This window comes from Lotus japonicus, chromosome 1, assembly GCF_012489685.1.
Source record: "Lotus japonicus ecotype B-129 chromosome 1, LjGifu_v1.2".
NCBI classification, from domain to species: Eukaryota; Viridiplantae; Streptophyta; class Magnoliopsida; order Fabales; family Fabaceae; genus Lotus; species Lotus japonicus.
The window spans coordinates 107,493,435-107,565,113 of record NC_080041.1 but is presented as its reverse complement, the minus strand read 5'-3'; the positions used below and the strand labels follow the sequence as shown (position 1 = coordinate 107,565,113).

General features: G+C 35.1%; 7 protein-coding genes and 1 long non-coding RNA gene across 10 annotated transcripts; 2 read left to right on the top strand and 6 right to left on the bottom strand.

Moving 5' to 3' along the window:
- Window positions 1-3,123: 3,123 nt before the first annotated feature.
- Window positions 3,124-3,769, bottom strand: LOC130728933 (uncharacterized). The gene has a single exon (XM_057580516.1). It carries the CDS (start codon window positions 3,713-3,715, stop codon window positions 3,296-3,298), a length of 420 nt encoding a protein of 139 aa, XP_057436499.1. The 5' UTR covers window positions 3,716-3,769; the 3' UTR covers window positions 3,124-3,295.
- Window positions 3,770-9,506: 5,737 nt separating this feature from the next.
- LOC130732394 (uncharacterized) lies at window positions 9,507-10,136 on the bottom strand. The gene has a single exon (XM_057584450.1). It carries the CDS (start codon window positions 10,040-10,042, stop codon window positions 9,632-9,634), a length of 411 nt encoding a protein of 136 aa, XP_057440433.1. The 5' UTR covers window positions 10,043-10,136; the 3' UTR covers window positions 9,507-9,631.
- An 8,912-nt stretch (window positions 10,137-19,048) lies between these two features.
- LOC130732393 (uncharacterized) lies at window positions 19,049-19,770 on the top strand. Its single transcript, XM_057584449.1, has one exon. It carries the CDS (start codon window positions 19,155-19,157, stop codon window positions 19,581-19,583), a length of 429 nt encoding a protein of 142 aa, XP_057440432.1. The 5' UTR covers window positions 19,049-19,154; the 3' UTR covers window positions 19,584-19,770.
- A 3,821-nt stretch (window positions 19,771-23,591) lies between these two features.
- Window positions 23,592-25,492, top strand: LOC130728932 (uncharacterized). Of its 2 annotated transcripts, none has more exons than XR_009015827.1 (2): window positions 23,592-24,198; window positions 24,591-25,492. It is a non-coding gene; the product is annotated as an uncharacterized LOC130728932 (long non-coding RNA). The 2 variants fall into 2 exon arrangements; XR_009015826.1 differs by having other exon boundaries at window positions 23,592-24,345.
- Window positions 25,493-37,753: 12,261 nt separating this feature from the next.
- On the bottom strand, window positions 37,754-45,838 carry LOC130728931 (protein DETOXIFICATION 3-like). Its single transcript, XM_057580515.1, has 7 exons — window positions 45,485-45,838; window positions 41,818-42,362; window positions 41,468-41,554; window positions 40,999-41,055; window positions 40,681-40,919; window positions 38,502-38,707; window positions 37,754-38,048 (listed from the first exon to the last, which is right to left on the bottom strand). The coding sequence occupies exons 1-7, from the start codon at window positions 45,734-45,736 to the stop codon at window positions 37,998-38,000; spliced, it is 1,437 nt and encodes a 478-aa protein (XP_057436498.1). The 5' UTR covers window positions 45,737-45,838; the 3' UTR covers window positions 37,754-37,997.
- A 1,544-nt stretch (window positions 45,839-47,382) lies between these two features.
- LOC130732392 (protein DETOXIFICATION 9-like) lies at window positions 47,383-51,242 on the bottom strand. Its single transcript, XM_057584448.1, has 7 exons — window positions 50,880-51,242; window positions 49,588-50,135; window positions 49,379-49,465; window positions 49,245-49,301; window positions 48,785-49,023; window positions 48,473-48,678; window positions 47,383-47,752 (listed from the first exon to the last, which is right to left on the bottom strand). The coding sequence occupies exons 1-7, from the start codon at window positions 51,138-51,140 to the stop codon at window positions 47,684-47,686; spliced, it is 1,467 nt and encodes a 488-aa protein (XP_057440431.1). The 5' UTR covers window positions 51,141-51,242; the 3' UTR covers window positions 47,383-47,683.
- Window positions 51,243-56,491: 5,249 nt separating this feature from the next.
- LOC130728930 (protein DETOXIFICATION 9-like) lies at window positions 56,492-60,599 on the bottom strand. 2 transcript variants are annotated; one of them, XM_057580514.1, is made up of 8 exons: window positions 60,238-60,599; window positions 58,808-59,352; window positions 58,501-58,587; window positions 58,366-58,422; window positions 58,140-58,189; window positions 57,951-58,010; window positions 57,644-57,849; window positions 56,492-56,894 (listed from the first exon to the last, which is right to left on the bottom strand). In XM_057580514.1, the coding sequence occupies exons 1-8, from the start codon at window positions 60,523-60,525 to the stop codon at window positions 56,832-56,834; spliced, it is 1,356 nt and encodes a 451-aa protein (XP_057436497.1). In that variant the 5' UTR covers window positions 60,526-60,599; the 3' UTR covers window positions 56,492-56,831. The 2 variants fall into 2 exon arrangements, with proteins under 2 accessions (XP_057436497.1, XP_057436496.1); XM_057580513.1 differs by having other exon boundaries at window positions 57,951-58,189; window positions 60,238-60,596.
- Window positions 60,600-62,880: 2,281 nt separating this feature from the next.
- LOC130732391 (protein DETOXIFICATION 14-like) lies at window positions 62,881-66,909 on the bottom strand. The gene is made up of 7 exons (XM_057584447.1): window positions 66,627-66,909; window positions 65,886-66,430; window positions 65,048-65,134; window positions 64,889-64,945; window positions 64,422-64,660; window positions 63,534-63,739; window positions 62,881-63,417 (listed from the first exon to the last, which is right to left on the bottom strand). The coding sequence occupies exons 1-7, from the start codon at window positions 66,846-66,848 to the stop codon at window positions 63,322-63,324; spliced, it is 1,452 nt and encodes a 483-aa protein (XP_057440430.1). The 5' UTR covers window positions 66,849-66,909; the 3' UTR covers window positions 62,881-63,321.
- Window positions 66,910-71,679: the final 4,770 nt, after the last annotated feature.

The following is a 71,679-nucleotide window of genomic DNA, read 5'->3' as shown; positions in this document are numbered from 1 at the left end:
TCCTATCTTTGAGGCATGCTACTTGTTATTATGGTTCTTTATATTCATTGTGATACATGCAACCCTAGGAAGCTATCCCAAAACTTATAAGCCTGAGAGGCAAGTATTTATTATCCTATAATTATATCTGGTTTTATTAATTATATAATTCTTTGGAGTTGACCCTCGCGTCTGCTGTGTGTGTTTGGGCGGACTACGCCATTTGTCAGATGAGTATGGGGGATTGGTTTACCATGGTCAGCCCCTCGGGGGGGACCAGGTACGAGATGCTTGATCAAGACGACCCAGGTGCATGGGTGGTCGATCCCGAGGGCCACCGTGCGACCTACACCGGTCGGGTCATGGAGGACCGTGTCGACCGATTCGGACGCTTGACGGAAGGGGTGATGAGGAGGCACATAGTGTGCTTCAACCTGCCTCCAGGTGTACACTGTGGACCCGGCTTGGGAGTACCTCCACCGCCACCATCCCCTTCGGATGATGAGGACCCCTCTGAGGAGGTGCCAGTAGGTGGGGCTTCGACGGAGTCTAGTCCGTCTACTGCTGCTGCTGTCGTCGCGGATCTCGTTCCGGGCCCCGAGCCCGAGAGGCCAGTGCAGGAGCGCATTAGGGTGGACAGAGAGGGCAGTGTTGAGTATGTCGACTTAGTCGTCCTGGATGCAGATTCGGATGACGACCGCGCTAGCATGTAGGATCGAGTGCTAGTGTGGGCTCCTCGGGTAGGGATTAGTGTAGGAGTAGCGTCGATGCTCTGACCGTCATGCTTCAGTTTTGGGGACAGGGTAGTTTCCTACCGGTAGCTTTTTGTGTGGTTTCCTATGGGGATCACAGAGAGCTGGTTGGATTTTTAGGGGGTCTTTTCTTAGGCCGCTGGGCCAACTTGTTCTCAGATTTTGAGGTTTAGTGTTGCGGACACAGTATTTTTACCTTGGACTGTACATACTGCCCTCGGGCGTTACTCTTTTTCTGTCACCCGTCACTGGAGGTTACTCGTGACGTGGTTGTATTTAGCGAGGCATGTATATATAGTTGTATAGTAGTTTCTTTTATCTTTTGTTGGGGAGTTTATTGCTTTCTGTCTTTAGTTATATTGTCGAAAAAAAAATAATTCACGTTTTTCCGCTTAAGTATTTCTTTTGGTTACTAAAGTGACGCCACCGAAATCGGGGTGTTACATTTTCCCTTTGAGTGCATGACCTTCATCCCTTTCGCACTCATATGGCCAAGTCTCCGGTGCCATAGATTTGGATTTTCATTTGATGCAACTGCAATCAAATGACATGCTCCTCCTGTCTTGTAAAGAGTACCAATCCTTTTTCCGCGAGCTATCGTCATTGCACCCTTTGAAATTTTCCACTCTCTGTGGAAAGTTGTTTTGTAGCCTTCATCGGCCAACTGGCCTACTGAGATTAAGTTCTTCGTCAGGTCAGGGACATGTCTGACATTCTTCAGTTCCCAAACGGACCCGTTCAACTTGATCTTCACTACACCTTTTCCCACAACCTTACAAGGTTGTTCATTACCAAGGTAAACTTTACCGAGGTTTCCAGGGACATAATTCTCGAAGAATTCTCTCTGCGGAGTTGCGTGAAAGGATGCTCCAGAGTCTAACACCCAAGACTCTTCCTTGTTCTCCAAAGAACATATCAGAACATCTCCTCCTGAGGTTGAAGCAACGTTTGCCTCTTCTTTCGCCTCCTGATTCTTCGGTGCACTCCTGCACTGGTTTTTGTAGTGTCATGTCTTCCCGCAATTCCAACACTCGATAGTCTTCGAGCTGTTAGAACTATGATGATTTCTAGACTTTGATCGTCTCGCCTTTGATTTACCGCGTTCGCTTCCTCTGGTTGAACTTCTGCCTCTTGACTCTGTATGCAATACTGAAGAGGTTGATGATTCACCCGACTCTTTCCGCCGGATCTCTTCACTGAGAACCAAGTCACGAACATCATCAAATTTCAACTTGTTGCTTCCCGATGAGCTACTCACAGCTGTGACAGTAGCATTCCAACTATCTGGTAGGGAAGACAAAAGTATCAAAGCCCGTACTTCATCATCAAAGTCGATTCCAACTGAACTCAACTGAGTTGTAACTGTGTTGAGTTCGTTTAGATGTTGCGCCGTTGACGCACCTTCTGTCATCTGTAAGTTGAACAGTCGCCTCATCAAATGAACTTTGTTTGAGGCCGATGGCTTTTCATACAGGTTGGCAAGGGTCTTCATAAGACCAGCCGTAGTCTTTTCTTTTGCAATGTTGAAAGCAACGTTACGGGATAACGTCAATCGAATGACTCCAAGAGCTTTTCTATCAAGAAGATTCCAGTCATCTTCCTTCATATCTGTTGGTTTGGTGCCCGTGAGAGGTTGATGCATGCTTTTCTGATACAAATAATCTTCTATTTGCATCTTCCAAAAGCCGAAGTCCGCACCATCGAACTTCTCAATTTTCACCTTTCCTTCGTCAGCTGTCATCGCTCCCACTCGAATCTGACTCCTCTGGATCGCTTCTGACAATTTATGAAAACCTCCGGAAAGATTGGTAACGCTGACCAATTTTCACTATTCACGAAAATTACTATTCACGTGAACAGTACTCTCACCGGAAAAATTAGCATAAAGAACCAACCAGCTCTGATACCAGTTGTTAGGAAACTACGCAAAATTTCCCCATAATCAGATTCGTGGAATAGCGATTAAATGCGGAATAATAGCACACACACAAATTGATAACGGAGTTCGGCCAATTATGCCTACGTCTCCGGGCTGCTGCAGACCTTTTATAGAAAGGAGAAATATACACTGTGTTTACAAACACTCATACTCTCTCACAAACCCACAACCCAATTACACCCAAGAATTTCTTACACTAAGATATTCTCACTCTGGGATTTTTCTCTAGCTACTGAAATGCTCTCAATGTTGGAATGAATATTTCCTTCAGCTTGCGTTGCTATTTATAGAAGCTGAAATGAAACCAATTTCTATGCATTTGTGTGTGTATGCATATTAGCATTTTCAACATTGCTGCACCGTCCATCTATCCCTATGACAATGCATTAATTTCCTTCCATGAATTTCCAAGGCTAGTTTATAGAATGGGTGGCAAGGCTATAGTGTAGAGTCTTTGACCAACAATAACAAGATTTTTTTCTTCTGAGAACAAGTAACAATATTGTTCGAATTGCTTAAGTGAATCAATGATGAAGAGTTCTTACAAAATACAATGACAAAGAAGAAGAAAGAAAAACACATAAAAAATTAAAGGAGAAAGAAGACAATTACAAAATTACAATTACTACATGGTTTTTAGTTCATTAGAAGCAACCAAGGTCTTAGATATCTCAAATATGAGTCTAGCCTCAAATGCATCCCCAGAATAAACCTTAGACACTTGACGAGCTTTTGGAATCCGTTTCACACTACCCAAGAAGCTATCAGTTTTCAAGGCACCTACTTTACCCGCCAACCTCAACATGAAGTTCATATAACCATTCTTGACCTTTGCCACCGTCTTCAATAGCGACCTCATCACCCATCTCAGTTTTGGAATTGCTCTAATCCTCCAAAACTTACGTGGATTTCCTTTCAACCTTATGATATTCATCTTCTTCCTGCCGGTGGGAGCATCGCGGTTGAGATGCTGGTAGTGCCGCCTTCTCCAGTATTTCTTCATGCCACCGTAGATTGAGTTAGGCAATAGTGACCCAATTTCCATGTTTTGAATCAAATTAGCTTGAATTTGGTTTAAGGTGTATGAATTGAATAAATTGTGACTGAACTATGCTTTGCACACTGTGTGATATATAAGAGAAGAGAAATCCGTGTCCTGAAACTAGCACGTTTAATTTACACAATACACAAGGTATAATGTACATTATCATGTACACGTTTGTTGTATTAAAGTTAGATAAAACCATTAACTAATGATAATTCTAATCATGCATGCGACTTTTTTATAGTGTTTGAAGAGCTGATTTTTTGACAAAGAAGGTCAACAAACGACGGTTTGACCCTGAGTGAACAAAATAACATGACCGACAGTTTTTGCATTCCTTCAAATAGTATACAGATGGATTCTTTTAAAACACTCAACGATGAGAAAAAGAAAAAGAATTGAATTATCTTCTTCTAGTGTACTGAAGTTTCTTTTTCTTGCTTAATAACTTCTATTTATGTCATTTTAATTGAGTTATCTATCAACTATATATTTAAGTAACTTCTTTTATTATACTAGAAGTGTAAATTAAAGGCTTAAATAAGTTTTTGGTCCCTAATCTTTACCATATGTATGGTATTGGTCCTTCGCCGGAGTAAATGTGGGTTTTAGTTCCTAACCTTTGTCAAAAGGTTTAGTTTTGGTCCCTCCTGAGATTTGGGTCAACGCCGGAGCTCTGGTGGCTCATGTGACATAGTCACGTCAGTTTAATGAGCTGGCGTGGAATTCATTTTTCTTTAAAATTAAAAAAAAAACCTAATTAATTTTAAAAAATAAATTGTTTTAAAACCTAATTTATTTAACTTTAATCCCTAATCAAATCTTAAATTTTAGTCTTAAATTTTTTAACTCTAATCCTTCTTCATCATTTTCACCATCTGCTTATAGAAAATATCACTTTCATCATCTTCATCCATCATCTTCAACAAAACCCAACCCAGAAAATAAACTCTAATCCTCATAAAATAAAACTCAAATCCTTATTTTAGTGCATTAAAATTATAAAGAGAATTTGTGGAGATTGGGTGACAAATTATACGGAGAATATATATACGGTAGTTCCTTCACAGATCTGGATCAGAACTTCACAAACCAAAGCTAATTCCAATTCAAATGTCAATCAAACTAGCAACATATGATTTCTCAACCCAAATGTCAAATTCCTCCATCTTATCTCTGTTAAATTTCTCATCTTATCATTCTCTTTCTCTGTTTTCTGATTCCGTCAGTGCGTACTCTCTCAGTGCCTGAGATTTGTACCGAAAAATCACCAATTTTTCCAGATGTATAAATAACAACTCCGATCAGCGATTCCAATCGGCGACAATGTCTTGTTTAGCGCTCTCTCTGCAACCCGCTAATGGATCCGACATCCTTCTCCAGACCCGCAAGTGGTTCCCACCCTCAAAACAAGAAGAGGAAAACAGGAAGCAAAGAGGATAAGCCTCCCCTGAAAAATAAACGCCTCCTGCGCCAGAAAGTCACCACCTTTCTCACTAAAGCCACCTTGTTCCACCACCATGCCCAACGCAGCACCCAGGTACATCCTTGAAGTTGTGAGAGACACAGATCTGGATCAGAATGAAAAGATGGAGGAGGAAGCCAGTGAAGATTTGAATTGGAATTAGGTTTGTGATGATGAAACCAGTGAAGATGTAGATGTGAGGAGGGGGAAGATGTTGATGTGAGGAGGGTGAAGGCCGTGGGAAGATGTTGGATTACTAGTTTAGGTTTTTTTTTATTTACTTAATTTATTATGTTTTCTAATAATTTAATGAAAATGAAGAAAAACAAATTCCACGTCAGCTCATTAAACTGACGTGGCTATGCCACATGGGCCACCGGAGCTCTGGCGTTGACCCAGATCTCCGAAGGGACTAAAACCAAACTTTTTGACAAAGGTTAGGGACTAAAGCCCATATTTACTCCGGTGAGGGACCAATGCCAAACATATGGTAAAGGTTAGGGACCAAAAACTTATTTAAGCCTAAATTAAAGGTTAAATGATTCAAAGCTTTGATTAAAAATTTAACATTATTGCAGTAGTAGATGCATGATGGCACCTAAAACTATCCCAAGATATGCTCCACCATCGCTCAAATTCCTCCCTATCCTTTGATGTGGAGATAGGGATGGAAGTAGGGCAGACTGTCGACAGAGGCCTATGGCCTAGCCTACGTCAGGCTCAGGCCATGTCAATCCGGCCAAGTTACTAAATAGATAAGGTCAAAGCTTTTTTAAAAGCCTATTTAGTTGAAAAGGTCAGGTTTAGGTCACACAAAAAGCCTTACAAATCTAACAGGCCGACCTATTTAAATAAATATATATATTTATTTTATTATTTTTATTATAATATCTTAAAATTATATACTTGTTGAACTATTTATATGTTTGAATATGTGAGACTATAAAGTATAAACCTTTTTATAAAATGACTACTGACTTGGACCATATAATCATATTATTGTATTTTAACTCATTAGTTTATAAGTTTGTTGACATGCTTACAAGTAAAATTTTCGGTCTACTTGAGTGTATTACAATGAAACGAGCTTTTAAATAGACTACCAGGCCAAACCAGACTTCCAAATAGATCAGACTCAAGCCTAAAAAAAGCCTTTGACAGGCTACTTGCCTTGAATATTTTAAGCAGATTAGGCCTATTTAAATAAAGTCTTGTGAAGCACAGCCTACTTCCACCCCTATGTGAAGGGTAGTGGACATCGAGATGTGTTGGAGAGTGTTAGGTGACTTTATATAAGATTGTGCGGAGTGATGAACAACAACAATGATGGAGGGTCACATAATGGAGGGTATTGAGTGCACTACAAGAAAATTGTTAAGACGTTGATAAGGGAATAAAACCATCAGTAACTGAATGTTTTTTACGGTCTATGCGGATCCTTTAATTTTCGGTAAGTAATAAGCATAGAGCTAGTCGACAATTTTTTTCCGATGGTTTTTCAAAAAGTTCTCATCAACTACTCGCGGTTTAAGTTGTCAGAAAGCTACTGACGGTTGTGGTGGTCAATACATTGCCTACTACCACAACTGTTGATAACTTTATGACAGTTTTCACTACCATAATACTGGCGACTTAGACTGTCAGTAGAGTTTTTTTGGACTAATGATTGCATACTCATCTGACTCATGTGACTCCTCCCCCTCTTCGTAAGTAGGAAAAGGAGGAGCAACAATGGGATCAGTAGCAACAACATGAACATCACCATTTCGTTGAGCTCTCAACTGCAGCTAAGGATGCATACTGTGTAGTCATCTTTTCCTAATTTGGGTCTCTTGCTGCTCCAGCTTCCTTCGGAGCACAAATTCTCCTCTAGCATCGTCGGTATTCAATGCATCATCTCCTACAACTTAATCTATGAATCCTAGGACCCCATATGAGTAGGTCATGATGGCTCCTGTGTCAAGGAGTGATGTCAGGTACTGTAACTTGCAAACATTTCACCTACGCCATATGTGTTCCCGTTGCGCTTTCCACCGTCTCAAACCATAATTTCATAGCAATGGAGGACTCAACCTCTGTTGATGCCCCGCTATGGGAAACCAATGAGGATTGAGTCATTTGCTCCTTAAACTTAGCCGGAACAAATAAAACTTAATGTTAGAATTATTTGTAACATATTAAATACTCAATGAATGCTTAAATATATTTATCCAAGTATTCTCAGACCTCTTGTCGATGCAAGTTTGAGGTGCTTGTTGTTGTACCTTAACTTAAATGAGGGTACGGTACCTTAAATGATGTAAAATCTCTTTATCTCCAATTTTGTTAACTTCTAAAAGCCTCTAGCACCATCATTCATGAGCATTTTAGTAGATTATCTCATTATCTTGTCGTTCGCCAGACACTAATTTCCATATCTCACCCTTATTGAGTTATTGTGGTCAATAACTCTCTTATTCTTACATCGCATACATTTCCACTTCCACCACTAGATTCTGACGTAGAAAGAGCTGCAACAACCGGCATGGCGTCTAAGATTCCAACAAAAGTTGAAAGGTCTAATCTTCTCTCTTTCTCTGCCCTTCAATTTCACAATTTCATCTAATCGGGGTACCTTACCCAAAAGAATTTCAGGGTACTACAGAGTTTGCCCAAGTTTGAACCTTCTATTTCATGTGAGTATGCTTGAGAACTTCATTGGTTGCACATCTCTAAATATATAGAGCATAATTATTAAACGTACATTTATTACAAAAGTAGAGTGTGAATTTATTTACTATAGTGGGATAACTTAATTACTATTTTTCATCGTGCCCAATTGTTGAATATAGTCACATGTGTGCAATGACCTCCCTTTCTTTGAGAGTCAATTTTTCTTGACTTTTGATGACATCTTTAAAAAATCTTTGAAATCCAATACGATTGAGGGGTGGACAAAGCTTTGTCGTTAATATAATAAGGTCTTCGATTCCAAGAGTGTGCTCTGTAATGCATGTCGGGTAATCTTTATGAGCACAAGTGATCAAATTCCTCTTCATCGGCCGATCATGCTCAGCGGCCCATTCTACTTTTTCTTGCATGTGATTGGATAATATATTATGCAAAAGTAACATGTTATGACTTATTTCTTCCATTAATGAGAGTTAATACATAATAACAACCAACACAGATTGAAAGTATTAATCCAATCCTAATGATCTTGCTTCTTGACAACACTATAAGAAATTATCCCATCTTGATATTTGTCTATGACACAATAATTGTAATGGCCCTTGATGTCTCTAGATTAGGATGGAAACTACAACCATAGTTATAAGTTAATTAAAGTCACTATCACTTAATTAATTAATATATAAGTGAGTACAATAAATATCTTACTCGTTTCCCACTAGGCAAATCATTAGTTTTCCCTGGTGATCGAGTTTAACATTAGGGCCATGTAGATGAGAAGAAGATCCATCTCCATGATGTCGAATGTATTGATACTCAGAACAGTACTATATATCATGATTAAAATCATCATCGATGTGAGGTGGTAATGATGCTCGTGGTGTTTCATCAATAAAAACACCGGTATTGTGGTTCTTACTGCGATTCTTCTTCCTCGTGAAGTAGAAGACACATGTACATAACCCGACCCACAAGTACTCATATTCCAAGGCCAATAACTTCTGCACCAAACAAAAGCCTATTCCTGCACCTCATTCCAGCATCGAAGCCAGGACAAGATGCCGAGGTTTGAGGTTTCTGAGGTTTGTCTCCGAGAAACTTGGTTATTGAGAACAATTGTTTAATGTTGGTGCTGTTGGTTCCATTTCCAAGTCTAGAAGACATGTATGCTTTGGTGTCCATTGCGTTTTTTTTTATAAGACAAATAATTGTATTTAAAAATTGCTCAAGGGGTGCTCAGCCTAAATACAAAGAGAGGAAAAGAAAAACAATCGTGGTTAATTATGATATAGACAAACTTGCTATGTTTGGGGATTCTTGAATTCAAACCCAAACTATGAAATTAATAAATCTTTTTTTTCCTTTTTTTTTCCAGCAAAAGTGAAATTATAACACATGGGGAGGAGTACTAGTGTACTACAACAGACCAAACATGAAAACAAACCTGTACAAAGACTATCTCCAAACTTAAAACAGAGCAACACAGAGTCAAGAACAAAACTAGCAGCTGTGGCAACAAAAATCTTTTTTTCCTGACCAACATATCTCTACATCTCGTACTAAAACTGTGTAAGAATTAAAAGTGTGACAAAGTCATTTTTCTAAAAATTATATAGCAAGATTTTTTTATATCTGATCACAAGAGTGCTCAACAAATAAAGAATATTTTTCGAGTTGCTTGAGGGAATAATGATGAAAACTTCTTACAAAATTTAATTAAGCAAAAAACAATGACAAAGAAGAAGAAGAAAGAAAAACACATCATTACAAATTTACAATGACTACATGGCATATAGTTCATTAGACGCAACCAAGGCCTTGGAAATCTCAAATATGAGTCTGGCCTCAAATGCATCCCTAGAATAAACCTTAGACCCTTGACGAGCTTTTGGAATCCGTTTCACACTCAACATGCTATCAGTTTTCAAGGCACCTACTTTACCAGCCAACCTCAACATGAAGTTCATGTAACCATTCTTAACCTTTGCCATCATCTTCAATGGCAATCTCATCACCCATTTCAGCCTTGGAATTGCTCTGATCCTCCAAAACTTACGTGGGTTTCCTTTCAACCTTATGATATTCATCTTCTTCCTGCCGGTGGGTGCATCACGGTTGAGATGCTGGTAGCGCCGCCTTCTCCAGTATTTCTTCATGCCACCGTAGATTGAGTTAGGCAATCCAATTTCCATGTTATTGAATCAAATAGCTTGAATTTGGTTATGCGATGGACGTATTGAATAAAATTGTGATTAAACTATATAGGCTTAGGACATATATAAGAGAAGAGAAATGAACGTGTCCTGAAACTAGCACGTTTAATTTACACAATAATGCATATCTAAGCATAATATTATTATTATATATACTCGTTTGTTGAATTAAAGTTAAATATTACTCCCTCCGTCCCTAATTATAAGCTAACATTGAGATTTTTTTTGTGTCACTAAATATAAGCTAACCTTGCAAAAGTTAATATTTCTTTTCATATTCACCCTTGCATTTATTGGTAGTGGAGCACCACCATTAGTAGTACAATGATGAAAAAGTGTTATCATAAATAGGGGTAAACATAGAAAGTTGTACATTTTTTTTGAAAACTAATGCATCAATTAAGGCTTTCTTAATAAATGTAATTTTTACAACTTTAGCTTATAATTAGGGACGGAGGGAGTAAAATCCTAAATCATTGATAATTCTTCTAACCGTGCATGGGAATTTTTTAGAGTATATAAAAGTGGCTGCTTTTTGACCAAGAAAGTCAACAAACGACACTTTGACCCCGAGAAGGTGCGCGCGCGCGCGAGTGGACAAACGTAGCCAACATTTTTTGCTTATTGAAGAGAAAAAGCAAAAGAATTTGAATTCTCTTCTTCTAGTGTACTTAAGTTTCTGTTTTTCTATTTTTAACTATTTTTTCTATCTAGTCAGAAGGAGGGTTGGTAGGGGATTGGAGGCATGACATCGAACCCTATTTATTTCGATTGATGTTATTTTAACTGAGTTATCTATCGAGTAACTTGTTTTAATTTTTTTTTGATAATGGAGTGTAGTGTCATTTTACTAGAAGTGTGTAAATAGCTAGAAGATTAAAGTAATCAAATCATATTATAACTTTAGCAGTTTCATAAATTAGTTTTATTTTTTCTTTCTTTGAGGAATGTCACTATCCGTTCAGAAAACAGTTGTACGTTCCTTCCAACAAATGTCTTTTCTATTTCCAAACAAATGTTCATTAAGTTCTAATTTAGGGTATATAGTTCTAAAACTAAAAAAATTAATAAAACTAGCTTTCACTTTTTATAATTTCAACTTTTTATAATTTTCATATAATAGTTTTTTTTTAATTAATCTTATGAGTTCTCTTTCCTTTCCTTAAAAAAAACTTATGAGTTCATAGCATGCACTATCATTTCTGCCACACTTCTACATTGCGACCCTTTCACAATATCCTCTAACGATATGCTCTTCACACTTCATGACCGTCTTCTTCTACAATTGGCAATCTTTATTGTTGCGGTAATCGCACAACTCCGACCCAAAGTTACTGCTAGATAAGCTTCGATCCTCCACCCCTCAAATCTCACCATCATTTGTTGACGATATCGTGAAACGTTGATCATGTGTGGAGGGTGTTAAGTATGGCAATAAGGTGGTGGAGAAAGATGTACGAGTAACTAGTGCATAAGTACCTATTTTATGTTCCGGTGCTAGGTTTCGAGTGATGGCGACCTTAGGGTGACAGGCGATGGTAGGGGAGAGTGTTAGATGGCAATAGTAAGGCAGTGCTAGTGTATAATGTCAAGCAACGGTAAAAGTGAAGGGTCAGCAGGTCATCAGATTAATCAAATCTAACATACTTTTCAGTCGAGCAACTAAAGAAGGTCTCCATATGAGCTACACAAACAACAAGCAGAGGTTGAAGTTTGGGTGAAAACCGTTCCTAACTATCGTAGATGGATCACTTTTCCGGCAGTTGAAGGCACTATATGGTGGTTTGTGAGATTTTTCAACCCCGTCCATTTCCCCTTTTTATTTTTTTATTTTTTCCTTTTGCAGCAGTTTCTGTACTACCGCCAAGTTCTCCTTTTGTTATTTTACTTTTTCCTTCTGCGGCAGTTTGAACTGCCGCCGAATTTCGTTTCCAAATATCATGCTTTCAAGTGAAAATCCTTTCCTACTTTTCACTAAAAATTTCATTCCCCTTTAACCCTTCCACTCCTTACCCTCCTTTTCAATTTTTTTTTAAATTATTTCCCCTAATCACCAAAACCTTCTCGGCTCTCCCACTCCTTAAACACTTGTTTTCTCCAAACATTTTCCTTAAATTTGAGAGAAACTCTACCTCTCATCCATACCAAGATCTGATTTGGTGCCACCCTCTACATATCCTTCCCCAACAAGCCTTCTCCCTCGCTTTCCTTCTCTATCTCGCTCAGAATCTAAACTCATCGAAGTCCCTTCACCACCTATAAAAAAATGTAAGAAGATGAAGAAAATAAGATAAGAGAGGATGTGTGAGTGAAAGGGACAGGAAACACGTACATATATATACCGACGGTTTTAGCCGTTGGTAATCTCTATAAAGACTCGGTTACTGAGGACTCAAATCATCGGTAACATCCAAAAATATGGGCAGAAACATTTAATGCTTAAAATGAAAACTGCAAAATATTCGCCAAAATGAACGGTGGATTTAGTGATGGTTATGGTAATCAGAAAATCCGTCGGAACTTGTGGGCGGAATTACCGACGATCATAGCTGTCGTAAGAACCGTTGAAAACAGTTCTGCGAACGGTTTCGCGCGGAAAAACTCTTTTCACCACGCTCCCACCCAATTAAGTCGTCAGTAATTTCATATTTTATTATGCTATAATTGAAATCATAGTAATTGGTTTAGTGCGCTTAGTTTCTGGAGGATGGTGATAATTTTCTAGATCCAAGACGCATTTTGGCGGTGTGAAATCCATTTCACTTGTTGCGGCTAAAACGGCAGTTACTCCGGTAAAACCGCAGTTACTCTAGTGGTTCATATAGACTTGCAGAACATATTCCGATGGTAGTAATTGTGGCAGTTCTCAAACCGCAGCGAAAAGAACATGAAGATCCAAAATTCTGTGTCCGCTAATCATTTCATTTATTATTTATTATAGAACACCAAAAGAGAAACATGAGGATCCAAATCCTAATTTAAAAGTCTTTAATTAATTACTAAATGTGCTTAACACTTTTTCACGTGCCCGAATATGAGGAACTGGGTCTGTTGCTAACCAACAACATCTCAAACCGGACCCGCGTTCTTAATCTTCAACTTTTAGAAAGTTTAATTGTTTTCAAATATGTTTCACTAAAGAAAAATCATCAAACGTGCTACAACTCATCACGATACACAGATGTACCCAGATAATATGACAAGTTATCTTAAAGTGTTCCCGAAGGATAGCTCAAGTGATAAGAGTTAGGGACATAAGGGTTGGGTGGAATGAAGGGTGAAGGGTCCCGGGTTCGAACCCAGAGGAGGGACTAACATTTCTAACAACTAACATTTGCCTATAAAAAAAAATTATCTTAAAGTATCTAAGAGATGAATTTTGGTTTAAGTGATTCTATTTGATTACTGATTTTGATCTGGTTCTCCCTGTCATCAATGCATAACATTAAGGATGGACCAAAAGCCAATGTTAATCATGTTTGTTCCATTCAAACGTCCCACCTTCAAAGCGTTATTTACTTCTGTACTTTTCTTTCTCAAATATATATTTAATCAAAACACAAAGTATATATAGCAAGGAATGGTTTAAGTGATGTATGTTTGATTCTTTTAAGTGGTGTTCACATTCAAGTCTTGTGTATATAAAAAACATTTGTTTAGAGAGCTAGCTCTATTGAAATTTAGATGTATTCGACTCGAACATGATTGATTCCGGTGGAGAAGGATACCTGAGAGAAAAATCTGTCAAGTAAGTGTGATCGTTGGAGTCTCATATTGATTAAGAATGAGTTAGGTGAAGACTTTATAAGATATGTAAGTCGTTAAGTCAATTCCTTAGGGTTTTTGGTAAAGATGTTGTGTATGAATCTCTTAATATCTTGTTTCCTTGGTCCATGGGCTTTCCCAATCTCTCCAGCAAGTGGTATCAAAGTCGATGGTGGTGTGACAATAGTGAAGACTCTTTGAAGTCTTCCTGGCGGCGTACATCGGTGCAAGTATAAATAGCTTCCGGGGATAAGGAGCATGATAATGTGGTTGATGTCGGATATATTGTCTTGATTTCTTATTTCATAAGCTTGTGGGTTCCCCTGTCTCGCAAAAGACACACCCAAAGTATATTCTATTCAATCCATTTCCTTACATAAGGGCCTTCACCCTGTGACGCAAAATATAGAACCTTCCACCTTGTACCCAAATTGAGGTCTTGAACACATGGAAATGGAGTCACTATTGCCTAAGCCAATTACTAAAGGGGGCATAAAGGGGTACTTGAGAAGGAGACGCTACCAGCATCATCTCAATGGAGACAACACCTCGACCAGTGGAAAGAAAATGAAGATCACAAGGTTGAGAAGAAGCCCACATAAGTATTGGAGGATCAGAAGAATTCCAAGGATGGGGTGGGTGATTAGATCACCATTGAAAATGTGGACAAATCTCAAAAATGCATATATGAATTATTCTATGTTTGAGGGTTACTCTCGTGATGCATTTGATGCCAGGCTCATATATGAGATTTCCAAGACCTTGGTTGCTTCTCATGAGTTATGTCCCATGTAAATGTGGTTTTAATTTTTTATTAATATTTTTCATCTATTTTCTCTTCACCTTGTGCAATTTTCATTTTTGGGTCCTCTGTTTTTTTCATGTCTTTCAATATATAAAATTCATTTGTAACAATTTCCGTGTGATTCCACAGAAAATGTTGAGTAATCACACTTGTTGGGCTTTTCTCTGTCTTTCTCTTGTGGCATTGTATTTAATTGGAAATTATGTATTCATCTATTATTGTCTAATAATTTGTGACTTTCTTTAATGGAGAATATTTTACTAACACCTTTTTTTACATCTCCATTAAAAGAGAGAACAACATGAGAAATAAATGAAAAATATGAAGTTAATATGATAAAAAAGAAGAAAAAGATAGAAATAGATAATGGTAAAAGTGTAAAACCCTTCCTTAATATATATTAAGATAGGAGTATATTCTTTTTCAGCGCACCACCCAACACCACCACCACCAATAGTTCATATATAAATGGCTTCACCTCGGCAACACATAAATCTACGACATAGAGGAAGCAATCATCTTCGTCCAAACCGTCCAACAAAAGAACCCTTCAATGAAGACACGAATCAATTGTCTGGAGAGGTGGATTGAGGGAAATGGAGAGTATGAAGAGTGTTTTAGTCATTTCATTCATTCAATCTCAATCGTCTAAATATTTTAATATTATATCAATTGTGAAAATTCTATCTTGTACTCCTACACCATTTAAATGCTTATGCATTGTAGCATTTGCAAGAGATTATTATATATATACTAGTATTTGTTGGCTTGATTGTAATTACATATAACTTATTGAAGGGAATCGTTATAATTTTAACTTGATCTTCTAGTAACTGATCAATTTCAACCTCTAGTCAAGCTTTAAAGTGCACGATAGAGAGCAAGGTAGTGTAATGAATGTCTACGAGGGGAGGTACCAACAAAAGACACTCCAACACTTAGTCATCATCTCATGATCAGAGAGAATCTTAGGGTCTAGAAGAAGAATAAGAGAGCAAATGATCAACTGTGAGAGCTGTTAACAGTTTTTCAGCCTGTCATGTAGGTGGCATTGAGGCTTTAAAGCTGATTGAGTTAGCTAGCTTGGTCATAGTTCTTACAACTTATCTTTTTAATTAGCAAATTTTTTAAAATAATGGAAGTCGTGCATGCTCTAATCTTGATTGTAACTTTGTACTTAATTGTCTTGGTCGATCAACTTGATTGATTGGAGTTGGTTGCCTAAACGTATGGGTCAACAAGAATAGTAGTGAGTCATATGGTTGTTTGAGTCAACCAGGACAGGAGCCCCTAAGGGTGAAATCTAATGTTGATGAAATGTCGAAATGAATATACAATGCTAACTTAAGCAATAAATCATGCACAAATAAACAAGTAAAATGTACCCCAAATGTATAAAAATCCAATTCTAAAATCTTACTTTAGATTGAAATAAAGTAAACGACATAATTTTCCATTACTAGTCTTTTAGAAATATCGAGGAAGCACAACCTCTGATCAAGCTTGGGGATGCAAGGAGCATGGACGTGTGGTGTATATTCACGTTGGGGAAGTTACCTACAAAATGCACTATGACTCTCAAGGTAACTCAAAATCAGAAAGAATCTTAAAGTCTATAAGAGAAATAAGAGAGAAAATGAATCTTCGAAATAGTTTACAGTGCAATCTAAAACCCTAAACACAACGTGTCATCTATGTGGCTGATTAAGTTAACTTAGCCATGTCCTAACAACTTTACTTTATAATTAGTCAGTTAATTAGACGAATGAAAGTCATGCTCTGATCTTAATTACACACATATATAGTAGTCGAGATTAATTGTTTGTCAACGTGTCATCTATGTGGCTGATTAAGTTAACTAATTAGCCTTGTCGTAACAACTTTACTTTGTAATTAGTCGGTTGATTAGAAGAACGAAAGTGATGCTCTGATCTTAATTCTAACTTTGCACTTGGGCGTGATGGCTGAGCAACTTCATTGCTGTTGGTTGTCTTATCATTTGGGTTGGGTCATCTATAATGTATAGTACTAGATCGTATAGTTGTTTCGACTGACGAGAAGAAAACTAATAATTTATGTTATAATTAACTTCATATTCGCAAAGGGTTTTAATCATTAAACAATTCATTTTCTCTACTCCTCAATTCATTACCTCTCTCATTTTAAGTGCGTTAACATCACACTTTTAAGTGCGTATGAAAATGAGAGATAAAACTAGATGAGAGGATGTGAATAACAATTACTATATAAATTATACATAGGCAACACATGAAATATCTATATGATAAATATTACAAAGAAATACGTGTTAGTTTACGATAGACATCACAAGATTCATGCGATGCTTCTGATCACAGAAGTCATGTATGAAAACGAATCTCTGAAATGGTTACAGAAAGAAAGATGCCAAGCAAGTACAACCTCTCAATGAGACAGAGAGGAAATAATAAATTATAAATTATTAGTCCTAAAATCATATTTATACTCTAATTTCCCCTACGTTTTTTTGTTTATATAATTTGTCACATCCACATGCAATGAGATTTATTTATAGATCTCGTAAGCATTGGAATATTTTCATTTTTAAATACTGAAAAATTAGATGCATTGAAAGATCACGGCTTTTCTGAAGATCAACAGCAAAATATATTTTAAATAAAGAAATTGAAATAAGTATTAAGTGATCAGTAATCAAAGTACCACACACATTTGCAGTCAAAACTTCTAGATGGGTGTTGATGTTGTTGTATTTTTCCTAAAATAATATTTATATGATTTTGAAGGGTGATTGATCCAATTTCCACGTGCTTGCATTTCCCGCGACCTTGTGGTGCACGCTTAATTGTCGCACGGAACTTATTTTATTGTCATGCACACCGCCAACCGAAATTCATGTATTAGAAAAAGCCACCATTTGCTTTCATTATACTCTATCATAACTATTCGAAAATCCTTGACAAGAAAAAAAAAAACACCTATTCTAATATCAAGGCAGAGAAATCACTTGAAGTTATATTCGTAGCTGAAAAAGTTAACTATATTGATTTGTTCACGTTCGTAAAAGAAGAGGTAATAATGGGAATTAGTTTACAGTTTTAGAATAATTAGTTTGTTGATATGAATTAGAGTTTTTGTGTTAAGTGATTGAGAGTTCGATTCTTACCGCTCCTAATTTTTTTACACACTCTTGATTTGCATTATTCGGGCTTCAAACTCAAACCAGCTCTTGCGTGAAGAAACTTTTTACAAATAAAAACATAAAATCATTCATTTGGCATTTACCAAATAAATTAAGATGAGGTAATTGTTTTGAAAAAACTTAGTCACCTTTTTGTTATCAAGTGAACATATACCTAGTTACAACTTACAAATAATCTTTTCCTTTTGTAGTACGAAAGTTATAACCCTAATTGGGCATTTTAAAATGGCCTAAGAAAACATAGATCATTGCAACGTTATAAATGGCTCGCCAATAGATAGATTGTTTAGAGGGAGAGAATGCCACTAGCTGCAAGAGTGGGCTGCTCGCCGAATGAGAAAGTCATTCAATGAATTGAAGGTCGTTCAAAATCTTATTGCCTTTTAAAAAACACCTTGAAATTCACTGGTGAGTCCCTCACATGTTATGTTTTATAAAAAATTCAAAAGAAAGAACCGCTTCATGAGACAGTTCTTCCCGATCTACAAATAACTTAGATAATATTTTGATCGGTCATATATCATATTCATTATTTATTTTTATTCCTTTTTACTTTGTTTGTTTCCTTTATATTTCTTTTTGGTGTTACATAAATTATATTATATATTACTAAATTTAAATTTGATAATTGGGGGAGTAGGAATCTATGAGAAAATAAACAATAAAATATCAGAGGGAATAAAGAAAGTACAATGTCGATTATGCTGACTCACACGTTCACATCCACATAATCATATTCAATGTTACATGCATTATTACATATTTTAAAGATTTATTTTCTGAAAATAAAAGATAATAAATATAGTTGTCCATTTGTGAGAAGTAGTACTATTAGAGCACTAAAAACTAATTATAAATAGTTTGACTTTGTTTTATAGCAAATTAGTCATTAATTGTTAGTAAATTAATTACTTCGTCGGGCTTTAAACTTAATTCTTCACCGTGTAAATTTCTTCATTCTCTTAACTCATCAAGTGAGTTATCATTTCCCCTAAATAGTATGACTCCTTAAACATTTAGTTGATCAAGGACTTAAGACCTGAGTGATGTGCATAAATAATGATTTATTGAAAAAAACCAATTCAACTCATGATTTCAGAGTCTTAATTAGTAACATAACGAACGATTGACGGTAAAATATATATTGGCTGTAAAAGAAAATTTAAGATTACTAAAAATATTTCCACAACCCCCAAACACACATTGTGGTCCAATCTGAAGTTTCTTGACTTTGCTTCTCAAAAGCAAACTCCTTTAAATCATCCAACTTGCAATCTCCAATTCAAACACCAACACTTCACTTCCACTTCAAACCTCTTCAAATGGAAACAGAGTCACTCTTGCCTAGACCAACTTATGGTGGCATCAAGAGGTACCTGAGAAGGCGGCGCTACCAGCGCCTCGATGATGGCACCACCACCGCCATCACCACTGGAGGAAGCAAGAAAGCAAAGGTCCCAAGATCAAGAAGAAGCAGCAATCGTAGGTTTTGGAGGATCAGAGCAGCTCCAAGGTTAACATGGGTGGCTATAAGGTCACCATTGAAGATGTTGACAAAGCTTAAGAATGCTTATGTTAACTTCATGTTGAGGCACATGAACTCCGACAACATGTTTGGTGGGAAACGGATTCCTAAGGCTTATGAAGTTTCCAAAGGTAGTTGTTTTAATTCACGTGATGCGTTTGAGGCCAGGCTCATCTTTGAGATTTCTAAGGCCATAGCTGCTTCTCATGAGCTTCACCCCGTGTAATTATTATTGATCCTTCTCTTCTTCTTTTTCTTTTGCCTTTTGTCAAAATTTTCTTGATGAAATCCCATGGTTTGAGATAGATGGTTCACTTAAATGTGTTGTGAACAAGATCAGAATCATCTCAACTGTAAACTCTCTTATGTGTAGCAGCTATATATAGAAATAACATGTTTCAACCGTTTACCAATTGAGTTGGTTATTAGTAAAAGCTGTAATTTCGCATATATAAACTTTTGAGAAGCTACCAACATGCTTGTGCACCTTTATGTGGAGGTTTTGTCCACTGTAAAGGAAGAAAAATATGGTTTATTAGTTAAAAGAGTTTTTTTTTTCAGATTAGTTTTGAATAACATTTAATGAATGTTTTTAATAAAAACATGGTTCATAGGTAGATCAGTATTTAACATTATAAATCGTAGAGTGCATTGTTTATCGGCCGGTGGCAATCCTACAAACCAAATTTCGCGGTTATCCAACTCCAGTCCCAAAGTTAATGTAAGTGTTTGTTTGGAAATCATTGAATTTTTATATTAGAATTTGAAGTGGGGGGTTAAACTGAGATTAAGGGTGTCAACTTGGAATCCTAATGTCTTGAAGATGCAGAAAATATTATACTCATGAAAACAGAGAAATCTTTCACTCTCGGGGTGAATCTGCCTCATAAATATTAGTGTGTTATCATCTTTACCTTTAGTACTATTTCTGTCTTTTTTTTAAATGCCTGGAAAAATGGCAGAATTTGTAAAAGTACACATAAATTTTCTGAGTTTGAGGAAAAAGGGGCAATAAAATAGAATAATGCGCATTGATGGGAAATTGGAGGTGGAAGTTGTTGAGTGAGAAGAGGAGTTTGTGGATCAAAGTGATTAATACTAAAACATGGGGGGGCTTAATAGAACAAAGGAGTTGGTTTGAAGGAAATGTAGGTAGGAGGATTGGAGATGGATGTAAAACCATGTTCCGGAAGAATATGTGGGGAAGAGGAAACAGATTTGAAAGAAGATACAAAAGGCTTTATGTGAATTCTGAACAAAAAACATTGTATGGTAGTTGGGTGAAACGAAATGAGTAGTTGGGTGGAAGGAAGTTGAGAGTGGAAATTTAATTGGAGGAGAGAATTGTTTGAATTGGAACAACAAACGTTGAGGGATTCTTATAGGAATTAAACAGTGCCCAGATAAAGCATGAATCAAAGTGGAGGGTAAATGGACTTGGAAAGCAAATGTGGAAGGTAACCACGTACAATCGATCTTTTGCTAAATTTGCATTGCCAAATCATTGATTGCAACACAGATAAAGAAATTTGTGGAAGACTGCTGTTCTTTCAAAAGAATCTGCATTTTGTTGGAAAATCATCTTAGATAGAGTTCCATTTAGATTAATTTTTTTAGAGAACAAATCATCTTAGATAGAGTTGAGTTCCATTTAGATTAATAAGAAAAGAAGAATTATTGTTCAATAGGATGAAGCATGTCCAATTGTCCATGTCCTTTTCATCATTCTGATAAAGAGTCTACAAATCATCTCTTGTTCTCTTCTCTTTCTCTTTGTGCATTTGAAAAATATGTTATAGTTGGATTAGTGTGGATATCATATTGCCCAAAGACCGTAAACAGCACTTAGGCAACATTGCCAAGGAATTATGGGAGGTAGGTGAAACAAATTTGGTAGGTGGTTTGGCTTGCAAATGTTTGTCTTTTTGGCTTCATAGAAACCTCCAAAATGAGGAGGTTAATGAGGATACAGTGTAGATTTGTTTAGATTTAGATATGGAATTGATTAAAAGCTACCGAGAAGAAGTTCAAGTTTTCTCTCTTTGAATTGGTCTATGGAACCTAAGCTATGCTTGAATGCATGTTGTATAAATTCTGAATTTTGTATATGGGCATGAGGTACCTCTTGGCCTTAGTTGATGGATCTTGGGTTCCCACTAGGGTGGACCTTTTAAAAATTGGTCCATCGGTGCACCGAGGGCTATATCAGTAATTCATAATATATTAAAATATATCGAAAAAATTAAAGATGTTGATTCTAGTGGTAGAGTAGCTTTGTCTTCATCGCACCACCGCGACAACCTTCACGCGCGGCCGCCGCCGAGGTACGACTGTGTCGCCATGCCTTCATCTCTCTCCCTCTTTCTCTCGTATGTTTCCCCCTTTCTGAGTTCGGGGTCCTTTTATTATTTTTTTATTTCTGGAACTTCAAGCTGTCACCAGTCACCACCGTTCTTAGCTTCAAGATGCAGATCCATCAACAAAATCAAATCTCTCATTTTACACAAATTTGAAATCCAGAAGTAGGCATGCGTGGACCACATCTTCCATATTTCAAATATATAAACTTGGATGTCAACTCCAGATTTATCATGCTGGGGAAACCAAAGCTTCGATCTCATCCTTTTCCTTTTTATGGTGGACTCAAAGGACAATCAAATGAATTTGCAGATCCATTAAATTTAAGAACATCACGTGCAAAGCTTTCAACATGCAAGTAGTGACGCGGTGAGGCAGAGCGGTGGGAGTAGATCTCGATTGAGTGATTCAAACCCAGTTCTGAAGGGAGGAGTCAATCAAACACAGATCTGAAACCACCGATGCAATTCCTTTTCCTGGAACATGTTCAGTTTTTTAAGGTGTAGGACGATTCTCTTGTTGCAATAGAACTTGTCGACGTGGTTGATGCCGAAGAGGAAGATGAACGAGAGCTGCAGCAAGAATGGGTGTGGAAGAGGATGGTCAATTTACATTTGTACCCTTTTCTTGTTCACTCAATCTTAACCATCAATTTGAAGAATATTCTAAGAATCTTAGATCTAACGGTATTGAATCAATGGTGCACCGGTGGACCATTTTGATACTTGCCCACCCTAGTGGGCACCGGATCTTTGCATTTGCTTCTTAAAAAAACTCTCCACGTGTTCATGCTTTATTCATTTTTAAAGATATTTAATTGACAGTCACAATTAATTTTGTCCATTACCATTCATAACATGAAGGGATACGCTTAGATGATTTCCAACCTAAAATACTAAACCTGACTAAAATTCTCAAATCAAAACAAGATGAGGGCACATATATTGTGGTTTGAACAATTTGGCAGATAAATCAAGTGGATTTACACATGTTGGGCCTGATTTGATTTTTTAAAAAATAATATGGACAACCCATTAAAAAATGTCAACTACCAAGAATTAGAGGTTATTGACAAAAAAAAAAGTCGAAGGTTGGTGGCTTCATTGTTTTTTACAAAAAAGATAGAAGGATGATAAAATATCCTTAGACTATCGGAAAGAGAGTCAACTACTGAGAGTGAGAGGTTTAATGAGCGTTTCGGTTCTGTAAACATTGATTATTTCAATTAACGCTATGTTAAAAAGTCTTACATTAACTAAAAATATGACATACGAAGTGTTTATAATATAGTAAAATGATTTTCATTTCTAACCACCTTTTGAAGTAGATTTTTTTTTAACGTCCTTTTGAAGTAGAGTTGTATAGAGAAAAGTGGTAACAAAACTCTTTTTGATACTATTTTTCTAACACTTACTCTTTGATTAGTTAAAACTCATGCAAAACTCATTAAATCAAAAATAAATCCATATAATTTAGTGTATGATCATAAATTTTGATCAATTAAAGAAATATTAAAAGAATATAAAGTATGTGTAGTATTTCTTGTCATCTTATTCCAATGCAGAAAGTAAAAGTATTTCTTGTTATCGCTAGACCAAACATACCATCATGCATGTGTTTCATTAAAGTCATCTACATTAAAGTTACTGTAGGAAATTTGTACAGCTCGATTTATTTGTGGAAAAGTGTGCTTTCTCACGTGTACACGTTGCTTCACATGCTTGTATTTCTATTGAACTCAATTTATGTTAAGTTCAAAAAATAAAAACTTCAACTGAGATCTGAGATGAAATCACGTTTGCTCTAATCCCTCACCTAACCAAACATGCAGTAAATTAACCCGTGAATTAGGGTTAGGTTTTGAGGTAAGGGCTATATATAAGGCTCATTTCTCCTTCTGATAGCATAGTGTGTTGCGGCAGGAAAACACTGAGCTGGGAATGGGAGATTGAACCTGTTAGAAGTTGTGGGAATGGGTTGGTTGGAGAGACAACACTCAGAGACTCAACCTCTCTGTGTTGCTTTCTTTCCAATTCCGCCCATTCCTATAATTTCTAATGGCTACTCCCTTTCCCTTTGCTCTCTGAATCTCACTTCTTCATTTTCCACCCAAACACTGCTTAATTGTTTTCTCTCTACATCTTTTACTCATGCAGGATCTTGTTTAATTGTCCTTAGATTTGAGATCTGTAATTGGTAATTTTCCTTTGATATGATAAAATATGATATGTTACTGCTTAAGCATGTGACTTCAAATCCTTATCTACCTCTATACACTATACAGCTACCCTGATGTCTGATCTATAGTTGACATGTTGAATCATCTCAGTGTTTAGTGTTTCTTTTGAATTTGATGATTGTATTGACTTTTTTAGTTTGTTTACTTGTTCATACATCAAACTTTGAACAGGGCAATGGGGGCAAAGTTGGAGTCCTTTGAGATGGTACAAGGCAAAGGGAAAAGGGAGTTCTTGATACAGCAGGTAAAGGAAGAACCACCCTGAAGGTTCAATGTTGAGATGATGTGACGTGTGTATTATGCAACAAGAGATAAACCCAATTGATTATAATGATGATATAGTGCAAAGTGTACTATTATGCAACAAGATCTGATAAGAAACCAACTTCCTGTAAGTCTGTGTAACTCTGAAATTGATAACACTCATGGATCTACTAACAGCAATATTCCTAATACTACCATGAGATTGTGATGCTAATGACCATAACTCCTTGAGAGCAAACCCAAGAACAATAACTAATAAAAACTAGGGAGTAATTGGAAACTAAGATGAGTTGCAAATAGCTATTTTCAAATTTGGATGTCCGTAATTGGTTTAACTTCATACTAAGATCCAACCACATGATCTATCTTTAGGTGGAATAACTTCATTTACTAGCTGAGTTGAAAATGAATTGATGAATCTGGAACATGGACTACAAGGACTATGATTTCCATCCATATTCAGGTACCTTTGCTTGATGATGCATAGCTAGCTGGATTTAACTCGCTATCCCTTTTTTCCATCACGTTAAAAACATCATACCACATGAAAAGGTTTTTACACTTTACTTACTATTTGAAGGATGTTGCTACCTATTTCAAGAAATAGTTGAATGTCTCTTTCAACACATGTATTTCTCAGAATTCGAACTTGTGATCTCATAAAGGAGCCAAACTTGCTTGCCACTAGACCGACTCTAGATTGACACCTTGTTGCTGAGATGGGGTGGACGTGAGTAGAAATGGCAACTAGTACAAGCTAACTGGGTTTGTGGTTGCTTTTCAAATGGTTGATGTCTTTCTTGGTAAAGAAAAAAACAGAACACTCTTCGGAATGGACTGATTATTGTGGACATTCATCAGTAATATGTTTCCAAATAAGTCAGCAGAGTGATTTCTGCTATCAAAATGAGATATGGAATTTTATCTAACCTGAGATATGGAACTGCCACACAAATTCTGCTGCTTAATGATGTGAATCAAATCTTAACAATGTAGTATGTACAATGACACAACCCAATATCTAATATATAGTTTCAGTGTTGAACATTGTAGCATTTGGTGTTTCTTTTGTGTATTTTTTAACTATACTGATACTGATTTTGTTTGCTTGAACAAAAAGCTGTAAACAATGTGACTTAAAAAGATTGGAAAATCTGATTATGTTGGTGGTTGGATGTAATCTAGAAAAGGGTGGATAGAGCCAATATTTAATTTTTAGTTAATGATATTGTCTTCCCTTTGATATGTTATGAATCTTTCAAAGTGTTTTGATATCCTTATCTTAGAAATCGTAGTTGTCGAGACTTGTGAATGTAATAAAATAGCTATGGCCAAAAGTGAGGCATAAACTATATATATAAGCTCTCCATAACTGCTTATGCTATAAAATAAATTTCAATGAACTCTTCAAACGGGGCCTTAATCTGTTAGCATAATTGTTCCCATGTATAAAAGGGATATGCTAAATTGCTAATACCAATCAAAAGGAGTATCTACCTTTGAAGAAACTGTTTGGAATTGGAGTCTGAGCTTCTTGCTTCAATTGTTGTCTCAATAGAGATGTGTTAATGGGATAAAATTTTAGCAAGCATAATCACAGGTTTCCTTTGACATTCTCTCTCTCTCTCTCTCTCTCTCTTCTTTTATATAGGCAAATATTAGTGAACAATGTTAGTAAATTAGTTCACTAGGGTTTGAACTTTGTCTCATTCACCCTTCATTTCCCGCCCTTATGTCCCCCTCTTGAAACGCTTCCGAATGTGGTGTTATGAAGTTAGGTTGAAGCTGCTGCTGGGAGAAATTTGCAAAGCTGGATTAACAGAGGAATTGCTACCACTGTTTTCCTCTTCAATGCTTCATCAAGCATATCCTTTCTAAATTAAATGTGGCTGGGACAATTTCTGAAGTTTGCAATGAACAAAATCCACTGAATTTCAGTCATTTAAACATAAACCAAAAGTCTTACCTTCATTCTCTCATATCCGATCTTCCTGCCACATTGCTGCCAATTCAACCTTTCATGAACGCATAAAGCACACCGAAATTGACTACACAGCGATTCAGTTAGTTAGTTTAGCTATGATTGTAAGCAGTTGGTTTAATTAACCGAAACTAGTATTAAGTAGTTACTTAGTTAGTACTTTGTAGTATAATTCACATTGAACTATATAACCTTTGTACTGTTATGATTCACAATGAATTAAACAGTTCATTTCATTCTAATACTCCTAATTACTTCAATAATTTTGGGGAAAGCAGCATTATCATTTTCATTTTTTTGGTTGCAGTTGGGTAGAGAACTTATATTTTTGTCAAATATTGTTACTTCGTTCATAGAAAATGGGCTAAGGCCCAGCCAATACAAGATAGAGTAAGGGTTGGGAAAGTTTATGTATTGATTGGGAATCAATTAACAGAATTTTGGTGAAAGGCCCAATTTCAAAAATAAGCTGTGTCATCATAAACACTACTACTACTACTAATACGGAACATTTGCATACAGGAGGGAGAAATACTTGTCCCAAAAATTGGTTCAAATCCACAAGGTATGCAAGTTTTTAAATCTATCGAGGAATGAGCATGGTCTGAGGATAGCACAAGATGCACCTATTATTTCTCATATTTTATTTGCAGTTAATAGTATTATCTTCATTAGAGCTTCGTTTGAAGAGATGAATCATATTGATGAGCTTCCGGCTAGAAGATTAATTTTGATAAGTTACAACTTTCGTTTTCGTAAATGATGAGTTTAGAAGGCTTTCAGGAGTAAAGACGGCTGATATAGAGGTCTGGAAGAAACTAAAAAAAAAAAGAGAAAATATTATATAGAGCAGATAAAGAGGTTCTTACCAAATTGATAGTCCAAGCTATCTCATCTTATGTGATGAGACATTTTTGTATTCCAAACTCTAGTTGTTTACATATTGACGGGGAAGATAAATAAAATTTATTGGGGAGAAGAGGTATCTTAAGAGGAAGTTAAAATGAATGATGCAACATACTGTCTTAAATAAGTTTTTAGTAACAATACATTTAAAAGTAATTTTGGTACAAAAAAAAAAGTAATTTTGGTTTCCACAATCTAACTTTTATGGGTTTGACCCTACTTTACATATAATTAGGTTTTGGTCATCATTTTATAATATTCCATTGTTAAAGAGTCACGTTACGATCACCACGAGTGTAGAGTAATCTTATATGATTGACTTTGCTGTCAAATCAAATATGATAGCTAGCACTTTTTATATATAGAAAAATTTAGAGTTTGCAAAACTATAATTTAAAGTAAATTTTTAATATAAAAATTTAACTATTTTCGAAACAAAATATTTCATATAAAGTTACTCTCTAGCTAGGAATGTGATAATGCCGACGTGAGTCCCATCACTAATTTTCTTTTATAAGCCAAAGAATCCTATATAAAAGGGCATACAATGGTACCCTGACCCATATATAAGACTAACCTATTAAAAAAATTAAAGGTTGTTTATATCAATTAACAAAAGAAAAACTAAACATTATCAAAAAAAAAAAAAAAAACTAAACCCATAAGCCAAGACCATGCCAGAAGTGATGGAATACATAAACTCATATCCTCAATAATAAAATCATTACTTACACACCAAATGACCATATATTTCTCTTTTGCATTTGTTTGATTATGTAGACTTATCTTTTATCCATAGGGAAGGAAATTCCACAGCTAATTACATGGCCCGAAATGCTTCTTCTCTGTCGGACTTTATTTAGTTGGAGGAAGGTCCTTTGGGTTTGTTTGAATCTTTTGACTTTAATGTAATGACTTCATGCCAATTTAAGTTCAATGAAATAATTTTAGTTAAAAAAAACAAATAATAAAGAAATGCAAACCACAAGGCTAACAAGACCTTCCTTGAAAGCTTTCCATAAAAGAACACAATGAATTGTGAAAAATTGGTTTGACAGTCATCATATGTATACACCAAGCTAATAAAGACATTGTTGTCAAACTGATTGAGAAACAGAGCAAGAAAACAACAAATGAGAACATGATTCCTGTCCATAAACACCGTGATTTTTGGCAGTGCCATCTTAGACAAAAGGATCTTTAGAAAAAGTCTATCACCCAAAATTATTTTGATCGCATAAGTTGAGTGCATCAATAATACGGCCGAGACATCTTGTTTTCAGCAATATTTATCATGTGATAACCTGCAACGAAGAGTTAAGAAGTGGTACTTCTTATTCAAATAGTTTCCTTCTAGCTCCATACTAGATCCCATCCATTCACCATTCTCCTACTTTCCCACCTTAGTCGCCTTACTTTCTTTTTGTTCAAAAATAATGATAGCCCAAGAAACTATTTACCTAATTAATACCTCCTCCCCAACTCACAGGTCCAACTAAAACCGCATCCTAACTCCACTTTCCAAACTAACAAATCATATTTTTAAAATCCAATTAATCTCAAACTCAATATAGATAATTGATGCCCTCCAAATATTATCCCCTTTCAAAAAGTCCCTTTATTAAACAAATAACTATGTTACCATAACTCACTTTTAAAACATTTTCCCATAAATTCTCATTGCGCAACGATAACCTCAAACGCCAAGCAAAACATTAGTACTAAATTACTCCAAGTCTCTAATACTTAACCCCTCTTCATCCCTATGAATAATATTCAAATTAAACTAATTTAATTTATGCTATTTTATTTTGCTTCTCATTTCACCACGTCACTGGTTAATTAACAAGAGATATTATAGAACAGAGACTAGCTAAAACTAAAGGTATATGTGAATATAGATACCAAAATCATATTAGTTAGAGGGGAGTCGGGGAGAGATCCAAACTAAATCTAAGTGCAAAATGTTGCACTGACAACTTATTTAAGCTTTTTCTTTTCCACTTTTTCTTGGAGAGGGATCCAAATCCCTTTTTCTTTCCCTTTCTTACTTATCTTCCACTCACCATGGAAGTGAGACAGTGTCTTTATTCCTTTAGAATTGTTTGAAATGGAAAGAACCGTGTCAAAAAAAAAAAAGAGACCACTTTAATTATTCTCTGCAAAATGGACAGTGAGAGATAGTACAGCTGCCAATAATTGTTGCAGGGTGCATCGTTATCTGTCAGGAATAAGTATGGCAGCCAACCTAGACTTATCCCATTTTGGAGAATACCTTTTAATATATGCTTTCCCCATTTGGAAAGTGAAGTACAGCACTCTCTTCTCTTCACTATTCCAAATTCTCCCAGTCCCAGCTTTATGTTTTGAAGAGGGTTAGCAACAACCCCTTAAGACTAACACATTTTAATTGGTTGTTGAAATTTAGGATTAATATCTTACAAATATTAAAATAGGACTTGCTTACATAGTTGGTTAATATGACATATGTTTAATTTTATTCGAATAATGTTCTAAGTTTGAGTATTATGAATAAAAAAAATTTCATTAAGATATAATTATCTTTTCATTACATGAATGTTTCTGATTTCAGCATAAGAATTGTTTCATGTGAAAGAAGATTCTGCATCTACATAATCAATACAAGATATACTATTATATATATATGTGCCGCATGCATGAAAGATTGGAGAGGACAAATGCTTCTTGGCATGGAATCAAATAAAGAGTGACACACTAGCTATAACAAGTTGACATTGAAACAGACAGGGAAAAATCATGGGGTAGGATCAAGGGTGAGGGATAGACATGGCATGAGATGTGGAAGGAAGACGGTCGTTCAGAGTGCCACTAGCTAGTCACCGCCCCACGTGTATTTTCTGTGACCAATAGTGAATTCAAAAAGGAACAAAGATAACATATTTTATCATCCTTCTCCTTGTTTCTTGGCAAGTTGCATGTATGGGTGTTTAACTGTTTATACTTAATGAACTTAATGAAATGAGTTAGATGTGTTTTTCTAATCTTCATATATATGCTCCTAATTTTGTATTGGATACAGGGTTTAATATTTAGGAGTTTCTATTTGATTTATATTTAAAGTATAAATTTTACCCTAGAACAGAGAAAACTCAATCACATGTGAATTTTACCAACATCATTTGAAAGTTTTAGTCCTAATGCTGAAGCTAAATTGATCATAGTGCTGATTTTTGTCTAATTAGTGCCGATGTTAATTGGCAATTTTTGCATAGTAATTATTTACTTCTCTATATTAACAAGATATTTTTTAAATTTTATATTAACAATTGAATAGTAATTATTTATTTACCAAAACAAAAATTACCAAAAAAGAATAGTACTTATCTCAAAATAAAAATAATTAGAGTTTAATGATTTTATAAATATAAAAAGGACGATGATATAATTTTATTAAAATGATATGGATAAAAAAGAGAATATATTCAATAAGCTTTAAGCTATAACCTAACTCAGTTAATGTAATTTATAGCTTAAAGCTTTAAGCTAGTGGAACTTTTATCAAACACTTTTAAAAAGCTTTTTACCTAGTTAAATAAGCTTTAAACTAGTTAAATAAGTTATAAACTAGCTGAAATGACATGTCAAACATAGTCTGAATGTATTGATTAGATTGTTAAGGAAAATTGCAAATGTAATAATGGCACTCCACATTTATATGGAGAAATTTTTTACTACTTGGTCAAAGGGTGTGATGTCAGGGAGGTGAATCTCTGGTCTTGTAGTAGCGGTTAAGTTTGCCTTCAAGTTATATGTACTCCATTGGAAAAAAACAATCAATAATACCTTTGAGGTAAACTTACGCCTAACTAAAATTCTATCTTATATATTGCTTATTAGAAACCCCATCTATAACTACCTTACATCTGTTATTATATAATTGTCCAAAAAGTGAAGAAATATATATATTAAGGACTGCAATTAATTTTATTAATTTTTATTAAAGTATTATTTGTTTTTATATTTCATCCTTTAAAATGTATTTTATTTTTCCTCATTTATTGTTCCTGCAAGGACATTTCTTGGAAAAACATCATTTAATGTTCTCTTGAAACTCTAAGTGCAAAGATATATATGAATAAATTTTTTTCTTCAAAGTTGACAGTTAATAAGGAACGAAGGTAGTAGTTATTTGCATATATACCTGCAAATCTCACACTCAAAATATTAAGTCTGAGCGTGAGGGATTTGTTGCGACTAGAGATATAACTAATATATAAGAATAAACAACCTTCATCATTAATTAGCTATTTAATACGATATAAAATTAGGTGAAGTAGTTGGTTGATTCTTATTAAACACCGAATGGAGTAATTACTTATTGTTTAGTAGTAACTAATTAACTTTTGCCTAGAATTCTCCAATGATTGAGAGCTAAAGAGAAGTGGACTATATTCTTCTTGATATGCTTATACCACTAATGGCAAGAGTGAATATAACAGATTCCCCGTGCAATATCATTCAACACTGTATTCCAAGTTTCAATGAATTGCGATACCATTTTTGGGATTCACAGTGCTGAATAAAATTGCATAAAATTTTCGGACGTTTAACACAAGGCACAATTATTTGTATCCATGTGAGTGTTTACAATCCTTCTATTTTGAAAAAAAAAATCTTAGTAATGAAATGGATGATGTGATAAAAAATATAGAGAATCTACTTGTTAACATAGTTAATCTTTACTCATAACTCGCTTCAAGCAAGCATATCACATAAGATAATGAGACCCTTGCTCAGAGTTTTCTCAAAAAAAAAGCTTTAAACGTGAGCAGATTCAAAAAAACAACATTGTTGAGTACGATGAAGTCTCGCTCCAAGCTAGCTTCAAGCAAGCAATACATAGAAACAACAAAAGAAGCTCGCTCCGAGCTAGCTTCAAGCGAATAAAGCGGCTTGAGGATTCTTCACTGTGAAGGAAAGCTTGCCTAGAGCGACTCTAAAGCTCTTAATAAAGGTCTGGAACTCATTTTTCTTAGATCCTTAATAAAGGCTCAAAAAACTAGAGAAGAAGCTCTAGAGGTCAGATTCGGCTGCGAGACATCGCACCCGTTTCGGTTATTTTAGTTCCTTATATATCTCTATTTGTAAGGCTACTTATAGCTATGCATAGCTAATTTAGTTAGATGTAATTGTTTTAATATTTATATTTCATCTGATCTCCCTTTAATACAAAAGCATGTTTCTTGTGTATGATTTAGTGATTCCCTTTTGATCTTCATTCTATATATCATATTGGTCTCCTAAGATATTTTGCTAGATTTAACTTGTGAGTGACAACATACGATATTTTGAGTATCAAATTAATAGAGTTAATCACCTAATAATCCTAATTTCTAGTCCTGACTATAAGCTATGTTTGACATGTCATTTCGGCTAGATTATAACTTATTTAACTAATTTAAAACTTATTTGATTAGTTTAAAAACTCTATAAAAATGTTTGGTGAAATAACTTATTTCAGTAGCTTAAAGCTTTAAGCTTTAAGCTATCTCAGGTAGCTTAAAGCTTATAGCTTATTAAATATACTCTCATTTCTATTCTTATTATTTTATTAAAATTCTACCTTTAGCCTTATATGTTTTTTACTAAACCTATTTACTTATTAGTTATCACACTTGTCTCATATGTACACCGTTTTCGCATACAAATAATTATCACTTTAGAATAAAACAAATAATTTTATATTACAAATTACAAATTATTTATTTTATTCAATTTAATTTAATAAAAATATAGAAAATTAAATAAGTAAAAATTAATATTATATTTTTAAGGTGATAAATAAGTTGAAAAAAATTAAAATATTTATAATAATTTTAATATTAATATCATATAGGTATTAATGTGAAAATAAAGTAATATTAAATATAAAAATAATTATACAAGTATGTTCTTTTATGTCATTTTAATTTCAGCTTGTTCAACAGCTAGTTTTACCCAAACACTTTTGTTCCAATTACGTATCTTTTCAGCTTTCAACTAATTCATCAGCTTTCAGCTAGCTTTTCAACTATCAATTAACTTATTAACTTTCAGCTAGCTTATCAGCTAGTCGTGTCAAACACAGCCATAAATTTCATGATAACTTTTTATTTTAATCATGTGAACCATTCATATAATGTTTATAATTTTTACTATTCAGTCTTCTCTTATGCGAGACATCGATATGATGTAAGATTGAATTGGTGTACATGATTCACATGCTGGAATATGATATGTTTTTAAATCACTAGCAAAAAAGTTAATCAATAAACTCTAATCTCAATAAGTTCTTGTACATGTCATTTGCTATCAATTTATTTATTTTCAATTATTTTTATGTTTTTGAGCAATCAATCAAAACTATTCAACTTATCACTTGAGTCCAATTGTCCAAAAGCTATCAAATAACATTAGTATCAAATCTCTATGTGAATAAATGAATATGACAAAATCCTTACGCGTCATATTGCAATTGAATCTTGAAAATTTTGAAAATATATAATATCAATGTAAAAAATTAACTCATCAATTGATCGGTTCCAAGTTCAATCGACGGTCCTATCCAGTTTTTAAAAATTAAAACTATGATTTTTTCACCAAAAACTTGCTACATATTGATTTTATTGTAACTTATCCCTAATTTTCTTCTAGTAAATACTTTAACTAAAACTGTAAATTTTCATATTTTCTTTTTTGAAAAAGAAATTCTTCATTGTTGCGGCACGTCTCTCTAGGTATAATCGGTAAGGATAACTTTGTTTTATTTTAGACTAACTCATTTGTCGTTTTCTTTTTCATACGCATGGCTATGAGTGACATTATCGTAGCCGCAGTAACAATTTACAAGGCAAACTGAACACTGGGAAGTGGGATGTGTGAACGCAAGAAAGTGGTGAGTATGGGTAATGGTTTCGTATTCTTATTGATCAGTAAAAGGGTTCTAAGTGTCAAATATACATGTTTTTTTTTTTTTTTTTGAAACTGTCAAATATACATGTTGAATTTAATGTCAATTCACATTCAAGTTCAACTCATCAGCTTTGCTCAGAAAATCTTACATCTCAATTAATTGTATGTTTTTTTAGAAAGCAAAAATATATACTCCCTCCGGTCCTATTTATAAGCAACAAAAAAAAAATTCACATAGTTTAAGAAATGTAGTAAAACTAGATAAAATGCATTAAATTTGTCTTGAATCAAAATAAACTTCCAAAATTACCCTTTGTTATTCATGTTGGAAAGTGGGAAAGAGAGATAATAATTAATGAGACACATTTTACAAGTTAGAATTAATAAGGACATCATTGGAAAAAAATAATTAATATAGTTCAAACTTTCATTTGGTTCTTATAAAAAGGACCAAGATTTTTCTTCACTTTCATGCTTATAAATAGGACCGGAGGGAGTATATTAGATAAATAATACTCCTCCATTTCAGAAAGTTTGTAGTTTAAGGTTGTGGCACAAAGAGTAAGAAATCAATTATCTATAGTATAATTTGACTAGATTGCCCTTATTTACTTTTACTAGTATGATGTACAACTATTAAATTATACTCCCTCCGGTCCTATTTATAAGCATGAAAGAGAAGAAAAATCTTGGTCCTTTTTATAAGAACCAAATGCCCTTATTAATTCTAACTTGTAAAATGTGTCTCATTAATTATTCACTCTCTTTTCCACTTTCCAACACTAATAATAAAGGGTAATTTTGGAAGTTCATTTTAATTTAAGACAAATTTAATGCATTTTATCTAGTTTAACTACATTTCTTAAACTATGTGAATTTTTTTTTGTTGCTTATAAATAGGACCGGAGGGAGTACTTAGATAGAAAAGAATGTAATTAATAGAGAAGAGTTGTGGTTGGTTAATATGGAAGGTGATAAGTGAGAGAAAATGTATTAAATGAGGATAGAGGTGGAAAAAATTAGCAAAAAACGTATTGATTTTCTAAAACAACAAACATTTTGAGATATTGAAAAATGATGTAAAACAACAAACTTTCTGGAACGGAAGGAGTAGATAATACAGCCGGTACTCAACATAATGAGCAAAAACGCCCCTCTAATAATTGTATGTTAATTTGGATTTTTGTTGAATTTGAAGTTGATACTACTATTCAATATGAATTTAAGATGATAAAAGCTCCTTAAAAATGGAGATAATTAAGTGATTTTAAAGTCCCAAGAGATAGTCTTGCACTTACCACTATAATAATTTTAGAAAATAAAAAAATAAAAATAAAAAATAAGATGATACAATCTTACTGCTTCAATATAATTCACATTAATTAATATGTAAAATTAGATTCTAATAGTAATAAATTAAAGATACATGAAATCACATCTTTGTATCAACACAAAAATAAATATTTATTTAATTAAAATTAATTGGAGAGTGCTAAAACAACAACTTTTCTAGAACAGAAGAAGTATATGGAAAAATATACTAGTAAGTATTTTCAAACATTCTGCTTAATCACGTTTGCTATGGTGCAAACGCACAAACAAAGACACTGAATTAAGAAAGGCATCATGCATGAGTTTTCCCTATAAAAAGGGTCACAGATGAGACATCTTTCCATATCAATAGCTCCAAGGTCTCTTCCTTTCTGTTATACAAACAACAAGGAAACCAAATGACCGTCCCTAGACCCCTTCCTAATCTCTTCACATCAATCCCCGAGAGTTCAAGAACATGCATATATAGAACCGAGTTTCAACCTTTATTTGGAGTTTAATTTCCGTCATTTAATTTTTCCTGTATAAATGGTGTTTAATTTCTCTCGCTTATCTTAATTACATTGATTAATTTCTTGTGAAGGAGGAGGAGGCTTTAGGGACGCTGCTGACAGAAGATAGAGAGCACAGATGATGAAATGCATGAAAGGGAAATTGCATCTCACTCCTTTGTGCTCTCTAGTCTTCTGTCATCACAATCGCCCAGCCCCCATTCTCATCTTCCATTTCTGTAGTGCAGTTTAGGGGAATTGTTGTGACTTGTGACTTATCTTATACTTGTCATTATCTTTGCTTCACATATATAGATTGATTACTTCACATATAAAATCATTGATTCTTTATACTTACAACTTTGCACGAATAATTAAAATGTGCTGTAGAATGTGTATAACACTTTGCAAGGGGGATCTTGCAACCAGCTTCATATCTTTATGCACTTACAGGTTTCATGTGGAAGACTCTTCACGTTTATTTTTTCAGTGCTATATAAGTATGTTCTAGATCTTGTCTTGTAACGGAATAGGTATATCGTCTGCAATGATTTACAACGCCCTAGGAGAATTATTTTACTCAATTTTAAGGTCCTTTTTCTGTTTTGTGAATAACTAAAATGATAGTGATTTGGCACGCAATAATATGGTCTTAATAAACTGATTTTCAGTCCCCAGGGTAAAGTGCTATCTGACATTCTCTAAACCTTGGTCTATGTTTGTTTTTCTGTTTGCAATGTTGTTGGTGGCACTATAATTAGTCGGATTCACTATGTCAGAAGCAAAGCCTTCAATGGAGGACAAATCTAGTGAAGAAAGGTGCCATGAAACCGGTGGAATGGAATAAACCAAAACTAAGCTAAGTGTGGATGCTAAAGAAGTTCACAACCGGTATGAAGAATCCAAGTCAGAAAGAAGACATCAAGTTGACAAGATAAATGAAAGGGTATCCGGCAAAGGTCTATTCGGCACTTCTAAGACAAGGTATCAGAGAATTATCAAATGTTAGCAAGGCCAGCATCAACAAATAGCATGGAAAAGACTTTAGGCTATTTTGAAGATCCTAAGTGTGCACACTGAAAGCAAGCTGTTTCAGCACAAACCGCTTTGGCATTATCGAATGGTTAATTACCAAATCGTGGCTTCTAGAGTCCACACATACTTGAAGCAGAGGCACATTCTGGTGCGGCAAATTGTACAGTTGTAGTTAGGACTTAAATTTTAGCATGTGTGTGATTATGTATTCGGCGGCTACACCCCATCGCTCGAGGAATTTAGGAGATAGTGCAAATAGTGCTCAAGTTTTAGAGTTGAGTCTTTCAATTTCTCCTATAAATAGGAGTAAGAAAGATTTAGTCAATGTGAGCAGTCAAGTTTCCAATAAACTCCAGCCACTTTATTTCAATTTCGTTGTAATTTTTAACTTCTGCAATTTCAATTCATGTGTTTCCTTTAAATCCTCTTACCTTTCACAAATTGCTAGTGTTTGATCATTGTATAAACACAACCTTCCATGCTTCAAACCTTTACTTTCATCATGTTTTCCTTTCAATCCTCTTTCGAATATTTTGACATATTTCTTATCTTGGATTTTGTTGTGGTTAGTTTCTGCTGTGTTAAAATCACTTTTTTTAATTAACTTTTATGTAGCTTCCCAACTTCATTCATTGCAGCATTGGTTAGGTTATGTTTATTCAATATTCATAGATGAGTTAGTGTAGTATGCTTCCTGCTTTTCTTTTACCCTATTTCGTCATCCTCTAAACTTAGCCATTTCTTGAGTGGTCTGTCATTTGCGGTATTTTAGCTGCACATGAAAAGTGCATAGAAGGTTACATTGTAGCAAGCAGAATCCTCCAACGTCAAAACTCTCACATTTAACCTCATGAAGATGCAAAAGAAACTCAAATATCTATAATTAATATATGTTCTATATTGCTATTTCACTCCTACAAAGTTACTTCTAAACATTTGGATACCAAATCCGCATAGAGCACACACCCCGCTGACATCCGAACTAAGAATTTGATGTGGTGCGATAAAAAAAATAGAAATAGAGGAAAAATTTGGATGTTGTGGGGTGTCTAAGTGTTTAAACTTTAAATGTCTAAAGTATCATTATCAAACTATATGTGCTTAAGAACCAGCTGCATCAGACTCAGATGTTCTCACTGTTGCCAAGGGTGCCTGCAAATTATAGGAACTGTCACAAATCTTGAAAATCTGCTATTAACATAACAATTGCAACTGGGAAAAACCAAAGACGTTCACTATTTTAGACTATTAGCATGTTTGGATTCATGGTGACACACAATCCAAAGCATGAGAACTGTAGAAGCTACACTATCAGGACATTTTGTTTTCTCATGTAAAATCAAGCATCCACTATGTAGCTTCCACATAAGTCATTATGGGGGTTTACACTGGAGAACCAAACATGTTGTATGTTAAAATATTTAGGAATGGAATCAAAATTAACAATAGGATTCCAATGTTCCATTTTCAACAAATCAAAACCATTCTCCTTTAGATCACTTTCCATCAATGCATCATTCAATTATGTCAGTTCTTGATTGTTTTTAACTGATTTTTTAGGAAGCTGTAGAATGAAACAATAGGTAAACACAAAAAAGTGAAAACCTGTTTTTCCCATTTTGTAAATGCTGTTAACAAGGCAAGCACAAGAGTTTGTGTTGTAGACCCTGTCAATATTCCAATCCAGAGGCCTTTAGCATTTAACTTCAGAACAAAACCCAACAAGAGAGCCACAGGGATACCAATAGCATAGTATGCTAAAAGGTTAGTAACTGCCCCTATCTTCTGCCATCCAGCGCCTCTGGCAACCCCTGATTCATTGAACACAATTGGGAGCCATGAACCTTATCATTATTATTGTTATCATTGAATCAAAATGATTGTCATTCCCATCACAAAATTAAGCACATTCCACAATAATCACATAACATGCATGGATACAAGTAATAGGATGTTAGACTCGTGAGTCTATGCAGACTCGTTTTGGGTAGGTTGACTCAACTCGTCGAGTTGACTAAAAAAAACACTAAATAAAAATTGTCATGGTGTATAAAGATAACCTATTGTGGCAATCAAGGAGACATTAACCAAATAAATTCAACATCCAATCTCATAATAAAACAAAGTTCAACAAAATACATTAATAATCGAAGTATCAAACCATGAGTTCTTAGAGACTAGAGTAATAAGGAGTTAAAGAGAGTTGCTAAGCATTAGATCCACCAACCGGACATTTTAGATTCTGAAATCATCATTTTTAAACAACAACAAGGACAAGAGAAAACAAATAGAGAAGCAGCAGTCAAGCACGAAGAGAAGAACCTATTGGGGAGATAAGGGAGCCCATGGGCCAAGAAAACAAGATACCACGAGAACCAAACACCACATCTTTACCCACAACCTAAAGGAGCTGGGTATATGAGTCACATCTCTTATATAGTCTTCACTTCATTCAGATTTAACCAATGTGAGACTTCAACTCACACTTGAATTCTCAACATTCTCCGCCTCAAGTATGAGTCACCACTACATTATAATGCTCTCCCTCAGTGGAAGCTATCCACACTTACACCGTTGTTCGCTTCACTGCGTCAAGGAGACTCAGCGTCTGGTCACACCTCCAAGATGACTTTCGACACACGGAGCAGTCACATTATGGCCGCACTAACCATCACCTCTGATACCACGTTGGGGAGACATGGGAGTCGATGGGCCAAGGAAACAAGACACCAAGAGAATCTGACACCACATCTTTTCCCAAAACATTAAGGAACTTATGGGTCACATCTCTAATAGAGTCTTCACTTAACCCATATTTAACCAATGTGGAGCTTCAACTCACACTTGAATTCTCAATAGAACCAGGGGCTAGGGAAGAAGAACAAACAAGAGCAAGGTGCAAGAACCAGGAAGATCAAAGACTAAAAGAGATTCAGAGTGAGAACACTCACTATGATGCAAATCCCACAAAGCAGAAGCAAGGCCCGACGCGACGACGACTCTTAAGTCCTAACGACGGTAACATCTCCCTCGCGTAGGTGTGTGTGTGACTGTTTTCTTCTTAGGTTTCAAACAATGGGAGAAGAACCCTATTCACTGTGTGTTTGAAGAAAAAATTGAATAAAAAAACCCAAATTACCCTCTTCAAATTTGGGGATTTAGGTCAAAATCAGAATCTTCACAGACTCGCAAACTCACCCTGAACTCGCGATTCTATGTGAGTCTACTGGTGTGTGCTCAAGCCAAGAAAATATTGAGTTTGTCAACAAGTTCATTTAATTTTGGGACCTAGAATATTAGACTCGGATGAGTCTATGAGTTAACTCTCTAGTTTGATAACCCTAAACTCCTCAAATGTGAACGTGTAATTTAGAGAGTAAGACAGCTTAAATTAAGCGATTCTGGCAATGAACACTTATCACAAGTTTATTATAGAAGCTTACTGAAGTAAGCTCAAAATAGGTAAGTGTATGTGCTTATTAAGCTAATCTAAGCAGCTTATGAAAATATTAAGATAAGCTTAAAATAACTAGTAGATAGGCCATAAGCTATTTTCATAATTACCCAAGCACTTGCACAAGTGTTTACCTACCCAAATAAGCTTTATCAAATACATTTTAAATGTAGAATTATAACTGTTCATTGAAAATAAACGATTGAGATTTTAATAACTTAATAGTTTGTTATACATGTTCCTATATTCTATCACAATTTTAAGAACTGATTTTTCAATCAACACTTATTCAAATCTAGTAAGCATATATAGTGTTCAATGATGACTTACCACTCAAAACTCCTAGGAAACTATCCACACAGACAGAGAGACAAAGGAGGGGAACTATCTTTGCAACAGAATGGACAACTTCCAAATCATTGCTAAATGCAAATCCCAACACATGACGGCAGCAAAAGAGTGCAGAGCTAAGGATTATGGCATCTAAAGTTGCTAGAATAATCACAGCAAAAATAGCATCTCTAGCTTCCTTTGGTTTCCCTGCCCCTAACTCATTTGAAACTCGTGTACTACAAAATACAAAAGTATGATATCATATTAGTATATGCACTTGGTTTTTCATCTCAATATGTATATATGGAAGCATACCTTACTGCAGCACCAACTCCATATGGAATGAAAAAGTGCAGGTTGCAAAGGTTAAGGCTGCTCAAAAAGCAAACAAAAGTCAGATTAATCCTTGAGTTTTCAGATAGTTACTTACGGCTTGTTTGAGAAAAATGTTTTTTATTTTCACTTCCTGTTTAGCTCTTTTCACTTTAAATTAAAAAAAAATGTCACATTATTTTCAAACTTGGTATAGGAAACAGCCAAAAAGTTTCACTATTTCTTATATAAATCATTTAAGCAAGGAACAAAGTGAAAATAAGGTAATATTATTTTTGTAACTATGTTTGGATCAACTTCATTTTCCTCATAATCAATTCTAGCATGTGTTAGCTTCCAGAGAAGCGTCTCTTGACGAATCAATTGTACAAGGTTTTCCACACATGCACTAAAATTTAAATCTGAAAACATCTTCTCAAACTAAACAAAACAAGATCCAGAAGGAACAAACCAAATTGACAGAACGGAGGTTTGAAGTTGGGGATTTGGCAAAAGTCCACCAAGTATTACTAGCAGCTCAAAGGACCACCACTCCAAACTGCATCCATTAAGAAAGAAACATGTTAGACAAACAAGACGCCTAAATGTAAAGAAGAGAAGCACAACTGACACTATGTTTGTATACCAGTTGGCACCAGTGTAAACAGCCGTTGACACTCGGAAATAAAAAATGAAAGGAACTCTTCTTATGAATTGTAGTGAAAGTTCGTTTACGTTGCACTCATAACTCAACTGGTATCTAAACACACACTACTGAGTCATTAACTCCCCAATCATACAAGTGCAAAACTAGAAACTTACCAAACCATAAGAGCTGAAGGGATGGCTAAGAAGAAGAACTCTTTGATGCTACTTAGAGGAATCATCCCTATGACTATCTTACTTCTCTGACATGCTGGAGAATATTTGATATAAAGTCCAAATAATATGACAGTAAGATAATATGAAATTGAAATGGATAATGCTGCTCCATCTCTACCAAGGCCAAATGGAAACACCAATACCCAACAGATGGGTATGTGCAAAATTAAAACAATGACTGAGATTACAAGCATGGGAAAGATCAGAGTCTGAGTCTGGAAATAACGAATCAAAGCTTGAAGAGCAGCATAGCCAAAGAGTGAGGGAATGAGCCAAATGCAGTATTTTCCAGCCACTAGTGAAATTGCATGGTCTTGCCCCAAAAGAACAAGCAATTTGTCCATGAAGATCCATAGGATTGAAATTGGAATGCAGCTTAAGATCAGAGAGACTATTGCACAGAATGTGTAGCTTCCAAGCTTGTGATATTGCTCTGCACCAAATGACTGGCCACATAGAGTTTCCAAAGCACCAGCCAGTCCTATCTGAATTTCATTTCAAGTTAAGTTAATGAGAACACTAGAAAAAACATAACACTGTTGATATCATATTAATTGATCAAATGATTATGGACTTTATAAAGTAATTTAAAATAATTCTCTGTTTAACAAATTACAAAATAACAAATATATATTATAAATATCATTAATATTTCTCTTTTGGTTAAATGTTTTCATATTATATATATATATATATACCAAGATATCCTTCCAACTAGTAGCCGTGAGACTAATTCCTTGCCTCGATCACGGTCATCGCACTAAGCAGTAAGGCTGGCCGATGAGTTTTCTGCATTCACGAGAGTTGGGATTCCATCCCCTAACCACTTGCTTCAGATATGATCTGTTAACCACTACGCCAACCCACTAGGTTGGTGCACAACAACTTTGTATATGTTTCACCAACACATATAGCATGTGTTTGGATATATGGTGAAAAACCAAGATGAAACAAAAATCACGGCGAACAACAGAAGCAACTTCCATTTCCCTTTCCCTTAGCTTTACTTAATTAATTACCAGTATGCTAAAGCCTTTGACATCTGCAATGGATGTGGCTAAGGCAGCCCCAGCAAGGGAGAGTTCTCAATCATGGAGATGTCCAACCATCATCAAAGAAACAACTTGCAGCAAGAACTCCGACACCGTCACCACCACCAATGGTCCCGCCATCAAGCTCACCTTCTTTAGCTCTTGAAGAAAAGCCACCCTAGCTATATTATTTGAGACAGACTCCACAGGAACAGCAAGTTTTGGTTGTTGAGATTCATTGGTAGATGCTGCAGGGAGTTCCAAATCCATGCTTGACCAAGCCAATCACTTTTTTTGCCTTTCAGCGAAGTGAGAATTTAAGAATGCTACTGGTTGAAATTTTTAAGGTGGATTACTTGCATGCTAATTAAGCAGTGTTGAATTCTACGATCTGGTTTACTTGCAAGTATTTTTTATTGAATTGTATATTTGTATACTAAGAAACAAGGATAATATTCTTTTGGGGACACATAAGAAAATGATATAAAAACATTTATTCTTGTCTTTTCAAGGCTGTAAACAATAAGTTGATCAGGAAATAATAGAAATATCAATAGATTATCAAAATTACCCTAGCCTGATTGATTTGGGTAATTTGTATCATGATTGTATATTGCAATTCCAGCTTTTGTCATGTATTGGTGTTTTTTTTATTGATGATGGTATAATGGTGTTGTTGCTGTAGCATGAGTTTATCTTTATTTGCACACACGATGTAAATGAAAAGAATCTATAGTTAAGTTTTGTAGCACAACGATACACTGATCAATCGTAAGAACCTAAGTTATCAAACACACACACTTGAGGGGCTCTGCCCCTTCTGAGTTACCGAGTGGCGGTAACCGGAGCATTGCAAGAGCATGCCTTCAAAACCAAACTAAGAGTGTGCGGCTAAGACCCCGGTCCTCGAGTCATTACAGGGTCTTAGTCCGATCGATGAAAATGATCTATTTCTAGACCACCTCCCAAGGTACCTCAACATTAAAGGTCACTCGTACCATCGTGAACCCAAGTGTTCCGGCTGGTTCATAAAGCCAAAAAGCTCAATAACATCTCAGTCGACCAAAAGGCATCACGAGCAAGTTGGTGTCATAAGAAAGAACTGAATGACTTAGAAAAGGAACGATCTGTTCTAGCTAGCGGCCGGGCATCCCTACAACAGCCTAGGCCATAAGATTTAAGCAAGGTGACTTGTCGCCAACCTTGCGCCCGGAATGACCTTCATGATGGCTTCCACAGGACTTGCAGAGGTAATGGCAAGAGATCCCAAGCCTATAAATACATGTGTGGTCATTCATTTACTTAACACACTATTCATTCTTACAATCTCTAAGTTCTTATAAGATTCTGAGATTCTCTCCTAACTTTCTTACTGAGTGGAGAGTCGGAGTGTCTTCTACAGGTACACCCCCCCCCCGTCATATTCGAGCATTTTCTCCGTGCCAGCACCACCATCTCATACCACACACCACCGTAGAGAGAGAAAAAAGAGAACTCTCAAGTCCAAATCCGGGAAAAACACCCAGGATCCAAGAACAACAGTTCACAATAATAAATAGCCTTCCATAACCCCCAAAAATCATAAAGCCAATTATTTTCACACTAAATAGGCAATAAAGGACATAATGACACCAAAAATTCCTAGCAACCCAAGAGACAAGGGTAAGACCTATAAGAAGACAAAGGAGGCTAGGGAAATATCCTCTTCACTCTAACACTAATTCCGGACCTAAGCTTAATGATTTATCTATAAGTTTGGGAATGGGACCCCAAATTTATAGAGAACAAAATCTATACTTTTAAGATTGTATATTATCTCAATGAATAATTTAAATTAGATTTAACAACAAAGCAATAAACTCAATCAATCAAAAAAAATTGGACTCTTGTAAGAAAGATTATGTTTAGATTCAAGTATAACATTAATTTTTTAAAACAGCAAAATGCATTTTATTAATAGATATATAACTGGGAAAAGACTATGAGAGAAAATCACTCTCTCATTAGAAAAACGCGAAATAGCGTCGGCCAAATATCAACGCTTACAACGTAGGAGCAAGGGTTAAAAGGGTGATTCTAAGTATTAGCATCGCTCAGCAGACTCTAGGCCTACTAAACCCGCTGAAGACGTTGGACGACATAAAGTCATAAATGCTAGAGTCAATCGTATAATTAAGTCGACGTTATGTAGAGCTAATTTATATGACCAACTCTAGTTAGCATCGCCTACAGCCTGACTAACACTAATATGAACTGTCAATGCACAAATGATGATGACATACACCATTTGATCACAGTTTACATTTACAGATACTCTCGACGAAACCAAACACTACGTCTAACTTGAAGTTACTACATTAGGGTTTAATGTCTATACTTGTTCACTATAATTTTGTACTTACTGTGCTTTCTCATGGTGTATCCAAATGTGCCTTTAATCATTTTGAATCGCACCCTCTAAAATCTAAAAGCATGTGACAGGTATAAAAACTAACTTTTGAGATCAAAGATAAAATGCATTTTTTTAAGTAGAAAAAAATTAATGGGGGCAAAGGAAGGAAAGGAATTTTAGTTACCAGAATGCTAAAGCCGGTGACATCTGCAAAGGAGGTGGCTAAGGCAACACCAGCAAGAGAGAGTTGATCGAGATGTCCAACCATGATCAAAGACACAACTTGCAGCAAGAACTGAGACACAGTCACCACCACCATTGGTCCTGCCATCATACTCACCTTCTTAAGATCTTGAAGAAAACTGCTACTCTTTGACCATGCTGCTATCACCTCCTCCTTCTGGCTGCTCAGTTTCGGCAACAAAGGCTCCTCCATTTTCCTTAATTCCTTACTTCTGAGTTTGCTAATTATGTATGCAGTATCAGAAGTTGAAGGGGTGAATTTCTATGGAGAGTTTTGCAAACTAAATATGTTGAAGGATTTTTAAGATAACTTTTTTTAATAGCTACAGCTACTTTAGTCAGTATGCCGCGTAACATCTTATAAAATCTGAACGACATTGACAAGTGTATTAAATTCACACCGGCATCCGCAATGTGTCATCCCACTAATTATACTTCATATTTCATATGGTGTTCCTAAATATAAGACTTATTATAAAAAATTGTGTTTATTAAAAATTCACTTTTTATTTCCACTAATCACAATTCTTATAAATTAATTGACCAATAATTTTCATTCTCTCTCTTTCATATGACTCATATTAAATAAGGGTGTTTCAGTCAAATTGTAACATCAATTAATGAATTCTAAAACTTTGTGAAAAAACTAAAACTACTATTGTTTTGGAACGGAGAAAGTATCAATTAATGAGAGAAAATGACAAAGTGTAAATAGGAAAGAATATATGCATTTTTAAAAAATCATTACACTAATTAGTTACATTAAGTGCTTTCTTAATAAGCGCAATTTTTTGGAATAAGTCTTATATTTAGGAACGGACATATGGAGTATAATTAGTGGGATGACACGATGCGGATGCCGGTATGAATTTAGTACCATTCCACTGTATTGAGGATTAAAGTACCTCTTATACTCCCTTTTAATACATTGTTTGCTTATAAAAAATAGTGATATAGGCAGTTACATCAAGACACTACATGCCAAATTATAAAATTGGAAAGCTTAATTCACGATACTGTATTTTGGAAATTCCAAAGAGCTATTTGTCTCCAATGTTGAAAATTTAAGTTTACGGAGTATAACATGTAAAAGGTGTACCGGAAACTCAATTTAAGTTATTCTGATATTAACACTACCAGATTCTTATTTCTACATTTAAAAAAAAGATTCTTATTTCTAATATGTTAAAACAAAAATGGGTTACATATTTTGGATCAAGAAAACAATTTAACCGAAGGTATTATGGGAAATTATTACATGATCGGGTGATGGGATTTGGGGTGGGGGAGTTTTTAACAACATGCTAAGTTTTTAGTTCCTCTAAAATTAGGAATGTTTAGTTTTAGTCTTTTATCTAACACGACACCATCACGTCACATGTCGCATCATATTCCACATGACGTGGGAAATGATGTGAGAATGCAATATAAGTGTTCACCAAACACGTGACCATTCAAATTTAGACGACCAAACTAAACTTTTTCCTAATGGTAGAGATGCCATTGCACATTTGCTCTGGCAATAGATAAAACTAAACATTACCATATTTGCAAGAACGAAAAACATATTTATCCAATTAATTTTACAAAAAAAAATTTTGTGTACATACAAAGTTAGGTGTGACACCTTTCCAACACATACATTAGCAATAACTTTTAATCTCCGCAAACTTATGTGAAGATTAAAAACTATCGCTAATATGTATTAGAAAGATGTAGTCCTTCTGTCTTAATTTTAACACATCAATACAATTAACTGTAGTTGATATGGTAAAGCAAACAAGCTCTAAATAAGCATTGGTATGAAATAAACATGCATATTGAATTAGTACATATTTTCAAAATGTTAAGTAACATGAACGTGGTTCACTCTAAAGGATTAAAGACCTTCAATTACACCATGGGTACAATTCCAGTTGTTTTTATCTACTAACATAATTAAGGCTCTCAAATCAGCATACAAACACACTTTCTAACAAGATTAGGCTCACCTAAAATGTGTGGTATATTTTAGAGAGTTATAAATTAGAAGTTATAATAATTGATAGGAAAACCAGTCTTTGAGTTTGAATAAAATACTGACAACAAATTGCCAGCACTTTCCTTTTGCTTCCACTCTTTCTATTGTCTACTAGGTTTCTTAAATTCGTAATAATCCATCATGGGCTTTAACTGACTTTTCAAGTATTCTCTCCCTTGCTTTCCATCCCTGCAATAACCAAAAAATAAAACCAATTAGATTAGAGCCCCTATTTCTCTTACATACATCCATTGCATTGGGAAAAAAAAGGTTTAAAACTAGTTGGGACAAAATGACAAATAGCATGTTTGTTTCCACCGTGAAATGTTTTAGAAGCTAAAAGTTTTAGTACATATTTGGATATACATCTACAATTGAGTTTAAAGGCAGAATCAATTCTAGAGAGAAGCTTAAAAGTTTTTCGGTTTCAGAATTGGTTCTCGAGAAAAAGAAGCTTATCCAAACATGTTATCTTAGAATTTGGGTGAGGTCTAACTCTACCACAAAAGTTAAACTAGAAGTGAGGATTTCTCTACCATCTATAAACACTTGTTTGGTCATATCTCTAGTCAATGTGAGACTTCTGAACACACCCCTCACAACTAGGACCAGACATCTGGAGCATGAAATTTTGCCAAAAGGAACATCTGATCTAGGATGGACTCAGATACCATTTTAGAATTTTGGTTAGGTCTAACTTTACCTCATAAAACCAGCTTAGAGGTGAGAATTGTTCTACCTTTTATAAGCACTTATTTGACCGTATTTCTAGTTAATGTAAGACTTTTCAACAACTATTAGTTTATGCGTAAACATGGCTATAATTCTGTGCAAATTGTGAAACCAAACATGCTATAAAGCAATTATGACCAATGGAGAAGTTACATAATAATAAACTCAAAAACCAACCTCTTTCTCCCAATCAGTTACCACTGTTACAACAGCCAGTATAATTGCTTGTAGAATAGATCCTGTTAGAATTCCTATCCAGAGTCCCTTGGCATTAAGATGTAAGACAAAACCCAATACCAATGCTATAGGGATACCTACGAGATAATAGGCTCCAAGGTTCACATAAGCTCCAGTTTTCTGAAATCCTCCCCCTCTTGCAATACCTGCACATATATACAAATCCACTTTTCATTGGTCACATTTTGTGCTCCATTGAAGATGTTGGTGGTGTAGTTTATGTTAGAAAAAGAACATCAAAAAGAAACTCACCAGAAAAAACTCCTATTAGACTATCTACACTAACAGACACACAAAGAAAGGGAACCATGTCTGCAACATAATCTGCAACTTCCTTGTCATTGCTGTAAGCATAGCCTAATATATGCCTACAACAAACAAACAAAATGCTGACAATAACTGCATCAGCAACTCCAAGAATCACAACAACATTAACAGAACCTTGAGCTGCCCTTGGATTCCCTGCTCCCAATTCATTCGAAACTCGAGTACTGCAAATCAAATTCACAGGATCATGTTGTGTCAGAAGATGGATTTGTAGTATCACAGGGACATGGATCCTCTCCATTTGCATGACTACCAGAGAAATGTCAGCCAATCAAAATGTTTTTTTAACTTATTTTGGATGGCTGTGATCTATCTCCAGTGGTCATGATGCCTCTCGAGAGAATCCAAACTCAGTATCATGGTACAAAGTTATGAAAAGGAAAACCTTGCAGAAGCTCCAATTGCGTAAGGAATGAAGTAGTGCAATGTAGTTGTGTTAAGGCTGAAAAAGTTTGAGATAAGTAAGCACCACCTTTCATGAGTTATTTCAATGATTGATAAGAAATTGATTCCACTCACCAGATTGAAAGAATTGAGGTTTCAAGTTGGGGATAAGGTAAGAGCCCAGCAAGTAATGTGAGTAGCTCAAATGACCACCATTCAAAACTATGAACATTGAGGTAAGTCATAAGAAAATCAATTAGAAGAAGAAAAGAGAAGACTAAGCTAGGAGAACCATTGTGTATTTATCTTCTAGGAGATGCAAAGTTATGTCATATAATTATTACCAAAACATTAGTCCAGAAGGGATAGCAAACCAGAAGAACTCTGCAATGCCGTTACGTAAAGCACAAATCGAAAACACAAACTTGGTTTTCTCACAAGCTGGAGAATAATTCATATAAAGTCCAAGCCAAATGACATTCAACCAATATGAAATTGCAATGGCAAATGCTGCTCCAACATGTCCCATTCCCAATTTAAACACCAGTCCCCAACATATAGGTACATGCAAACACAGAACCGCAATTGAGCTGAAAACCATGGGAAAGATCATACTCTGAGTCTGGAAGTAGCGAATCAGAGATTGAAGAACGGCGTAGCCATAGAGTGCAGGGATCAGGCACATGCAGTATTCCCGAGCTGCATGAGAAATTTCAGGTTCTTGACCAAACAGCAAGAGTATTTTATCTGTGAATATCCATATGAGAGTTATGGGGACACAAACCAAAGTCAGCGTGCAAATTGCACAGCAAGTGTAGTTCCCAATCTTTCTGAAATCCTCAGCACCATAGGTTTGGCCACATAAAGTTTCCAATGCACCAGCCATTCCGAGCTGCAAGAAATTTTAAAATCTAGTTAGTCATCAAGAACATATGGAGGACATTATTTAGAATCATAGAAGTTTTTGGGACAACTGTTTCATGACATGACATCAGAGCCTCTATGACCAAATAGTCTAGAGCCCGATCATTGTTTTCCCATTATTCTAATAAAAAGTATTTCATCTTAAGGTAACCGGGTCTGCACGCTTCAAACTCATTAGGCACTAGCATGAGGGAGTGTGATAGAAATATAAAATAAAATCACTCAGGTGTCTTCAGGAACAACTTAAGATTTTGGAAGAGTTACTTCAGGAACAACTTAAGATAGGTGAAAATTAATTTAAGGCTCCCCTACAATGGAGAATGAATGGAGACTTTCAACTCAATTATTTTGCAGATACTTCCTCAGAAACTTTGATATCAAAATAATTAGGAATTTTTATCAGCTAACTAAGAAGCTTCAATTTTTTCCAAAGTTCTGCATCCTAAGACTATGAATATGAAATGTCAATTTACTTAATGAGTTTTTAGATAAAACATAATTTGCACCCATTTTACCATAAAATTTGCTAAATCAAAGTGAACCAACTAAAGATCAAAATAACTGAGTCAAAACACTAGTCTACTATGTGCGAAAACACTATTTGGCAGAAAATATGATTTGTACTAAAATTAACAAATATGAAGGGTAGACCAAGCAAAAATGGGTGCATTGAACCTAAAAAAAACAAAGATGATAAAAGTTAGAAATTTACCAGAACACCAAAGCCAGTAACTTCAGCAAAAGAGGTGGCAATAGCCACCCCAGAGAAGGAGGCTAGAATCCCAAGATGTCCCACCATCATGAGTGACACAACTTGCAGAAGGTACTGAGAAACTGTCACAGCCACCATTGGAGCTGCCATGGATCCTACTTTCTTGAACTCTAGCCAAAATGCACCCTTTAATGGTGCCACCACCCCATCATTCTCTTCTTCACTCTTTGTTAGCAGTGGTGCACCTTCCTCGTTGCCCATTTTTCTGTGTAGCTCGAACAAAATGTAATTGTGTGATATCAAGGGAGGGCATATATAGGGGAAAAAATGAAAAACGTACTTCCTGAATGTTTCCTAAACACTAAACAAATCACAATATCTAATCGTCTGGAAAGTCACCTCATCAATTTTTCAAAAAAATACTTTATTTTTCCCTCCCTCCTGTAAATGATTTTAATGCTTTTAATTCCCTCAATCTTCTCCCCAATGCCTTAATCTTCTCAATTTTTTCTCTTTACAAATTCATGGTAGAGCATTCAAATCCCTCAAACGTCTCCCAAATCCCTCAATTTTCTCAAAAAAAAATTTTACTCTCTTTTTTAATTCTTGATAGAGTATATGTGGATTTTTTTATAGGCAAATATTAGTTTTTAATAATGTCAATAAATTAGTCTTTTTAGATGATTCGAACCCTGGACTTTTCATCTCACTCAACTTTTATGTTTCCTAACTCTTATCAATTGATATTACTCTTATATTCACATAGCATATGTGGATATCATTCATTCTCCCAAATCCCTTTATTTTCGATTTCACATTTTTTTTTCTCTCATTCATGATTTAGCATCCGGGAAAATGTAGCACCATGGATGTTATTATATTATCATATTATAACAACCTTGTATTTGTTCAAATAAGATTCTATATTTTTTTTTCTCCCGTAACAAAAAAAAAAAAAATTAAGGCTCTATATCAGGCTTCTCTCAAATATTGGATTTCTTAATTTCAGTCCAATTCTCAAACACTGTCCAATTCTTAAACCGGGGTTTCAGAATTTCATCCAAATATGAAGTTTTTTTTTTAATTTAATGCAGATTAACAAAGAAAAAAGCATAATAACTTCCGATGCCATTGATATGAATTTTGACGAAGCTTTATATATTGAAAATTATTTTAGAATATCTTTGATATGATTTTAAATCTTTTGAAATTATGAATTAAATTGTGTATTTATAAATAATTAAAAATTAAATTATTCTATCATCTATTTTTTAAACTCAAGTAAATTTTTAATGTCTTTAATATTATCTTTATTTTTTTAAATCATAAATTAAATTGTAATTAATTAAAAAATTAAATTATTCTATTTGAATGCTTAGTATTTTTTTTGTACATCAAAAGCTTAAAAACAGAAAAAGAAAGTTCCAAGGCTAACAAATCCGTAGTCAGGATGAGATTAAACTCAGGAGGAGGATCCTCCAGGCAAAGATAAGCACACTGGCGATCCGAACCTAACCCAGACAGTCTGATACATCATTTGCAATCATGGGCACATGAACAAGATGAACACTTCAATCCCGCTGAAGCAAATCATGAATCACCAAAAGCTCAGTAGCAAGCTCATGAAAATGATAGCGATCACCCCGAAGGGCTTCAACAATCTTTTGACAATGTAAAATACATAATTCCACCAACATGGAATTAAATTGTGATTAATTAAAAAAATGAAAAATCAAATTATTCTATTTGAATGGTTTAGTGTTTGACCCAGCTTTTTTTTGAACTTTTAAATTACTTTTAAGTCAAATGTGGGCCAAACACAATTTTGAAATGGTAGTGCAAACCTGTGGTCAATCAAGCACTTAGAAATGGTAGTGCAAACCTCAACTCTTATTAGAATTAGGTAGGTCTAACTCAACTAAAAAAATTAGCTTAAGAGTAGATGTTTGACTACCATTTATAAACACTTAATTGACCACATCTCTAACCAATGTAGGATTCAAACAATCCCTTTCTTCTCTCTATTATGTATTAAGGATGTCAACACCCTTGTTGGTATAAAAACAAAATTCACCAGGTTTTGAAATGATACTCAAAAATGCAAGAAGACAAATTTGAACAAGATGACGGAAGGAAGCCAAAGAAAATAATTTTCAAAGATATGCAAGATCACAAAATACAAATGAATTTTGCAGAGGTGGAAGCTCTTTTTTTTTTGTCCTTTGGCCACCAGTCTCTACAGGGAAAAGAGCCCCACGTGACTAATCTGGCTCGGGATACGGTAGTGATGTCCCTGGCCACAAAGGTATAATCTATATCACAATTCACAACTAATAGGAATAAAGATAAATTGTAAAAAGATGAGAGGAGGCTATATCACAATTTTGAGTATGTCAGGTTTTCACTTTTGTGGCTATTCATAACATATGAAAATTATTATTTTTTAAAATATTTTACCAAAACACATTTTCACTTAAAAGACACTTACACTTTTAAGCTATGAGAAAATTAAAACTGACAAACAACTTTTATTTTTTATTAGAGCTCTTATTTTTATCTTTAACTTTAAAGTAGCTTTAAAGCTTAAAAAAAGTTGGATCAAACGCTAAATATGTAAAATACATTATTCTACTAGTGTCGGTGTTGTAGTGAGATATTTTCAAAATTTTAAATCAAGAGTTAAGCATATTTTTTACACTAAAAAATAAAAATATATTAAAAAGTATAACAAAACAGTAGTAAAAGTTATAAGATTTATTACAATTTTAAAAACATTTGTGCACTGGACGAGCTATTTACTATTTAAAATTAATCACAGTTTATCTATCTATTTCTTCATAAATAGATAGATAGAAGGTTGGAAAAATCTATTTATTGGAAATTGTATTGGAAAAAAATATCTATTTATTTTTTCAAAGTAAATATATCTATTTCATCTTAATGTGAAATCGTAGTGGAAAAAATATATTAGGTTGGTAATTTTTCAAAAAAATTCAAGTCTCTATTTTAGAAACACAAAAAAAGTCAACCTTTGAATTAAGCACCTTCCTTACTTAATTCGTGGTATTAGTTATTTCAAGAGGAAGACAAATACCTTAATTATTTTAATTTAACAAGATTTGAGTACATAACTTTTTTTTCAAAGATTTGACTACATAAATTTTTTTTTGAAAGTATTTGACTACATAATTTGATTATATATATATTTATTAATATTTATTTAAATTCTTGAAATTTAATTTACTTATGGTTAATTGTATGTAGCGCTTTCAAGAATAAGCAAACAAGAGTTAAAAATTCTTGTAATTGATGATCAAAGATACAAAGATTTTTTTACTAGGAATTGATTTAACTTAATTTTTTTATGACGTACATTTGTTCAATTCATCTATATATTATAAATTTGTGTCATTCGTATTCTAGCTATGCATAACACAGATTCAATACTAATTTAAAATAAGAGGAAATCAATAACAAATCAACGGCGTAAAACCGTCCTTGCGGTTCGTCAAAAGCCATTTCGTAACATAAATCATTGTCCATTATTGGACTGGGCGGGACCTGCCCATGATAGGACCCGTCAAGAGTTAGAGCTTGGCGGGACTATATGACGACTAGGCGAGGCTTCCTATGGGCGACCAACTCTTTGGGCTGAGGATTTGCGAGGCCCAAGAGCCCAATTAGAATAGCATTATGATTTTAAACCGTCTCATAATAAAATGGGAGGTCATTCATTGTAAAATGGTTCTATTTTCATTATTATATTACACATTTATTTTGTCTTTGCTATGTCTGCTAGGGTTTTGGATTAAGGTCTCTTCTCTATATTAGACCTGGATCTAGAACACTCTCAAATAACACACAGTCTTCAACAAGTAATCAATCATATCGAGCTCATTTTACAACTTCGCAACCGTTACTAGGGATGACAATGAGTCTCGGACCCATAGAGTACCCGCAAAAAATACCCACTATGAGTAGAGTAAAAATTCGCTAGATGAGTATGGGGTTGGATATGGGTAGTTTACCCACAAAAAGTAGTGGGTATGGGTGCGGGCATGGGTATTATAGTACCCAACCCACCTCATACCTGCAGACACATAATATTATTATTTGATAATATATGAACAAATTAACTTAAGCTATAGCTTTCAAACTTACTCTATTTAAAAAAAAAAAATAGGTGAGTATTTAAGGTACTCATAATCATGTTTAATTTACTCCCACTTATTTTTAAAATTAGTAAGTTAATAACCTACAACTTAGGACTATATTATAAATTTAAAGCTATATCTTTCTCGCTTATTCCTTCTAAAAAACTATGCTTAATTGAATGATTTTATTTGTTAAGTATTTGGATAATCTTTTGTATTTTTATTTAAAAAGCTAGTTGTATTTTTGTTTTCTATTAACAAAAATAGTGAAAAATGCATTTTGGCTAGCTAAATTGCGGGTAATGGACACGAGTAAAGACATATAGGTATCCAAAGGGTACGGGACGGACATTCAAGTTGTTATCCACGCGGATACGAGATGAGTATGGGTAATTTTTTAAAATGCAGGTATGGGAATGGATACTATAGTACCCTACCCTGACCCTACCCATTACCATCCTGCATCTTACGGCAAAAGAAAATCTCAAAAGTCACATTATGAATATAAACCTGTAAAAAATAAAACTTGTACGATAGTCAAGACCTCAACCTCATAAGATCATTTCTAACCCACCGCTTTTGCAAAATGCCCCAAGACTGCGAGTTAAAGATATGACATTTCAGTTTTCAAGCCTCTGTAATTTTTGACACGCAAGAAAGTTTTTAGTATTCTATCAATACAAATATTACCTCTTACTCCGGTAAGTTTATGAATTCAGTGTCAATGCTATGATTTTCTCATTCTTCACTCGAGATATCACATTTTGAGGCCAAGAGAACAACAAAGAGTGATCATTTTGAATCATATTTTAAATATTAAAATAACTTGATAATAACCATTTTCAATAAATATAAGTTGATAGAAATTTACTTATTAAGTTGACAAGAAACATGTTCATTATTCACGAACGTGGAAAAACCGCTCTGCTAGGTTTTCATTTTCCTGCGTCAGTTGCCGTGTTTCGCCACCACCGCAATCGTTCTTTGTCTCGCCGCCACTCTTTCTCGGCTGTTGCTCCTTGTCGGTCGTCATGCGCTTCAGACCACTGTTGTTTTCCTCTATGTTATGTGTCACGACTTTGCTCTGCGTTTCAGGGATGAGGCTACGTGTTCTCCTTGGCCATGCGAGAAGGAGACGGTTTCAGGCGCTGCCAAGTAACATCGTTTGTCACTTCATTCGCTCTGCACCGCACGAAAAACATTTTTACCCAATTAATTTTACAAAAATTATTTTTGTACATACAAGTTAGGGGTGACACCTTTTTGACACATACATTAACATCAACTTTTAACCTCCGCAATCTTATGTGATGGTTAAAAACCACCGCTAATGTGTGTCCAAAAGAACCTTTCTATATATAATAACTCTTAATTTAAACACATCAATACAACTAACTATAAATTGATATGGTAAAACAAACAAGCTCTAAATAGGCATTGGTATGAAATAAACATGCATATTGAATTAGTACATATTTGCAAAATGTTCAAAGTAATATGAACGTGGTTCACTCTAAAGGATCAAAGACCTTCATTTACACCATGGGTACAAATCCAGTTGTTTTTATCAACTAACATGATTAAGGTTCTCAAATCAGCATACAAACACACTTTCTAAGTTCTAACCAAGATTAGGCTCATCTAAAATGTGTGGTATATTTTAGAGAGTAATAAGTTGCAAGTATAATAATTGATTGGAAAACCAGCCTTTGAGATTGAATAAAATACTGACAACAAATTGCCAGCACTTTCCTTTTGCTTCACTCTTTCTATTATTCTCCTACTAGGTTTCTTAAATTCATAATAATCCATCATGGGCTTTAATTGACTTTTCAAGTATTCTCTCCCTTGCTTTCCATGCCTGCAATAACCACAAAATAAAACCAATTGGATTAGAGCTCCTATTTCTCTTACTTGCATCCATTGCATTGGGCAAACAAAGGAAACAAAAAAAAGTTTAAAATTTGTTGGGAAAAAATGACAAATAGCATGTTTGGTTCCACCGTGAAATGCTTTAGAAGCTACAAGTCTTAGTACATGTTCGGAAATACTTCTGCAATTGATTTCCAAGCGAGAATCAATCTAGAGAGAAGCTTTTATTAAAAGTTTTTAGGTTTCAGAATCGGTTCTCGAGAAAAAGAAGCTTATCCAAACATGTTGTTCTTAGAATTTGGGTTAGGCCTAACTCTACCACAAAAGTTAGACTAGAGGTGAGGATTTCTCTACCCTCTATAAACACTTGTTTGGTCATATATATCTCTACCCTCTAGTTAATGTGAGACATCTGAACACACCCCTCACAACTAGAACCAGACATCTGGAGCATGAAATTTTGCCAAAAGGAACATATGATCTAGGATGGATTCAGATACCATTTTAGAATTTTGGTTAGGTCTAACTCTACCTCAAAAAACCAGCTTAGAGATGAGAACTGTTCTACTTTTTATAAGCACTTATTTGGCCATATTTCTAGTTAATGTAAGACTTTTCAACAACTATTAGTTTATGCGTAAACATGGCTTTTAATTCTGTGCAAATTGTGAAACCAAACATGCTATAAAGCAATTATGACCAATGGAGAAGTTACATAATAATAAACTAAAAACCAACCTCTTTCTCCCAATCAGTTACCACTGTTACAACAGCCAGTATAATTGCTTGTAGAATAGATCCTGTTAGAACTCCTATCCAGAGTCCCTTGGCATTAAGATGTAAGACAAAACCCAATACCAATGCTATAGGGATACCTACGAGATAATAGGCTCCAAGGTTCACATAAGCTCCAGTTTTCTGAAATCCTCCCCCTCTTGCAATACCTGCACATACAACTCCACTTTTCTTTGGTCACATTTGTGCTCCATTGAAGATGCTGGTGGTGTAGTTTATGTTAGAAAAAGAACATCCGAAAGAAACTCACCAGAAAGAACTCCTATTAGACTATCTGCAGTAACAGACACACAAAGAAAAGGAACCATGTCTGCAACATAATCTACAACTTCCTTGTCAGCGCTGTAAGCATAGCCTAATATATGCCTACAACAATAAAACAACATGCTGACAATAACTGCTTCAGCAACTCCAAGAATGACAACAATATATATAGCACCTTGAGCTGCCTTTGGACTTTCTGCTCCTAATTCATTCGAAACCCGAGTACTGCAAAAAAAATTCACAGGATCATGGTCTATCCGCAGATGGATGTGCAGTATCATGGGCGAATGGAGACTCTCCATGGACATAACCTTTCTTCAATGGTCATGTCATTGGAGAGAATCCAAATCCAGTATCATGGTACAAGATTATGAAAATGAACAAATAGAGTTGGAACAAACCTTGCAGAAGCTCCAATTGCGTAAGGAATGAAGTAGTGCAATGTAGTTGTGTTAAGGCTGAAATTTTTTGAGATAAGTAAACACCAACTATCATGAATTGTTTCAACAATTGATAAGGAAATTGATTCCACTCACCAGACAGAAAGAATTGAGGTTTCGAGTTGTGGATTAGGTAAGAGCCCAGCAAGTAATGTAAGTAGCTCAAATGACCACCATTCAAAACTATGAACATTGAAGTAAGTCATAAGAAAATCAATTAGAAGAAAAAAAGAGAAGACTAAGTGGATGTTTGGAAATCCTTCAATAATTGGTTTCTAAAGTTAGGGAGAAGCTTCTAGACTCCAGAATTGATTATGAGGAAAAAAGAGTTGATGCAAGCAAGCTATAAACTGACAGAATATTTATGTAATGGGAGATGCAAAGTTATGTCATATATGATTACCAAAACATTAGTCCAGAAGGGATAGCAAATCGGAAGAACTCAGCAATGCTAAGTAAAGCACTACTAGAAAACACAATCTTGGTTTTCTCACATGCTGGAGAATAGTTCATATAAAGTCCAAGCCCAATGACATTCAACCAATATGAAATTGCAATTGCAAATGCTGCTCCAACATGTCCCATTCCCAATTTAAACACCAGACCCCAACATATAGGTACATGCAAACACAGAACCGCAATTGAGCTGAAAACCATGGGAAAGATCATACTCTGAGTCTGGAAGTAGCGAATCAGAGATTGAAGAACGGCGTAGCCATAGAGTGCAGGGATCAGGCACATGCAGTATTCCCGAGCTGCATGAGAAATTTCAGGTTCTTGACCAAACAGCAAGAGTATTTTATCTGTGAATATCCATATGAGAGTTATGGGGACACAAACCAAAGTCAGCGTGCAAATTGCACAGCAAGTGTAGTTCCCAATCTTTCTGAAATCCTCAGCACCATAGGTTTGGCCACATAAAGTTTCCAATGCACCAGCCATTCCGAGCTGCAAGAAATTTTAAAATCTAGTTAGTCATCAAGAACATATGGAGGACATTATTTAGAATCATAGAAGTTTTTGGGACAACTGTTTCATGACATGACATCAAAGCTTGACCAAATAGTCTAGAGTTCAATCGTTGTTTTCCCATTATTCTAATAAAATTGATTTCAGCTTAAGGTAAGTGGGTATGTGCAGTGCTGCCAGTGCACTGTGCACGCTTAAAATTCACTACGCTCTGGCATAAGGGAGAGCGATAGAAATATAAAATAAAACCATTCAGGTGTCTTCAGGAACAACTTAAGCTTTTGAAAGAGTTAGTTCAGGACAGATGTAAATTAATTTAAGGCTCCACTGCAATGGAGAATGAATGGAGACTTTCAACTCAACTATTTTGCAGATACTTTCTCAGAAATTATGATATCAGAATAATTAGGAATTTTTATCAGCTAATCCTATCTTCTAAACAGGGAAGACAATCTCCTAGACCACCTCCTATAATCCCATGATCTCTTGCACCTCCTGACTAAGAAGCTTCAATTTTTTCCACAGTGCTGCATCCTAAGACTTTATGAAATGTCAATTTACTTAATGGGGTTTTAGATAAAACATAATTTGCACCCATTTTACCATAAAATTTACTAAATCAAAGTGAATCAACTAAAGATCAAAATAACTGAGTCACACTAGTTAAATGGTCATTACACACACAAAAGAGAAGCTTAATCTTTGTAACTCACACTAGTCTACAATGTGCACAAACACTATTTGGCAGAAAATATGATTTGTACTAAAATTAAAAATATGAAGAGTAGACTAAGCAAAAATTGGTGCATTGAACCTAAAATAATAAAATAAACAGAGAAGATGAAAAAAGTTAGAAGACTTTACCAGAACACCAAAGCCAGTAACTTCAGCAAAAGAGGTGGCAATAGCCACCCCAGAGAAGGAAGCTAGAATCCCAATATGCCCCACCATCATGAGTGACACAACTTGTAGAAGGTACTGAGATACAGTCACAGCCACCATTGGAGCTGCCATGGATCCTACTTTCTTGAACTCTAGCCAAAATGCACTCTTTAATGGTGTCACTACCCCATGATTCTCTTCTTCACTTTTTGTTAGCAGTGGTGCACCTTCCTCCTTGCCCATCTTTCTAGAACTTTCTGTGCAGAACATTAACAATGTTAATTTCCTCAAACAAAAATGTGATTGTGACTGCGTGTGATATATCAAATGGAGGGATTATATAGGGACCAGAAAAATGTACTTTCTGAATGTTCCCCTTAAATAAAGAATAAACAAATCACAATACAAATCCAAATTGAAGTTAATCACATGCACCCACCCACATCTATATTAAAGCAGGAGATGAAGGCTGCACAGCCACTGGTTTTAAGAGAAAAATAAAATTTAAATTTCGTCCGAACTGTTTATCGCCGTAATTTTTGTCCGAACTTTTTATTTTTTTCTTTTGCAAAATAAAGTTTAAATTTGTTCAAAAATAAATTTTTGAAATGTACAAAAATCAATCAAACCCTAATTTACTGTGTCTATAATTGATAAGCCGGTAATAATTACACGATAGCATTTAATACTTAGAGAAATTGTTGACATATTGATGATACTCAATTCAAGAAAATTCATATGAAAGATAGTAAGATACGTACTACACCATCTTATCACTACTAATTATAAGCAAAAATTAGCTTTTTAGATTCATTGAATAAATAATGTATGTGGTAATTAATAATGAAATAGATAAAAAAAAAATGAAGAAGGAAACAAGACAAAGAAAATTGGAGGGGAGTAGCTACATTTTCTTGTAAGGATTTGGTACGTGATACTCGGACCGGTGATCGACTCGGTCGAGGTACTGGGTCAATGGTTCAACCACTGGGTCACTGGTTGAACCGTTTAACTCGGTCGATACTAAAAAAAATTCAAAAAATTCATAATACCATAATAAAATGTCACAAAATACCATACACACAAAAGCAATAAGGAATTTTTTACCACAACAAAATGTCACAACTCACAAATAACTGAAATAAGTTTTAAACATCATCAAGCAACATCGATTTTACGCTTTAATCACAACAAAAAGCGTAGAAACAAGTTTAAAACAGAATAAACAACTAAGATCTTGTACATTATAAGCTAACAAATGATATATGCACATGAAACAACTTGTATACAATCCAGTTTCTGATTCAGGCCGAGTTGACCGGTTCACACCGGGCGGCTTGCATGGCCGATCCGATGCTCGGCTCCAACCGGTCTAGGGTCCGGTTCCCGACTCAACCGGTCGAACCGGCCGGTTCGAGCCGAGTTTTATAACTATGCGTGATAGTCACATGCTAAGACAAAGACCTCATAGAAGGTCGCTGATTTGTTTTTTCTTGTATAAATAGTTAAATTTTAATCCCTCAAAATACATCAATTTTTTAGTCTAGTCCCTGAAATATTGCTAAAGAGTATACTTTAATTAGCAGAAATGAAAATGAAAGTGACTGAAAACTAATGAAGATTGTGCGTTACACTTGGTAATACTATCCCACGTGTTTAGTCGAAAAGTATAAGTTATAGTCCTGAATCTTGACAGTGCACCTCCCAATATCAGAAAGATTTTGATTCACCTGAATGACCTGAACTGAACCACCGAATCAGAAAGATTTTCTGGTTCGTTTTTCAGTAAATTATTATGTGATGCATTGTGTTTAAATGGAAGAGAAAACAGCATAATTAAGTCTCGTTTACAAGGACAATGTGCAATATGATCCAAGACTTTTTTTTACATCAAGTTAAGTGTGTAACAATTTGGAAGAAGTATATTTTAAGAAAATAAGCACTATCAAAACATATTGTGGAAAAACTTTTAACAGTGAGGTCGTTATCTACCGCGACAATTAGAGAATAAACATTATGCAAAAATATATATAATACATTAAATTCTCTCAATTTCACCCCAATACTCTAGTACACTTATACTTTTATTGTCAAGCAAGTATTTAAACTAAATAAGATATAACCTTAAAGTGTTACTCACAGGTACATCTACAAATAAAGTACTTAGGTCCAACATATAGCATTGGTCTCCCTCTTATTTCATCATTTTAGGTAATGTGGGGCTCTTTCAATAACTAATTTGTTTACCTTTATTTTCATGTATCATACTAAACGATGTGAAATTTGTTCCACCATTACAATTAACACCAACGGTATAAACCGTCCCTTGATAGCGGCTATGATGTTGATTTCACACTATATGTATATATAGCATTTTTATTGAACCCTAACCTACTTTATGTTTCACCAGTTTAACTGTCTCAATTTTCTATCTCATTTTGTTGTCATGTCAATTAAATATCACACTTATAAATTTGTATCTAACCCACCAATGTTCTTTTAATTGACAAGATAAACAGGCAAATGGGACTGAAAATTTTCATCCATTTAACAATATCAAATAGTGATTAATCAGTTATAACTAATGTATGTTTTTAAAGTTAGGAAGAGACTACGTACTTGTAACTTGCACACATATGATGAGTATATATAACAATAACAGTAATTCAATGGTTCTACATGTACAAAATATAAGAAGGGACAAATCATCTCATGCCTTGCTTATATGTCAGTTTCTTACATATAAAGCTTCATTTGGCTTTAACTCCTTCAATCTTAGGGAACAAATACAAGGAATTTGAATCCTGTCCATTCATTTTCCTCTTCATTTATCTCCATCTGACATCTGAATTGTTGATTGCATCAAATGGTCTAAAAAATCTCGAAACTCAGACAACAAGATGAAACTTAGACATGTTCTCAGGCCTAAAACTCAGATGGAGAAAGATGGAGAGAGAAATAAACATAGAGGATTCAAATTGATTAATGAGGTTAGACATATGATCAATTCATCAACATTTCCAGTCCAAACTCTTTTATTTTCTAATCTACCATGTCTCTTTAACTTTAGGCACTTGTTGTGTGATTTGCTGCCCTTGTTGTGTGATTTTCTTCACTTACTTCCGAAGATATATCAAGTATTCTCACCCTTGCCATCATTGCCTGCAAAAATGGCATATATACAAAATCTAGTTAACAACTTTAATTTCTACTATTGAGCAAAGAAAAGTATTGGGTATATGAAGAGACTATCAAATATATTTATGAATTATGTGGACCTGTTTTTTCCAGTTTGTAAGAGCAGTGATGAGGAAGAGGAAAATTATTTGGACAATGGAGCCTGAAACTATTCCAATCCAAAGGCCCTTTGATCTGAAATGTGCAACAAAGCCAAGTAGAACACCTACAGGAACTCCTACCAGATAAAATGCTCCAATATTCACATAGGCTCCAAGATGTTGCCATCCACTTCCTCTAGCAACCCCTGATTAATATGTATCATTATTAATATTGGATTGATCATAGCAGGTTATCCAAACAAGAGTGTTATGTAAAATTTATGGTGTGTTTAGGTAATTAAACAATTTAATTAAGCTTTACAGCTATAATTCATATGCTAATTTGAGAAACTAACTTAAATAAACTCAGCCTTATAGATACGTCTAAATGCTTATTATTAAGCTAATGTAAGCAGCTTATGAAAATACACTCTGAATAGGTTATAAGGTGGTCATAAATTATATGCATAAGCTTATCTAAACACTTGCGTAAGCACATACATTGCATGTTTGGAAATCCATCTACAATTGATTCTAAAGCTAGAATCAATTGTAGGGAGAAGCTACTGTGAGTAGATTCTGAATTTTAAAATTGACTTTGAGCATAGACAAGTTGGTCCAAACATGTTGGTCTATGACATAAGATCAAATAAGTTCTCCCAAACGACCTATATTCATTACCGATGTTGATATGAGCTCATTTGTATACAAGTTTATTAGAACTTATTTACTAAAGAATGCCCTAAATAAGCTCCAATAAATTGCTCTTTGATTTGTATCCAAAGTTCCAAACAAATAGTGAACTATTGTAATAACAAATGCATACATTTAAACGTAACATTATATTTCAAGGCAACAAGCAAAAGGGAGCAAGGAAGAGTAGTTAACCTGAAATAACTGCTTGCAAGCTGTCCGTAAAAACAGAGAGACATAGCAGAGGGGTCATGACAGCCACATAATGAACAACCACCCTATCACTGCTATAGGCATAACCTAGGATGTGTCTGAAGCCAAACAGGGCTGTGCTCACAATGACAGCCTCTATAAATGCAAGGGACATGGCTATAGAAACAACCACTCTAGCTGCTTTTGGATTCCCAGCTCCCAATTCATTTGCAACTCTAGTGCTGTCACATACAATAAAGTGTCACTTTTGACCATGCTCACATGCTAATAGTAATGAATGGACAAATAGCACGTTTGGATCAGCTTCTCTTTCACGAATATCAGTTTTGAAACTCAGAAGAAATCATGAAAGCTTTTTCTCATAACGGATTCTGGTTTCAGAACCAATTGTAGAAGGGTTTCCAAACATGCACAAATTACCATATAGTTTGATGAAGTGGGAAACAGACCTAGCAGCAACCCCAAATCCGTAGGGTATGGTGAAGTGCAATGTAGAGATTGTCAAGCTGATCACCATACAAAAAAAGAGGTTAGATATTACTGATTAGAAATTTAGAATGGTTCCATTTTCTTCTGAAACAATGTCCTGAAATCAATATATGCATTACCATATAGAGAGAATTGATGTCTCCAGCTCTGGATTGGAAAAAAGTCCAGCCAGCAAAACAAGCAACTCACTTGCCCACCATTTGACGCTGTTAGGCAAAAAAATTCAGTTAAAGATATATGGCAAAACAAGTCACTATGTTGGTTAAAACCATAGGTGGTTGTGCTGAAAAAATTTCAAATCTTTAAGACTTAAAAAATGTAGTAAATAAGAGTTTGGAATGTGGATAATAGGTCCACTTCAGCAATGAGGTCTTAGGTCTATGTTATTTATTTATTTTTTGGGAATCCAAATATATTGATAAAGAGGTAAGGCCTAGGGACTAAGCCAGGGACAGAAAACAAAGACCTGGCAAAAAACAGGTCAATAGTGGGGATAACAAAAACAACAATCCCCAACAGAAGGTAAGGTCTATGTTATTTTTATAACCTTTTAACACGCCAACTCATGCAAGAGCTCATTGAATTTGATGGGTGTACAATGCACAATTGTCCCACAAGCTTGTGTGTTTGGACTTCTGTTACATTCATCTAAAAGCACTTTCATTTCAATCCATTGTGAGACATGAAATCCCGTTGAAAGTACTTTTAAGTTTTGCTGATAGAAGTCCAAACACACAAATTATATTATATTTGTAACATTTTTTACATTGCAGATTGATGATATCAGATAGCCATATGACCCAAATTTAAAATGTTTAGTCCCCTTCACTTTGTGACCTCTATTGATAGTGTGTCATTGGTAATCTTCAAAAAGAATCTTAAGCCAATGAAGCCATTTTTTCTATACAACAACATATTTCAGGTGAAATCTGAAAGAGAATAAGAAGATATAGTTACCAAACCATAGCTGCTGAAGGGACAGAGAGGCGAAAGAACTCTCCTAAACCAGACAAAGCCCTCTTAGAAAATGGAGTCCTTGTTTTCTCACAAGCAGAGGAGCACTTCACAAATAACAAAAGCAGAATCACATTCAACCAAGTGCTCAAGCTGAAGCCAATTGCAGTACCAATATGTCCGAACCCCAACTTAAACACCAGGCACCAACTAGTCACCACATGAAAGCACAAAACCACAAAAGAGCTTAGAATCAATGGAGAAATCAAACTCTGAGTCTGGAAAAACCGCGTTAGAGGTTTCAGAATAGCTGAGGCAAACAGAGCAGGTATAAGCCAAAGGGCATATTTCTGAGCTTCATGGGAAATTTCATGGTCTTGACCTATGAACATTAGTATTTTGTCCAAGAAAATCCATAGAACAGTGATTGGTGCAGAAGCCATAGTGAGGGATATTACTGCAGTGTAGGTATATGTTCCAAATTTTTCATATTGTTGTGCTCCAAAAGCTTGGCCACATAGAGTTTCCAATCCACCAGCCATCCCTGACTGCAATATTACATCAAGAACTCAATAAGCCATATAAACATTTTATCAACTCATTACATGTTTAGATCCACTTATATTATGTTTGAATTGCTTCTCCTTCCTTAGAATCAGTTCTGAAACCGAGAAGCTACTCACAGAAGAAGCTTCAATTTTCAGACAATGAAAAACAGGCATGAGAAAAATGAAAAAAACTTACCAAAACGCTAAAGCCAGAAACATTGGTGAGGGAGGTTGCAATAGCCACACTTGAAAGAGAGAGCTGGCTAAGATGTCCAACCATTATCACTGACGCCACTTGCAGAAGATATTGCAGCACAGTCACCACCACCATTGGTGCCGCTATTTTGCCAACCTTCTTCAGCTCATCCATCAATGGCGTCATCTTCGTTTTCTTCCCGGTCTCTGAACCTTCTTCCATGGCTTCCTTCCTATTGTTTTACTAGCTGTGATCAATAATTTAAGTAGCAACAATTGCCAAGTTCCAAACGCTAACGTCAACTTATACACATACACCTTATTAAAAATATGTATATAGATGCATGAATTGATACACGTTGATTTATTTGTGATTTATTGCTTATTTTAATTATTTTGTAATTAATAGAATATTATGCCATCAATATGATTTGATTTGGTTTGGATTTCATTTCATCACATATTTTCCTATTTAGTTAGTTTTATACCAAGTTAGTTTCTATTTAACCGTCAAGGGAGGATGAGAAGAAACACACATATTAAAAAACTCAATTAATGTTTTTAATTTTTATAAAATTATTTTTTTTATTTTACCATTTGAGAATATATTTTATCTTTTTTAATTTATTACTCTCACAATGATATTACTATTTGAGAAAATGTCATTTAATGCTCTCTTGAAATGCTAAATGGATAGATATATAGAAACAAATATTTTTCTTTAAAGCAGACAGTTAATAAGGAACAAAATAAATATAACTTTTTTAATATGGGGTGACATGGGACAAGAGTTTGCGTTGATCGACACGAATTCAATGTTGCATTAATTCGTGTAAGGTTGGGTGAATTCAATGCTCTGACTAGCGTTATTTGACATGGAAGATGGCCTAGTAATTCATGTCATAATGGGTGAATTCAGTGCTGACTCTCTCTCTCTCTCTCTCTTTAAATGACGTGATGTGAGCGTGCATTAATTCGCTTGACTAGGACGAATTCATTAATTTGCGCTGACCTAGGCGACTTAATGTTAATTTAAGTGGACCCAAGTATAAAAACACAGTTCGGCTTCGATAAAAACACACTTCGAACTTGCAATCTCCACACTGTAGACTCCAACATAATCTCGCCTCAAACGAATCTTTCGCACCTTCTGAAACCTTTAAGATGAATCAAATAATTGTGTTTGTCTATTACAACGGTAGAGCTTCCAATGGCAATGAAGGTGTGATGTTCGAATGTCAGAAGAGGTCCATGCATCTAAAACACGATATTACCTTCAACAACTTGAAGAGGAGAATTTATGAGAAATTAAATCTCCGAAGTAACTAGGCTATATTGACGGTGGCCTTCATGTTTATGGCTTCATCAAATCCAATTCAATTTGCAAGTCTTGAGATATGTGATGATGAAGACTTGAGAGTCTTGATGGACGCCTTTACTTAGTAGTTTGTCATATCAATGTTGAAGTTGTACGTGGAAATTGATGAGGCTGGAAATTCATCAGTACCTATTTCAACGAATCTAATGAATACCCAACCAACATTGACTGATGAGGGCGTTAGACAAATTGAGGAGTATGTCGTTGAACGAAAGAGCATTCCTTTGGGCACCGCAATTAATTTGGATGATGATGATTACTGCCTTACTGGGACAGTCTTAACAATGCTGATGCCATGTTTTCAGAAGATGGCAACGACGAAGATGAAGGAATGGTTGAAGGGGCCAGTGGGGATTGTTCTGACACAGATCAAGAGGGTGACTTTGTCTCTAATCATGGACCTCATACGACAAATCCTCCCATGTGTCGCCTGTACCGATGGATGTTTATGCTGAAGCGCATGGTATATACAACCAATTTATCTCTATATTGTCGAATATATCGTATTTGACTTAAATCATTTTATTTCAGGTGTCCCGAACACCACCCCTTTTGGAATTCTTGTTCACACTATACATATATTAATTGGGATCACCTAGATCAAGTGACGGATTTTTTCTTAGTATGGATGCGCCTGGCTCGTGGCAGATAGGTGATGATTCATATGTTGGTTTATGTTTTGACAAAAAGGAAGTTGAAAGGAACCTTTTTGATCGTCACAGCACAAGACGACAAATGTAATGTTTTGACGATAGTTTTTGCAATAGTCGAGGGGCAAAATATTGAGTGCTTGGTCATGGATTTTGCGTCTAATACACACGTAAATCACCTAGAGATAGGGTAGATGTCTTATATTAGACATGAGCACGAACATAAATTCGGTCGTGACTGATGTGAGAAACAGGTGGCGGCCTCAAAACGCTTATCACGTGTATTGCATCCGCTACATTGTCAGTAACTTCAACCACAAGTTCAAGAACACAAAGCTAAAACAAGAGCTGATTATGATGGATATTTTTGTAATGTCACTTAGCTACAAGTTATGTTCTAATTGAGCGATTGTTCATCATTTATTCAAATTGTGCAAGTTGCGAGCCTAGTTCATATCTTTTTGAGAAAAGGTTGGCAAAGTTACAAGATTCTAGCCTGGCTATCCAGGAGTGGATTGATGGCATCATGAAGGAGAAATGGAGTATTGCTTGCGACACTGATGATTGTATATTTAACCACATGACAACCAACTTGTCTAAGATTGTTAATACAGTGTTGAAGGGCACTAGAAACTTGCCGATCACAACACTGGTTAAATGCACATATGGTCGGCTCGTGGATTATTTTATTTAGAGATGCACTACTGCAAGAACATATTTGGATGACGACAACTATACTATAAGAAGGTGATGGACGCCATAAAAAGTAATCAGGAACTAGCATGGCTCATATCATGCACACATATAACATGGGGCGAACAAGGTTCGAAGTGGAGGAAGGATTCAACCCGCGCACACATTTTTATGGTTACAAATGGAGTGTATGGCTGGATGAGAGTACATGCGAGTGTGGTCGCTTCCAAGAATTCAGGTACCCCTGCTCTCACGTGATCACGACATGCTCCAGCTAGTCCATGAACTATTATCAGTATGTGGACCCTCCTTATCCGCTCGAGAGTATTCTAAATGTGTATCAAAGACAATGGCAGACCATCGATAATGACCTGAACATTCAGCCGAGGACTGACCCTCAAATTGTTCCAAAACCTTCCAAAGCATGTGTTAAAGGTCATCCCAACTCAACTCATATACGAAATGGGATAGACTAGAGGGAGTCTCAACCGAGTTAGAGATCAGATACACTACAGTGATAATGTTTCTCGGTGATGTATAATGATGTGGTGTATGAAATAAAGTGGACCTTTTAGTAAAACGTTTCATTTATTAATTCAAGTTTTTATTTCAAACATTCAAATACATTAATCATTGTAAACCATTCAACCACAGTACACTAATATTAATGTCATCTTGCATCTCGGTCTGGGTTTTGCCTCCTCTACACGGGATGATCGGGAACTATCGTGTTGTACTCTGAGATGGATGCCTGGTTTAATTTGAGATCAAAGGTTGCATGTGTTGCACGTATCTTCGAAGTTGGAGGATGGACATGATGAGCCTCTAGTGATGGTGTAAAAATTTTGTCGTAAACCCCCCATCCACGAGAATCACAAGATCGTCTGATCTTTATATTTCTATCTTCTTTTTTCCTTCCAGACCAACTCTCAAATATGATTTTCTTGAAGATACAACAGCTCGGGATTACTGAGACTGGGATTGATCGATATTACCTCCGATATTTACTTGAGAGAAGTTGAGAGTGAAAATGATGATTTTTTTGGCATTTCTAGCTGTCCCTTTATAGGTAGGAGTCCATGACCACCAGAAACCACACTAAATTCGCAAAAAAGAAGACGAACTCATTGATTTGCGTGATTCAATACGATCTTTAATGCATCGTGCAGAGCACATCACTGACTTTGCGTTAGCCAACACAATTAATAGTCTTTGTTGTGTTATCCCCTCCTTGTGCTACGCCAACTTTGAATTCGCCCTATTCCATGGAAAATACTAGCTCCATCATGTCCCTGACACCTCGTGCTTCGCAAGTTGGGAATCGTATCACTCCACGCGAACTCAAGTTGTCGCCCTGCCACCTTGTAACCTCCTTGGAAACACGCATATTCCCCCACAAATTCAACTCAACAACTCATGTGAATTCTACTCCACCAGCCACCTCAGCCTCCAACGTGGTTGGAACCACCTCACTGAGGTGAATACCATTTTTTCAACTGTTTTTGTATTTTTTTTGTATTATTAAAAAATCCTTAAATATGCGTTGCACACGCATGAGTAATGTGTACACGTTTATTTTCTCTTTCATTTTATTTCAATGTATTTCATTTGTTTTATATCATACTCTCTTATTTTCTCATCATTACATTACTCATTTACTATATTTGGAATCTTTGAACTTTCTCGAGCTACATTTATTAATCTTAATAATATATAAAGCCCATCCACCAAAGTGGGCCACATTGCTACATAATTTCCACATGTTTGCATTTTATTGGTTCTTGCTATTTAATTTCCACATGGCTTATCCTGATTGGTTCACATTGATTAATTTTCATTGGTCGAATTTAATAAGTCAATAATTCAATAAATAAATTAATAAATTAAAAATTTATTATTTCCGTCGACCATAAATGTTGACATTCAAACTTATTTTTCATGATAATGGCACATGAATAACCATAGAGCAATGCTATATAGTACGAGAGTGCACGTACGAAGAATGCACGAGAGTAATTTTGTGGCGGTTTTAAACCCCCACAAAATTACAACTGCCAAAAAAAAAAGCAAACCTACTATTTCTGGCGGTTCAAAACCGCCACAAAATTACAACTGTCAAAATAAAAAGAAAAGCTACGGTTTCTGGCGGTTTCTAACCGCCAGAAAATGCTTCGTGCGTGGTGCACGAGCCCCAAGGTCGTGCCCCACAGCATTTTCCATAACCATAAATGTTGACATTCAAAAGTCTGTAAATAACAAATTTGTATTTGTTTTTTAAAAATAAAAAAGGGTAAAATATGAAATTGGTTTAAATCAAAAGATTCAATATTTCC

Coding starts and splice junctions, on each gene's coding strand:
- LOC130728933 (XM_057580516.1), bottom strand. CDS start 3,715: ATGGAAATTGGGTCACTATTGCCTAACTCAATCTACGGTGGCATGAAG.
- LOC130732394 (XM_057584450.1), bottom strand. CDS start 10,042: ATGGAAATTGGATTGCCTAACTCAATCTACGGTGGCATGAAGAAATAC.
- LOC130732393 (XM_057584449.1), top strand. CDS start 19,155: ATGGAAACAGAGTCACTCTTGCCTAGACCAACTTATGGTGGCATCAAG.
- LOC130728931 (XM_057580515.1), bottom strand. CDS start 45,736: ATGGAGGAGCCTTTGTTGCCGAAACTGAGCAGCCAGAAGGAGGAGGTG. Junction 42,363..45,484: donor TCACCGGCTTTAGCATTCTG/GTAACTAAAATT, acceptor AATGAAATTCAG/ATAGGACTGGCTGGTGCTTT. Junction 38,049..38,501: donor TTACAAAATGGGAAAAACAG/GTTTTCACTTTT, acceptor TATAATTTGCAG/GCACCCTTGGCAACAGTGAG.
- LOC130732392 (XM_057584448.1), bottom strand. CDS start 51,140: ATGGGCAACGAGGAAGGTGCACCACTGCTAACAAAGAGTGAAGAAGAG. Junction 50,136..50,879: donor TTACTGGCTTTGGTGTTCTG/GTAAATTTCTAA, acceptor AATTTCTTGCAG/CTCGGAATGGCTGGTGCATT. Junction 49,302..49,378: donor ACCTCAATTCTTTCAATCTG/GTGAGTGGAATC, acceptor AAACTTTTTCAG/CCTTAACACAACTACATTGC.
- LOC130728930 (XM_057580513.1), bottom strand. CDS start 60,525: ATGTTCTGCACAGAAAGTTCTAGAAAGATGGGCAAGGAGGAAGGTGCA. Junction 58,423..58,500: donor ACCTCAATTCTTTCTGTCTG/GTGAGTGGAATC, acceptor AAAAAATTTCAG/CCTTAACACAACTACATTGC. Junction 57,850..57,950: donor TCTAATAGGAGTTCTTTCTG/GTGAGTTTCTTT, acceptor TTGTATGTGCAG/GTATTGCAAGAGGGGGAGGA.
- LOC130732391 (XM_057584447.1), bottom strand. CDS start 66,848: ATGGAAGAAGGTTCAGAGACCGGGAAGAAAACGAAGATGACGCCATTG. Junction 66,431..66,626: donor TTTCTGGCTTTAGCGTTTTG/GTAAGTTTTTTT, acceptor GTAATATTGCAG/TCAGGGATGGCTGGTGGATT. Junction 64,661..64,888: donor GGATTTGGGGTTGCTGCTAG/GTCTGTTTCCCA, acceptor TGTATGTGACAG/CACTAGAGTTGCAAATGAAT.